Consider the following 72,089-nt stretch of genomic DNA (forward strand, 5'->3'; position numbering starts at 1 on the left):
TTATCAATCATCACATGAAAAAATTTCTCTAGGGGATATTGACCCCTTCAACCCGCAAGCTAATCGGGTAGCTTGACCCTTGACATTTCAAACAAAATGTAACCAAAACTAATTCAGACTTTACAATCCAACATCACGTGTTCAACTTGATATGTAATTCTAATAGTTTTGTGATTTGAACAATTCTTCAAGGTAGATTGATATTCTAGAATGAGAACATAATCACAGCTATTTTATATTTCTCCTCCACTTCTTTTTTTAAGCCTATTAAAGGAAGGATATCAACTTGTGAAATGGAAAGAAGAGATAGATGATAAGGAAACGTCTAGTGTGGGAGACCAAAGTGGGAAATGTGACTCAAAGGAAAGGAATATGCGAGAAAACTGAAGGCCATTCTGAGGAAAATGATTCCCATTTTCTTCCAACTTACAACAAAGTGAACCAAAATCCACGTTAATTTAAAGTTCACAAAGTTAAGCCTTGTATTCAAAACTAAAAGTCAGCTGGTAGCTAGCATGATTGTTAATATTTATATTTATATTTTGGCACATTAATTTTGAATAATATAAGACCATGCATGGAGGGCCACCTCTGTGGAATATTTTCAACAATCAAACTGGGCATAAAATTTCTCAGAGATTCCCAGTAGCTTCGCATGGAATTCTTAGGAAAGCGAAAATTCCTTAATTAAAAAAAAATAATTAGAGTTCGCAGCATCAATGGCCAGCTCCTCTCCCTTTTATCCCATCTTCTTTTTCTTCTTTTGTTTTTTCTAATCTTTTCAAAGGTTGGTTTTATATGCTTCTCACCGAGAAGATCCTATGATGATTCAAAAAGCTCTCAAGGATGGTGACCCACCATTAGGAACAAGTATACAATAAAGAGGCATCTTGGATATATCAAATGTTCGTAGTGGGGAACCCTTTTAAAAACGCATGAATCATGTATCATCATCATCATCATCATCCCAAAAATCTCAATGGATATTGCTTATATCTTAGTCAATCATTTACTACACCACCACCTCTTGAATTTTAAAGCTCTAGTGCTGCTTTCATTGACATTTTCCGATTGGTATTGACAGCTCATGATCATACAAACCATAAACCTAAATTTAAAACAAAATTACCATAAAAATCACGACTGATCACTTGTATGGATCAATAAGAGCAAGTCTCATTATCTCAGCAAAACCCTTGTTGTGCCTATGACACGTTGGATGTTCATCATCAGAGGGTAGGGTTGTAAGCAAGAAAAGAAGCACACTCACTTTAATTGAAATCAGGGGAGCTAGGAAAAGTGGGTAACCAAATCATGGTTACATGGAAGTCATGGATAAAGTTGTGATGCTTTTCCACAAAAGTGAAAGAAAAGAGGAAGGGGACCATCCCGAAACCTCGATGATAATACGTGTGCTTAGGTAGTGATTATTGACCTAATTCATTGAAGAAAATAAAGATTAGGTCCCTCATTCTAATCAGATGATCTGACATCACTAATTTGCGTGGTTACCACCCATCCCCCATGTTCAGAACTGTTTGGGTGTCCGTAGTATCAACTTTAAACAACATCAAATGGTCATTGCATTCACATGATGCACCATCCAAGGAACAGTTTGTAATGATCATGTAAAATTAATTTTGGAGACTGGAATTCAGTTGTACCTTCGCAGGTGGCAATTAAGAAGCGTGTGGGGACAGATGCTTCATGGTTTTACATGAAGTATAATTTGGCTCATGAGCAGCTAGGCAATAACCATGCATGTTATTGTAGGTGAAAGTATAGATTTGTTTATGTAATTGATTGCATACATGGCTTGTACGTATGTATATAGTTGTGAAACAACATTAATTCGAAAGATTCCTAGCAAAATAAGTCCAATTTAGTCCTTTGTCATAAAGCAAGATGAATCCCATCATCATCATCACATATGCCTTCCTTCCATTCAGTCTTGCTCGCTCAGAATGCTGCTTCTGAGAAAGAACCAAATGGTGGACGATTTTTCTCACGACTTTCTGTCCAGCATGTCACTTTCAAAAGGGAAAAAACCGAAATGTCCACGACATTGCGCTGAATAATCTTTCAACCTCTGAAATTATTGAGGACAGGAGTTTTATTAGGGCAGCTAGAGTGTTCACACCTGACCCCTATGGCAGGCAGCTTCTCTTTCATTTCATTTCATTTCATGAAGACAGCATCAATGGTGGATTTCTTATTTTCTTTACCTAAAGTTCAATAATTCTTTTCCACCTCCAACTTGCAAATGGAGACAGAAGAGATGATCAGGACCTGGCGGTTGTTTCCTTTTATTGATTAATTTTGGATTATGATGCGAAGGGCGACGTGGCCACAGCGTTGTACTATCAACTTCCATACCACACGGCTTTTGCATAGTTGCATAATTATTGATTATATATATGTAAAATTGACAAACAAACAACAAGTCTCGAGTAAAATCAAACTTCTCGACAATGAATCAGACACTAAATGGGGGAAGGCAAGTGATTGCGATTGGACCTGTCATTGTTTCCTTTTGGACTTTCTCTTTTGGAGGCTGCTGGGCGAGCACGATAGAGAAAATTGGTGAATTATAGGCCAGTGTTGTCACTAGTCGCACTACATACATATATCAGCCAAAAATATTGCTCACCCTTGTGGGCCAATCTTCAGCTTTAAGTCTTCCTACTGATAAGGATGTTTAATTTGTTTTTGGTTTCTTAGGAGTTCAAACAATCCATGATTTGAAGATGAGTACTTCTTTGGCTTCAGTCATAATTAAACACATATATTGCATCTCCTTTTCATATCACATCCAAGCAAGTCCTGAAGGTTCAATAACTATATATTACTTGGAAATAAGGGGGGCCACCCCCTCCTTTTTGACCTCTATCCGCAATTTTAATTTTGTTCACACCCATTTCACCCAATGCCTAACCATTTCATCTTATTGTCAAAAAACATGACTTGGACCCTCACCATTTCAACTTCTCCCAACCTTTATCACGCGCACACAAAACCATTAGGCAGCAACTTGCAGGTCATACATGGCAGCGTGTTGCATGCCTCATTCGTATTAGACCCATCTAATTTCTAGAAACCAATGTCAAGATGAAAGCATTTGAAATTAAGAAAGAAAGAAGAACATATACACATCTATATGCAGTGAAGGGTGTGGCACGTCATAGATGATGCATGTGAATACTGTTTGAGAAAGCAACCCTAAGGGGCCGGGCTAATACTCCTGTTTTTTCGGCAAAATGATGGGCATGTCTGTCCTACCATGTTTGTGACACATGATTGAAAATGAACCAAACCATACAAATTAATACATGGACCACATCAAAGCTTCATTTGAAAATAAGGCACAATTCTACATCAAGATCAAGGGGGAACCAACAAATTAATATATGTATACGTCTATGTGAATGTATATTTATCTCTTTCTTAGCTGCGTATAGCATAAACTCCTGAAGAAATTTAGGTATCATTTGGAACTACTTTTTGTTGCTGGTAGGTGTTTGGGGTCTTACTTCTCATCAATATGCATCACATGGACATAAGAAAATATTGGAGAATCCTTTCATTTTCCCCTGCAATCACGTAGTTTTGGCTTTTCTTGACGCGTAGCACAGATGGAGCCGAAAAGTTTCACTCAAGAATCCTATCACATGTAGCTAACCCTTTCCACATAAACCTAATTGCATTAGCATAAATGACAAACAAGAGTTTGAGTATCCGACACCGAGGGCGAACCAACCTGATTGCGATGGGACCCCTCATCTCTCCTTTAACACCAATTAAAATATATTATCTCCTTTGTGAGGCTGCTGGATGAACACCATAGCTGAAGTTTTGTGCATTCTTTATTATATTGTCTGTGGCAGTCCAATTATGACAAGTTCTTGTGGGCCAAATCATTTTCTTGACCTTTCTTGATTTGGATTTTTAATATTCCTTTTCGTTCTAACCGTTCTGATTGAAATGTCCAAAGATGAGAGGGTTTTCATCATTTTCATTGACGATCACTGAATTTCACATTAAGATGTTATTGAATTACGCTTTGAAATGATGAAGAGGCGTCTTTTTGACCAAGCTTTGGGCATCACCAGCTGTTGCAGGCTCTCATCAGCTCACGCCTCAAAGGGTATATTAGTTATTCCGGGAAACCAAAAACTATGTACGCAAATGCCTACATGTCCCCACAGCTTAAAGTATGGTCTCTCCGAGATAAAGACTCCCCCCTAAGCTACTTAAACAAGAAACAACTTGACCAAATCTGCCATTAAAAATGGAACTTTAAGATAAAGAGACTTGAGAAAGCATTCGAATAAGATATATCATGCAACTCCCACAGTCCAAATCTTCAAAAGATTTGTAACCTAACATTAATCATAAAGTTTAGTGCTCCTTTGTGCCAAAGATAAGTCCTTTTTTGGAATAAGCTACTTTAATTAATAGGGTGCACTTTCTAAGAATTCATGTGATGATTATGTAATCTCAACAATTCTACATGATTTACTTTTGAGTGTAGCAGACTGAGCAGTGCCAAAGCTAACAGACACTACATGATAATTATTTTTCACTTCCGCCATTTTTATATGTATACCAAGTTCTCTGTAAGGATGTTGTCTTTTCTTTTTCTTAATCCATGGAATGTGACACCATGCCAACTTTCTCTGAGAAAGTTAACGGATTCTGAAGAGAAAGGAAATGTCTTATAGGTGTAGCCATCACTTGGCATGTATCGAATTGCTTGTTTGAAGGGGTAATCAACTTAAGACAGGGACTTTCATCAAACAAAACATTTTCGCTTTTCATGCACTGCCAAACAAGCATCACTGCTTAAGAAAGTAGGGGGGAAAGGACAGGAGCCAAATTGCTCAAAATTAGAATATAGATTTTTTTTTTTTTTGAAAAATAAAAGTAGTGAAGATTATTTGAACGTTTGTACATTTTCAAAATTTTTATTGGAACTAAAAATTAGGAAAATATTTTTGGCAGAAAAAAAAAAAAAAGGAAAGAAGTTTATAAGGTCATGAATACCAAATCTGGCCCAGGCCCAACTTGAGTCGAACTGCAAAGCCATAACGTGGATTCATTTGAAACCATGAAAAATTTCCTGACATCAGCCCAGTGCAGCCCATTCTCTGATCCAAAACCAATAAATTTTCAAGTCCGGCCCATAGTCCGTTGCAGAATCTGATCCGAATAGATGAGGGATAGACCCTAGGCTGGGCTCTTCAAGTAACAATGAATATAGTTAGTGGCTTGAGTATACATCCTTTCTATATTATTTATTTATTTATTTTAAACTTAAAAAAATAATAATTTTTATAAATATTAACAACTTTGATAATTCGTTTTTTTTCTCTTTTAAAACAAAAGATTAAAATCATATTTAGTAATCATATAACAAGTAGAAAAAGAAAAGAAAAATATGTTTTGAGTCATTAATTTGAAAAAATATAAAAAAAAGAACTCTAACTTTTATAAATTAGTTTTATTTTTATTTATTTAAAAATATTTTAAAATACATGTACGTTTTCATAAGTCATAATTATTTCCTAAAATAACATTTTACTTGTTAAACACTAATTGACAAATTTTTTTTTGCTGTGAGAATTGATTTTAGATCAATAAAATAAAAAAATTTTAAAAATAAAAAATACAATTAAAACTAAAAAAAACTTTATAAGTAAAAATATAAAAATAAAATATTAAGTTTTACTTCGCTAAATCAGATTAGTAGAAAATATAGATTTGAGAAAGAGTTGAAAATATAATAGAAATTAATATTTTATTTTATTTTTTTATTTTGAAGTTTTTTGGTTTTAATTGTATTTAATTCTTAAATTTTAATTGTATTTAATTTTTAATTTTTTTGGTTTTAATTATATTTTTAATTTTTAAAATTTCTTATTTTATTGTTGATGTCAACTAACAAAATTTTTATTCAATTTTATTAAAAAAAAAAAAGATGAGAAGATGAGTGGATTTATATGATACTGGATATAAAATCATTATTAATTAGAGAATTAAAAAGATTTTATTTATCATTTGAGGATCCTAAATTTTTTTAAATGATTTGTATCTCATATTATATAATAAAAAAATTTATAATATATTTATTTGTAAGATACTTTTATCAAATTAAAATAATATATTTTTTAAATAATTTTATTTAATATTATCAAGTAAAAGGGTATCTTGGGAAATAATTATTTAACTTATGAAAAAATGTATGTATTTTAAAATATTTTAAATGAATAAAGGTAAAATTGATTTATAAAAGTTGAAATTCTTTTTTCTATATTTTTTCAAATTAGTGAGTCAAAAAGCCACTTGAAAGTTTTTTTCGATAAATTTTAATACTAATGGGTAAATCCTTGATGTTATTGGTTTTCTAAAAGAATAAGATGTGGGTGAGTTTGAATTTAATTTCTTATTAGAAAAACTTGTTTTTATTGTAGTAGTTATTTTAAAGGAGAAAAACTACCTCTCATAGAATTGAATATCATTTTATTAATAGGTTTCTCTTTTTATAGATAGTTGAGAAGAAATTTACATTAATATGACGATCATCTACAAGTTCTCACAATACAATTTTTTTTTTTCATATTTTATAACACTTCCTCTTGAATGATCATAAGAGTATGCTTTGTTAAAATCTTATTAGGAAAAAAATCCAATCTAAAAAACCTTAGTGAAGAGAAAAGACTACCTATTCTTTAAATAGATTTCACCATTATAATTGTCCCATTTAAAATCTTGCCAATAAAATTCAGTGTTACAAAATTTGGACAAAGGTAAAAGAGAATATAGTCTATCTACATCAGTATTCTCACCTTCATGTATCAGTGATTATGTTTTCTTCAACACTTGAATTGGTGGATTTCTTAACATTTACACTTTAAAAAAAAAAAAAAATAGTTGATGCTTTTGTGAATAGATATACTAGATAATCAAATAATTGGATTTATAGAATATCAATTTTAGCATTCTATTAGAGCTCATGAATATAGAATGACTTAAGAAGATATTCTCAGTTCTATCACCTTTTATAAATTCCCCTTTAATTTGTGTGTGGATCCATATTTTTCATGTGCATCCTCACTCATTAGTGAGACTTATTTTTATTTGTGAAAAATTAATTTTTGTTTTAAAAGTTGGAATCGTCATTTATTTTATTACTTTTTAAAACGGAAAATAAAAATAAGAAAGAAAAAATCGTTAGAGTGACTCCTTATTTGGAAAAAAAATGAGTCTACAAACTGAAAATGTATTTGGGGGTTAGGTTATCTATCGAGAAAATGCGGTGATAAGTCATAGTACCCCTCCATGTTCGTATAGCTATGGTTTCTAATATGCAAGTGGAAGAAACTTTAATATGAATTAAGTAATTAATGGATACAATCTTAATGACAAGAAAGAGAAATAAATGTCTTTAAATTGCATGGTTTTATTTATATGAATGAAATCTAATTAATAATTTTAAGAGTTTGAGTTTTATTTACATGAATAAAATTAGACCTAAATTACAAAATATTACCAAATTGATTCATGATATGAATTTTATTTTAACATCATACAAGGGTCCAATAATAAGATAATAAATAAATAAATAATGTAATAATAAGATAAAAAATATAACAACAATAATAATGGTAAGATTTTGATCTACACATCCTTAATAAACAACAACAACAACTACAATAATAATAGAAATATTAACAATGGTAATAAATTTGATTCAAATTATTTACAAACTTAATTTATGAGAATAAATGATTTTCTTTAACAATTTTATCATTAAAAAAATGCAATATGTTCAAAATCTAATCTTAATCTTCATGAACTTACAAAATGATTTCTTAATTAATATTGACATAAAGAATTTGATTCAATTCACATGGGCTTACAAAATAATGATTTTTTTATTATAAATATTAATACAATAAAAAAATAGTCTGATTAAAATTAATGACTCAACTTGCATATAAAATTAATTTTTAAAAAATGACTTTCCTTATTGTATTTGTGTCACAGGACAAAACAACTCGATTCATGTAATCTCACAAAAATAATTTACAAGATTTTATTATTATTATTATTATTATTATCAATGTAAATATACAAGACAACCCCAATTTATACAATCTCACAAAATTTATTTAAAAATGATTCTTGGCTTTATTAATGTTAAAATAAAAAATAGTCCTTTGACTTTATTGATAATTATTAGAACTGAGAGAATGAAGAGAGAGAGAGAGAGAGAGAAAGGGCCCAAAAGAAATCTAGAAGAAGATTTTATTAAATCCCCTATTTTTATTTTACAAAACTAATCTTTATATTTATGCCATTATTGTTTCTAACTAGTAACAAACTTGCTTACATGTGTACAACATTAACAGTATGTTATAACAAACTAACAGTTTAACAACTTATTTTATAATCCTAACATCCCCCCCTCAAACTCAGAGTACTTAAATAAAGAACGTTGAGTTTGCTTCTAAGCAAAGAAAATCTGGTACTGGGTACAGCTTTGGTAAAAACATCTGCTATTTAGTCACTTGAAGGAACATGTCTCACATCAATAAGCTTTTGAATAACTTTCTTATGCACAAAGTAAAAATTGAGCTCGATATGTTTGGTTCTAACATGTAAAATTGGATTTGTAGATAACAATATCGTACTCAAATTATCATACCATACTACTAGAGTTCTTGGTAATGTGATCCTTAATGGATTTGCAATTAGTCCAACTAAGCTTCTGTATTCTACCTTTATAGATGACTTAGATACAATATGTTGTTTCTTTGAGCACTAAGAAACTAGATTGTTTCCAAGATAAACATAATAACCAAAGGTAGATCTTTATCATTTGGAAATGATGCCTAATCAACATCACAAAATCCCATCAAATTTAGAAAGATTGAATAGGTCAAATGAAGTCCATATTGAATAGTGTTTTTTAAGTATCTAAGTATCCTCTTTATAACTTGCTAGTGTTCTTCCTGTGGATCTTTTAGATATTGTAAAACTTGATTAACATAAAAGGAAATTTTTGGCCTGGTGATAGTGACATATTGAAGTGCACCTACAACACTCCTATAGAGTTTAACATCTTTCACTATACCACTTCCAGATGTTGTAAGTTGTTGACCACTGATTATGGGAGTATTAATGCCATTTGCATTATGCATTTTGGCTCTACTTAAGAGATCGTGCACATACTTGGTTTGAGACAAATGTAGACCTTCAGTAGCATGTTTCACCTGTATGCCCAAAAAATAATCTATTTCATGAAAATCTTTAAGAGAAAAACTCTTATTTGACTATGAGATGAACTGTTGAATTACACAAGGATTGCTACTAGTAACCAACATATCATCAACATATACTAGGAGAAAGGTAGTGTGATCCATAGTGAACCTTGTGAACAAAGACTGATTAGATTTAGTAGATGTAAAACCAAGACCTACAAGTGCTGCGTAGGGAAGATGTTAGGATAGCCAGCACAACCAAATATTCTAAGAGCCTTGTAATCAGGAACATGATTAAAAAGAAGTTGTAGAGGAGACCTATCCTATGAAACTGGAAAAGGAAACTTGTTATGCAAGAACACAACAGTTTTAAATGATTCATCCCAATATTTGAAAGGCATTGAGGCTTTAGCAAGCAAGGTAAGACCATTCTCGACAATATGTCTATGCTTTCTCTTAGCAGTACCATTTTTTTAGTGAGTGTGAGGACAATAAATTCTATGAATAATGCTATTTACAATAAAGTAATCAATAAAAGCACAGAATTTACCACCCCAATTAGATTGTAGGTATTTAATTTAGCTTGAGCCTTGAAATTTTGAAAGGTTTGAAAAGAATTTGATTTGTTTCATAAGAGATAGATCCAAGTATACCTAGAAAAGGCATCCACAAAACTGATATAGTACTTACAACCACTGTGATTGAATTAGTGATGATCCCCATAAATTTGAGTGCACTAGTTGTAGAGGTTCTTGATATTTAGAGATAGAAGTAGGAAAGGGGAGCATATATATTTTGCCAAAATAACAAGCTTTACACAAAATCAAGTAGAATTTTATTGAATTAGGAAAGTTTACAAAGACTCATAATAGTTTGTACAATCTTGAAAGATGGATGACCAAGTGTCTCATGCCAAAGACTAACTATAGTACTACCATTATGAGGTTTGAAATATAAAACATGTATGGACATTTGACAATTTACACTAGGACCAAATTGATAGGAAGTGACACTTTGTGAAAGAGAGGCTTGAGATGGAACAAATTTTTGAAGCTGAATTTGTGATGAATCAAATGCATATAGGCTACCTTTAACTTTGCCCTCTATAACCACAATTTTGGAAACCTGATCTTTGACAGGACAAACATTATGATGGAATTCAAAAAATGAATTGCTGTCTTTAGCAAATTTAGATACACTTAAAAAATTCTTTGTGATTTCAGGAACATGAAGAAGATGATTTAAAGACAAAAACTGAGAAGTGAAAGGAGAGAAAACTATGAAAGACCAATATGTTTAATAGGGAGTCCCATACCCTTGCCAACATGGACTTGCTCGTCGTCATGATATGGTGTGTGCTTAACCAGATTATTGGCATTTGTGGTCACATGGTTTAAGGCACTTAGGTTTGGATACCAGTTGGTATCACACATGTTTTCTGGTGTAGGCATTAGTGCTTGCATATTAGGCCTGTTGCCACCTTAAACCTGTGTTTGAGGTGGCTTTTGAAAACTAGGAACAAAACAAGGAGTATGAGGACCTTGAAAGCTAGGATCATATCTGTAGTAACACCTATCTACAGAGTGACCAGACTTCATGCAAACCTAATATACCATATTTTCAGCGTTAGCAATAGCATTATTGTTCCAAGTATTCCGGGATCTCCTACTATTATTGTTAAAACCACCTCTACTTGGAAAACTACCATTTTCTATGCCAGAAAATTACATTTGCCAAAATTGGGGCTAAATTGATTGTTACTTGTAATACCTCTGCCATGAGAAAAATTGCCTCTACCAAAGTTACCCAGACCTTGTGCAACATTAATAGAAGCAGTTTCAAAGTCTAATCTCCTACTATGTTTCTCAATCCTAGTATCTTATGCTAATAAAAGAGACCCAACTTCCTTTACTGAATAATCCTTAATTTGAGAATTAATCGTAAGAAAGAATGTGTCGTATTCACTAGACAGTCCATCCGTGATAGCATCAATGTGATCTTTTACAGAGAGATTCACACCAACAAGAGGAAGCAGATCAACAAAACCACGAATTTTAAGTAGATATTCATTCATACCATAGATTCTTTTTTGGTGTTCTGAAGCAAAGTTTTATATTGTGAGATTTTAACACGTGTTTGAGAAGCAAAATATATCTCCAATGTCCTCCAAATTTGAAAATTAGAGTCGTAATTTACACACCTTAAAAGAACTCCTTCAGACGTTGATGAAAGAAACCAAGAAACCAAGAGTTGATCTTGTTGTTCCCAATAAAGAAAATCCTGATTCACTATTCCTCAAGATCTATCTTTTGAACTTCGAAATTTTAATGGCGGATCACGAGCTCCAATGACAAAATGCGGAAGATTGTGACTACAAATTGCTGAGAAAATCCACTTTCTCCAAATTAAAAAATTATGATTTTCAAGCTTAACTGAGGTCAAATGATTGAACGAAATATTGACAAAATGACTAAAAGAAGAAGATTCTAGGGTTTGTTGTGATTTCTCCATTGATGAAGTTGAGAGCTTTGATACCATATTAGAACTAAGAGAATGAAAAAAGAGAAAGAAAGGACTTGGAAGAAATCTAGAAGAAGATTTTATTAAATCCTTTATTTTTATTTTACAGAACTAATCTCTATATTTATGCCACTATTGTTTCTAACCACTAACAAACTTACTTACACGTGCACAACACTAACAGTATATTATAACAAACTAATAGCATAACAAACTATTAGCTTAACAACTTATTTTATAATCCTAACAATAATTATTATGAAGAATGATTTCAATTTACATAATTTTACAAGATTAATTAAGAAAAATAATTTTACAAGTTTATTCATATTAATATATAACAATAACTCAATTTATACAATCACACAAAATTAATTAAAAAAATAAAAAATATTCTTAATGTAAATATGCAAATAAGCAAATATATTAATAAAATAAAGCAACAATATTCAGATTTAAAAATTTATGGTACAAGAAATAATTACCTGAATTATACAAGCCCAATCTCATTTATATAAACTAAAGCATTCAACTCATTACATTTTCCGAATTAATTACAAATTAAAAACAAAGATAAATAAATAAGAAAATTAAAATTAAAATAAATAAACAAACAAATAAAAAAATGTCGTATCCCTCTTAAATTCCTCTTAAGTCTTCCATCACAAAATCATTCTTTTTCTTTTTCTTCTCTTTTGGAATCTAGCCTCGTTTTTTCTCCTTAACATACTCTCCTTTTATGCCTCTTGTAGCCTTCCTAAGAGAACTTTCTAAAAAGATATCTTTTCATTTTTCCTTAAAAATATTCTCCCTTATTTCTTTTTAAAAATATCTATTTTTTTGTCCTTCTATAAATTTCAACATTCTTTCCTAAACCAAATTGGTGTTTTTCTTTTCTTTTTAATTATGATCCTTTCTCTTTCAAAATTCTAATTTTCCCTGAAACAAAATTTTATGTTCCATAAAAAACAATTATATTTTTCTCTCTAAAATTTTGATTTTCTAGTTAAAAAATTATGATTTTTTCTAGAAAATTTTTTATTTTCCATTTTTAAAAAAATTATGTTTTTCTATTAAAAAAAAAAATCTTATTTTCCCTCAAAAATTTTGATTTGTTTAAAAAATTCTGATTCTCTCTCTAAAATCCTTATTTTACCTTTTTTTTTTGGCTTTCCTCTCTTTCCAATCTTATATTTTTTCTCAAAAATAAATAAAGCAAAATAAAATTAAATAGTATAAAAGAATAAAAATACAAATAAAAGTGTATGTGCTAAGAGTAAAAGGAGCTAAAGCTTCTAATATGATGGGTTTAAAAATCTATGTCTAAAAATTGGGCCTAAAACTTTTGGTAAAAATACCATAGGATCAATTTTTGAGTCTACAAATATACCCCATTTCGATAGAACCCATGATTGGACAAAATATGAACACTAAAATAAGGTAGAAGTATGAACAATGAGTGAAATGAAGTGGACTATATTGAAGAAAAAGAAAGACCATCAAAATTGTCCTAGTACAACTTTAGCTTACATAAATCATAATATGTGCTTAAGGGTCACCAAGAGGAAAGATGAAAAAACTGCATGAGATTCAACGAGAGCCCTACTAAGAGAGTGAGGAAAGAAAGAAATCTAATAACTAAAGAAGTGACTCGAAACCAAAAGGACTCAACAACGAAGGCCAAAGAGTTGCTCAAAGCCAAACAAACTCAAATATGTAAAGGCACAACTCAAAATCGAACAAACTCAAAACTAAAGACGCAACTCAAAGCTAAATAGATTAGAAACTAAAGCACGACTTGAAGCTGGACAGACTCAACAAGAAATGTGAAAGTGGAACTTGAAGCCAAACATACTCAAAACTAAAAGTGTGGCTTGAAGATAAACAAAATTTGATATGTAAAGATGCGACTTGAAGTCGAACAAACTCAGACATGTAAAGATGCGGCTCGAAGTTGAACGGATTCAAAACTAAAGGCGCAATTGGAAGCCTAACAAACTCAAATATAGAAAGGTGTGGCTTGAAGCTAAATTGACTTAACAAGGAATGTAAAGGTGTGGTTTGAAGTTGAACAAACTCAAATGTGAAAGACGCGACTCGAAGTTGAACAAACTCTAAACTAAAGGAGCAGTTCAAAGCTGAACAAACTTGAATATATATAAAGGCGCGACTTGAAGTTGAATAAACTTTAAACGAAAGACATGGTTTGAAGCTAAACAAACTCAAATACATAAAGGTGTGGTTCGAAGTTGAACATACTCGAATACATAAAGGTGTAACTCAAAGTCGAAGATAATTTAAACTAAAGGTGCAACACAAAGATGAACAAACTTGCATATATAAAAGCACAACTCAAAGTTTAACAAACTCGAATATATAAAGGTGCAACTCAAAGTCGAACAAACTCAAATATATAAAGGCATGACTCAAAGTTAAACCAACTCGAATACATAAAGACGTGACTTGAACAAACTCTAAAATAAAGGTGTGGCTTGAAACCGAACAAACTTGAATGTATAAAGGCACGACTTGAAGTCAAACAAACTCTAAACTAAAAGTGTGGCTCAAAGCTGAACAAACTCGAATATATATAAAGGTGTGACTTAAAGCTAAGCAAAATCTAAACTAAAGACGTGACTCGAAGCCAAAAAAACTCAAATATATAAAGATGTGGCTTGAAGCCGAACAGACTCAACAACTAAATTAAAGGTGTGACTTGAAGCCGAACAAAATCTGATGATGTAAAGGCATGACTCAAAGCCAAACAATCTTTGATAATGTAAAGACGTTTTAGTAATTATGTAATGTTGCACAAGGTTTAGTGAGCAAAGTCTTTGTATTTAAGTTACTTAATCAATTAAGACCCATTTTGGGATAGAATAAGTGACTAAAGCTCTTGGTGGGCTCAAGTCACTTAAGCCTAGTTAGGGATGGTAGTAGAATGGATTTGGGAAAAGGTTACCCTTATCCCAACCTCTCCCAGTTTATTCAAAGTAATTTTCATCCCATCCTATTAAACAAATCAAACTGGGTGGGGTGGGGTGAGGTAGGTATGGGAAATTTGCATACCAACCCTACCTTGTTTAACTTTTTTTTTCGAAATTATTTTAATTTTTTAAAAAAAATTATTTTAAATTATTTTAATTACATTAAAATAAATATATTTTATTAATAATTAAAATATTATAGTTTTTTTATAACTTATTTTATTGAAAAATATTTTATTATTATTATCTGTACTACATATAAAAGTACAAGGTGTTTAAACATTTTTGTTTTAAAAAATAGCCTATTATTATATACACTCATATCCTATCATTATTAAAATGTGATTAATTCAGATAATGTTTTTGAACAACCTATAAATTAATTTAGATAATGTTTCTCTTTCAGAAAAATTATCATTATTATTATTATTTTAAAAAAAACTTGATTGAAATAATGATTCTTTTTTAAAAACTTAATTTAGATGATTTTTGTTTTCAATAAAAATTTTTCTTTAATGTGTATTCAATTCATATGATAATAATATATTATTATTTTAATAGTTAGTTCAATTTTAAAAAAAATAAATATTTGAAGATGATATAAGTTTTTCATTAAAAAAATTTAATAAATTGTTACATGTATCATGTATTTATTATTATATTCATTCAAAGTATTCATTGTTATATTAATTAAAATTGATTTTTTTATGAATATTTATTTACCTAAATAAATATTAAGAATCATTATCTATTTATTTTATATTTCTAATTAAAAAATTTTCTTATTAAAGAAAATGTTTTTCTCACATCATTTTATTCTCCATAATGACTTCGTACATACTCATTCATATCCATTCATTCATTTTATATGACTTTTGGTACGTACCCCTTCATATCCATTAATTCTGATATTTAGATGTAATTAATTTAGATACTTGTCTTCTCTAATGATTGTCTACTTTTCATGAAAATTATCATAATGTAATTAAAATAATTTTAAAATCTTCATAAAAAACCTTGAATTAGATAAATATCCTCTTTAAAAAAAAACTGATAATTTTATTTTTTATAAAAATTGGATAAATACAAAAAAAAAAAAAATTTACAATCTAAATTACATTTTTTTTCTATACAAACGCTTATATCCTATCATTATTATATGAAATTAATAGTTCAGATAAAGTTTTTATTTTTTTCCAAGGATAAGCTTCTCTTTAGAAAAATTATCATACTTTAATTAAAATAATTTTAATCTCTTGATGAAAAAATTTGGATTAGATAATAATCCTCTTTAAAAAAAAAAAATGATATTTTAAGTTTTTATTCTTAATTTATTGAATAAAAAATAAAATTAGATAGAAAAATAGATAAATAAAAATGACTTTTGAAATCCAAATTACATATTTTTTTTAGTTACAATTTAATTTATTTATATAATATTTTATTCTCGGCTATTAATTAAATTTTTTAATATATGATTTGTTTATCCATATTGAAAATTGCATTAGGTGATTTCTTTGCGTTCTGGGAAATGAAAAATCCTCACATTTTTCAAAAACATCAATGAACTTCTTGAATGCTAGAAAAAGGTGTGCATCAAGCCTTTGAATTTTTTCTATATGTATATAGATATATAACTATATTATAAATAGAGATTAATATTTAGATTTGAAATTGTTGTTGTTGAAAATTTCATGAGACATCAAAGAAAAGAGGAATCATGCGATATATTTTGCTTGAAAAATTCCCCGCTAGCCCATAATGTGAAGATAGGTGTGAGGTGGCTTTATTCTTAAAAAGTTGTAGATATGTTGGAAACCAAAAGACATTATACAGTCAAGGAAAGGTAAGTTTTTATTTTAGATGTTTTGGTAATCCTGTTTGAATAAATATTTATGTTTGTTATGAACCTCTCTAGAATTGAATATTTTATTTTTAATAGTTAAAGTTTTTTAGCTTGGAGAAAGTAGAATTGGGTGTTGATATTTTGAAGAAACCACTTAAAATGAACCACATGGGAGCAATGTATGTGTATGCAATCATTTTGTTGCACAAAGGTGGCAATTCAAATAAAAAAGAAAGGTTATATCTTTTAGATGTGATTAAGAAATCAAACTAGTTAGAGGAATGTAGAGTAAGAGTGAAATATTTCATATTGACAATATGGGTTAGAAACCATAGTCTTAAATATGAAGAACTCAAGATCTATTATGTGGAAACATGTTGTAAAAAAAAAGAAGTTGGTGTAGATGAAGAGTGGAGCGACACTTATTTTGGAGAAGTCGAAGATGACAAATGTTGTCAAACTTGTATGGTGGCCAATGAAGTTTCCACCTTTTGTAGAATATTTAAATAGATTATAATATTGTTTAATTAAGGTTGGTCTAATTTTGATACAAAATACACTTTCCCATCTTTTACAATTTTTTGTTTTCATTTTAGTTATGTTTGTTCCATTCAGAATATTGTACATTAATAATACAATTTTTACGCTCTTATACAATTTTATGGATTTTCTTACTTTTGGTTCAAAGTTTATTATAATTTAAAAGTTTTTTTGGCTCCAAATATTGATCTTATGCCTCAAATAAAACACAAGATGAATGTCAAAATTATTTGTCTATAGAAACTGCACTTGCCAAACTAATCCCAAAACAAAGGATGTGGACAAAAATCGATTGGTGGAAAACACTAGACAAATTACAACATTCATCCAAGAATCCAACTAAAAAGCAAATACCAAATTTCTACACTGAAAATCACCTTCTTGGTGAACTTCATCATCAGATAATGTTATTTTTCATTTGGTGAAAAATCACTAGAGAAAGTGTCTCTTCACCCTCCCTACTTCCATGCAATGTTTGATTGACTTTTTAACTTCCAACCCACTCTTCCTGAGTCAACTTCCTTATCCAATTATTATAATAAACATATCTAGGTCTCCTTTTCCTTCACTGTTTTCATCAAACTTATGAAGATAATAAGACCCAGGGATTTCATTTACAAACTGACCTTTAAAGGTACCAGAATACCATTACTGGGAGGGTGTCTCATAAAAAATCCAAACCTAATGACAACCCTTCTTGTATTCCCTCAAACACAACCTAACTTTTGGATAACATTTCAATTTGTATTCAATAACTTGGAAGTTTTATTTCTCAAAGTCTATGATTAGTGGTTGTTAGTAAAATAAAAATAAATTTATTACATTATTTTGATGGTTTAAAATCAATTTAAATGAAAGGTGTATTAGGTTATTAGCAAAATATAATTTTTACATTTTATAAAAAAAAAAATGCAAATACAATATTTTACATTCAACAAATAACCATCTTGTATTAATAAATCAATAATAAATTGCTAAGCATGATGTTTGATAATAAATAAATTTATATTTATGAATTTTTATTAGTTGGAGACTGTTAAGTGGATCGATGGATTTATTAGTCGGAGAAGTATGGTCATGAGTTTGTTTTTGGGGAATGCAATGAAAGATATGTATGCAAAGTGTGAGACTGTTAACACTTCATTAGTTTGCTTTCCTGGGGACACAAATGTTGGTCGAGTAGCTAAGAGATTAGGGTGGGTCCCTCTCCAACAACTACTAGAGCAGCTTCAGTTGTATTTCCTGGATTTATGCCCTATGTTGGAGTCCATTCAAAAGTAGCTTTGGCCAAGGCTGTGCAAGTTGGATCAATGGACATTGTATGAGCTATGTTATTAGTTGATTACATTTGGAAAGATTCTCAAGGAAGCGACTTAGATGCAACTAACATTGACAATAGTGTGGACCCTCCATTTTGTCTCCTTAGCATATGCCTTAGGTGTTCTTTCAATACTCTATAGAAGTTCCTTAGTGGCCTATTGCTATTCACATAGCTTATCTTTTGAGCCACTTTAGGGACTCTAGTTGAGAGATTTATTTGAACCTTCATTATAACCCTTGACAACCCTGAGTTAGATCTACCTTGTACACTTAAGTGACTTGAACCCAAATTGGGTTTGGGTCACCTAATCTAATCCACTTGGGTCATAATTAATTAAGTAGTCCTAATGAGTTCCAATTAATTAATTAACATATTCCAAAAAGTCAATTCATAAGATTTAGTACAACTTTATATTTTTACCAATATACCCTTATGCACACTTATGAATTACATACTCAAAATACTCACAAAATGTGTCACCATAAACTAGGAGCTTGACCAAGGACCACTGTGTTGGGATTAAGCCCTTAGAGGCAAGACATGATGTAACAAAGTTAGACTTAATTGTCCCTTTGCTACCCTTTTGGTGTATTGACATTGATTTGAGCATTTAACCCATGTCTCTTAACATTGTACATGACTTAAGCGCACTAAGAGTTGCATAGAAGATATAAGTCATGGGTTAATTGTAAGAAAATAGGTTATCCATAGTCGGTTCATGGATATGGGTAATCTAGGAAAAGCTATAGTGCACTACCTCCTAATTTGAGGGATGACTTGCTTTAGCCACGGGAATGGGTTTCCTATGGTAAGTGCACTAGTGTATGCGATACACACTATACGGGATCTACGATGAATCATGACGCAAGACTATCAATTGTCAAAATTCACCAAACAGCTATAGTGCATGAACTCTCAACCTTAAGAGGATATTGACCTTGTGCTAAAATCAACAGGAGATTTTGACTTATGGGTGAGACCCTAAAGTGTTCATATATCTTTATGGATTTGGTCATTGTTGATGAAAGCTGGTGGCAACATGTATCCTCAATAATGACATTATGATATCTCATGAGATTGAGATAATGTAACCCCTTAGGTGATCCAAAGAACATGTGATTATGAAATTTATACCCATAGTAATTTTTTTAGTGGAATTGGACATATGCTCTTTAGAGTTGGGGTATGTTAGTTGATCATATAATAAGTGAGATCTGTAACTCAGGGATTTGAGAGGTAATCTTGATAGGTGATAGGACTACCTTGTCAGATTATAGACACTAGTTTATGGGAAGTTTGCATGGGGGATAGTAGGTCATTGACTCAAGCTTTGTCTCGTTGTTATTTACATAGGGTATTAGAATATGGTTAATTTTTTAGTGGAATGTTGAATCAACTTTAGAATTGGATTTTGAAGGAATCAATACTTCTATGGGTCCTAGTGGTCCTTGCTTTAAGCGCATATATCATCATGACACAATTTATGAGGGTTGGATTAGTTCTAGGTTCATTTTTGTGTACAAAGGCATTTTGGTAATTACACAATGTTGTATAAGGGATATGAACAAGGTCTCTGGATTGGACTAATTGATTAATTAGATGGCCTTATGTGGTTAATTAATCAACGAGGACCCATTTTGGACTAGATTAAGTGACCCAATCCTTGGTGGGTTCAAGTCACTTAAGTCCTGTAAGGGAACCTTATAAATACCCCTTTATGGGGTTAAAGATGCTTTATGAATTTAGTTAGTTATCTTTCACCTCCAGGGAGAGAGAGAGAGCACCAAGGTTTCCATCCTTTCAAAACCCACTTTGGAGTGCTAAGATTATGCTTCGAGTCATCGAGCAAAAAATCTTAGGTGTATGAAACCTCCAAACTATTCAAATATGTTTTTCATAGCAATGAATTGATTTGGGAACATCCAAATCTAAGTATGAGTACTATATCTCTACATCTATAGTTAATAATGATTTTTATTTCCATTTTATTCCGTTGGGATATAGTTAATAATGGTGCCATTATTGAGAATACATATTGCCATCAACCTCCATCAACAATGACATAATCTTTAGGGATATATGATCACATTAAGGTCTCACCCATAGGTCAAGGCCTCTTATTGAATTCAACAAAGACTCAATATCCTCTCAAGCTTGAGAATTCATGCTATATAATAACTTAGTGAAGCATGACAATCTAATAGCTTTACGTTATGATTCACCATAAATCTTGTCTAATGTGTAACCATACACACTAATGTACTCATCGTGGGAAGCCTATCTTGATGATAAAGATAGGTCATTCCTCCAATTAGGAGGTATTGCACTACAACTTCTACTGAATTACCTAAATTTATGAATTAACTATGAATAACTTATCATTTTGCAAGGAACCTATGCCTTGTATCTTTTGTACAACTTTTAATATACCCACATAATGTATAATGCAAGTGATATGGGTTGAATGCTCAAATTAATGTTAATTCATAAAAAGGATAACAAGATAAAAAAAAGAAGTCTAACTTTGATGTATCTTGCTTTCAAGGGTCCAATTCCAACAAGTGAATCAATTCCCTAGAAATAATGATAATTAAAATTAGATAATAAATGTAAACCACCTAAATGATATGCTTATATGAATTTGGGTATGTTTGGTTTTTGGAAAGTAATAAGGAAAGAAAAAAAAATACTAAAGAAAATGATTTTCTCATGTTTGTTTTTACAATGAAAAATACAAAGAAAGTTAAATATTATTAAAATTATTAAGAAATTTGTGCATTTTTAAATTATTTAATTTTTATATAGAAGAGTTAAATAAATAGAAAAAGTTTGAAATAATACATAAAAAAAATCTATTGATTTTAAATTCATTTTCTATTTTCCTTCACATTTTCTTTCCTTCTAATTTTTCTCTCAATTTTCTTTCTCTAACATTTTTCTTCATACTTTTCAAAACCAAACATAGTCTTAGAGTTTGTTTGATGTTTTTATGTTTTTACCAATGTCTTTAATTTTACTAAGGGGGGAGTTATGTAAAGATGTCATATCCATAAAATATAAATAAATTTAGAACTTGAAAGAGTCACTTTCATGGGAAGTACATTTTACTAAAACTAATCCTCATTTCATGCACTAGAATAGTAACTTCATATATATTTCCAAAATTGCCCCTCAATCAGCTGAAAGTGGGCTCCCTCACTTTTTTTTTCCTTTCTTTTTGACTTTTTTTTTTCTTTTACTTGAATGACACAATTTTTGGGCCTCCCCCACCTTTTTTTTTTTCAATTTTCTTTTTTCCCTCCCCACTCCTAGTCACCCCATTCTCACATTCTCACCAAATTAAATTAAGTTTTATATTACAATTAAATAAATTAATTTTTTTCTTTTTTAATACTTTGATTATAATTAATTTTGTAAAATAATTCTTATCATTTTTCCCTATTTTTGAAAATCTACTTAATTAAAAAAGCAAACATTATTTTTTAAAATTACAATTCATTTGTTGATTTTTTTTCATTTTCTTTATTAAAATTTTATTTTAACATCATGTGTAATTAATGCATTAAAATAAATTAGTTTTTAATATAAAAATATACTCACCTATAATAATTAATAATCTAATAAATAAATAAACACTAATATTTTAAATAATATTGATTTCAAATATTTTTAATTTAAAATATTTATAATTTTTATATTATGGATCTCATTTTTTATATTTTTATTTTTAACTTTTATAGAATATTGAACCTAATTTTTTTTTTTAAAAAAAAAAACCATCCACATGTGTTGAAACTAAATTTTTTGTTTTCTTTAAAATAAAAATAGAAAAATAACATTAAAAAAAATATTAACTTACCTTTAATTTCATTCAATAAAAAATTAGTAATGATCATTTTTTAAGAGTGTTTAATTCTAAAAAAAAAATATTTAAAGGTGTATAAAATTAAAATTTTAAAAGTGTTTGCGTTAAATTTTTAAATATAAATTCATAATTCCCATCATAATGCATTGATATTTAAAAAAAAAAAAAAGGAAAAACTAATTTTTTTATTAAATATGTAAAAAAAAAGTACATTTTTGTTTAATTAAAAATTTAAACCATTAAAATTATTTTTATTTTAATAAATAATGTTTTTAAAAAGTATAGTATGTGTATTTTTTTTGACATATTATTTAATAATTGTTATCAAAATCATGGCAATGATAATAAAAAAATTAATAATCTTGTACATCTTGTACTATTGGTTATTAATGTTGTTACTTTTAGGTAAAATAATGACATGTTCGATGTAGAAGTTGAAGTGGTGATGAGTGATATGACAACTACGTGCATGAATCCCAATCAAGTGTAGTCTTACATAGGTAGCAACCCAACTTCAATTGGTTGAATGACACTCTTAGAATCATGCAAAAAGTTATTATTCTAATGCATGGAATATAAATTATTTTCCCCAAAATGCATTTCCCATAAAAGTGACTTTTTTGAGTTTTGAATTTATCCATATTTTATGAACAACATTGGTTGCATAATTCCCCCATTTATTAGAGGTGTAGTTTAAGTATTGTGAAGCTAAATATCCTTTAGCTCAATCATATACCAATTATTTGGTTTACATTTAATTTTGCCATATTTATATTATTTGGCCCAATTTTGAGTTTTGAATGACCTCAAAACAAAAATGTCATTTTTTGTTTTAAAATTCATTTTATTTATATGATCAACTTACTAAAAAAATTAGCTACAAATTTAAATAAAACCAAAGAACTTTTATTATTTAAATAAATAAATTTATATTTTTAAAATTAAAACTATTAAATAATATTAGAATAGTGGGTATATATTGATTGGGGTGTCACTATTTTTAAATTAATTTTCATTTTCTTAAATGGAAAATCTCATTAATTCACTTAAGTTATATTTTGTTCTTAGAAAATTTAAGGGAAAATGTAAGGGAAATAAAATATAAAGGAAAAGTAGAAGGAAAGAAAAAGTGAAAAATAAATAAATAAAAGTTGATAAATTATATTTTTTTGCTAATTTAAAATCATTTTACTTATTTTGACTCATTGATATAAAGATTAAATAATTTAAAAATACATAATTTTTTTAATATTTTTCACACTACAACCAAATATGAAAAAATCATTTTCTTTTATATTAATTTTCCTTCCTTGGTATTTTTTGGGAATCAAAACATAACAAGAATAAGTGAAAATTTTTAAATGTGTCAACCAAATTAAAGGCAGTTTTGGATATCACGAATTTCACATGTCCTCCAGGCGCCACCTCAATTATATATGGATTGCTAGACTTTGGGCTTAGTTTGGCAACCATTTGGCCCAATTATCAGGATTTGTTGGTCCTCCAACACATTCTCCCATTTTTTTAAGTTTTGGGTCGGTACTCAAAATTATTAAGAAATTTGTACATTTTTTAGTTATTTAATTTTTATATAGAAGAGTTAAATAAATAAAAAAGTTTGAAATAATACATAAAAATAATTTATTGATTTTAAATTTATTTTATATTTTCCTTCACATTTTCTTTCCTTCTAATTTTCCTCTTAATTTTCTTTCTCTAACATTTTTCTTCACACTTTTCAAAACTAAACATTGTCTTAGAGTTTGTTTGAGGTTTTTTTTTACCAATGTCTTTAATTTTATCCCTGGGGGAGTTATGTAAAGATGTCATATCCATAAAATATAGCACTAGAATAGTAACTTCATACATATTTCTAAAATTGCCCCCCCCCCCCCCCCCCACAAAGCTTGCACTAAGCTAAAAGTGGGCTCTCTTACATTTTTTAGATTTTTTAATACTTTGACTTTAATTAATTTTGTAAAATAATTCTTGTCATTTTCCCTATTTTTGAAAATCTATTTAATTAAAAAAGAAAACATTATTTTTTAAAATTATAATTCATTTGTTGATTATTTTTTTCATTTTCTTTATTAAATTTTTATTTTAACATCATGTGTAATTAATGCATTAAAATAAATTAGTTTTTAATATAAAAATATACTCACCTAAAATAATTAATAATCTAATAAATAAATAAACACTAATATTTTAAATAATATTGATTTCAAATATTTTTAATTTAAAATATTTATAATTTTTATATTATGGATCTCATTTTTTATATTTTTAATTTTTAATTTTTATAGAATATTAAACCTAAATTAAAAAAAAAAAAAAGCCATCCACATTTGTTGAAACTAAATTTTTTGTTTTTTTCAAAATAAAAACAAAAAAAATAATATTAAAAAAATATTAACTTACCTTTAATTTCATTCAACAAAAAAATTAGTAATGATTATTCTTTAAGAGTATTTAATTCTAAAAGAAATATTTAAAAGTGTGTAAAATTAAAATTTTAAAAGTGTTTGCATTAAATTTTTAAATATAAATTCACAATTCCCATCATAATGCGTTGATATTTAAAAAAAAGGAAAAACTAATTTTTTTTTTATTAAATATGTAAAAAAAAGAGTACATTTTTTAAAATTTAAACCATTAAAATTGTCTTTATTTCAATAAATAATGTTTTTAAATCATAGCAATGACAATATAAAACTTAATAATCTAGTACATCATGCTATTTAGTACTTTTGGTTATTCATATTGTTACTTTTAGGTAAAAACAATATTACTATTTTCAATGACAAATACATCCTTCTATCTAAAGTGATACTTTCAATTACTAACATTGTAACTTTTAGGTAAAAACTATGTTACTATCTCTAATGACATATTTGATGTAGAGGTTGAAGTGGTAATAAGTGATATGACAACTACATATGTGGATCCTAATCAAGTGTAGTCTTATATGGGTAGCAGCCTAGCTTCAGTTGGTTGGAGGACACTCTTAGAAACATGCACAAAGTTACTATTCTAATACATGATATAAAACACAAAGTTACTATTCTAATGCATGAAATAGAAATTATTTTCTTCAAAATGCATTCCCCATAAAAGTGACTTTTTTGGGTTTTGAATGTATCCATATTTTATGAACAACATGAGTTGCATAATTCCCCATTTTATCGGAGGTAGTTTAGGTATTATGAAACTAAATATCCTTTAACTCAATCATATACCAATTATTTGGTTTTACATTTAATTTTGCCATATTTATATTATTTGGCCCAATTTTGAGTTTTGAATGACCTTAAAACAAAAATGTCCTTTTTGTGTTTTAAAATTGATTTTATTTATATGATTAACTTATTAAAAAAAATTAGCTACAAATTTAAATAAAACCAAAGAACTTTTATTATTTAAATAAATACGTTTATCTTTTTAAAATTAAAAATATTAAATAATATTAGAATAGTGGGTATATATTGATTGGGGTGTCACTATTTTTAAATTAATTTTTATTTTTTTAAATAGAGAATCTCATTAATTCACTTAAGTTATATTTGGTTCTTAGAAAATTTGAGGGAAAATGTAAGAGAAAGAAAATATAAAAGAAAAGTAGAAGGAAATAAAAAGTGAAAAAAATAAATTAAAAGTTGATAAATTATTTTTTTTGCTAATTTAAGATCATTTTACTTATTTTAACTCATTAATATAAAGATTAAATAATTTAAAAATACATAAATTTTTAATATTTTTTATACTATAACCAAATATGAAAAAATCATTTTCTTTTATATTAATTTTTTGGGAATCAAAACATAACAAGAATAAGTGAAAATTTTTAAATGTGTCAACCAAATTAAAGGTAGTTTTGGGTATAACGGATTTCACACACCTCAATTATGTATGGATTGCCAGGCTTTGGGCTTAGTTTGGCAACCATTTGGCCCAATTATCAGGATTTGTTGGTCCTCCAACGCATTCTCCCATTTTTTTAGTTTTGGATCAGTACTCAAAATTGAAGATTTGGGCCGTTATGGAAGCAGGCTCAGCCGGTCCATTTGGCTTTCATTAAGATGTTTAGGGAGGTTTTGGAGAGGTTTGTCAGGTCTCCGCATTTCATTCGTAGCATTTTCAGAACGAGAGATCTCTATGGCCTTCCTGTTTCAGAAATTTCAAGAGGTATTCTTGATATTAATCTCTTCTATAGTTTCTCTGTTGGTTGGATTACGAATTTCATAGTAAAATGTTTCCCGGAAAGACAATTTCGGGAACATAGAGTTTCTCCAACCTCACTGTCAAGTTCTCATTGAGATCAGTGGAATTATTTTTTAGGAGAATAATTTACTCCGGAGACAAGTGAGAACAATGGATTATGGGTATTGAATTCTTTGGGCTCTATGTGGATCTCAGGGAACAATTTGAAAAATTAGAGGAAAGTGCTGACAATGGGTTAACGTTGCATTCTCTTGCTCAAGCTATGTTTTTTTGTTTTTTGTTTTTTTTTGTTTTTCTTATGAAGTTTAAGGGAATTTATTTGTTTCTGTTTGGGATGAATCAAATTATCTCGAGAATAGAGAGTGCATATTCATTTATGATTTATGGATTTGAGATTTTATTGGGTTATCTTCAGTTAGGTGTTTAGTAAAGAATATCTTTACGCTCTCTTTGGTTCCTGAGAAAAGGCAGGAAAAGAAATGAGACATGGAAATTTTGAATTTAAAAGTTTATTCTTGTTTGCAAGCTATAACAAATAAAACCCAAGATTGAAAGCTTTTCTCGTCTCCCCCTCTTTTTATTTCCTTTTCTCAGAAGAAAAGAGTAGTGCTAGGAAAATAGGGAATATCATTTGGGATTTTGGATCTCAAAATTTGCTCCCAAGTGTGATGCTCATTGATGTTTTTTTTGGTTCTGATACAAGAGAGATGAAGGAGCCCATTGATTTAATTGTAATTCATGTTGTACTATGAATGTAATTACTCATGCCTCATGGCATAATATGCTATCAATGAGACATGCATATCCACCTATTTTCCCAAAATGTGGCATCAGAACTAGATCATAGGAATTCTCTTCCTCTCAATTTGGTGGATTCTGTGTTTTAATTGATTCTGAGAGACAACGAGGGAAAGGAAAATGCTTAATACTGGATTTATTGTCGGTTGTCCTACTAAATGAGCTGTTGATCTTTTTTTTTTTTTTTTTTTTTTTTCCATGAGCTAACTTTTTTAATGTAACATTTGAATACCAGGATAATTAATGCTATTTTTCCACCAAATTGAATAAACTTCAATAACAAAATTTAAGAAGTTCTTGTGCATTTTAGGTGAATAGGTGATATTTGAAATATTCATATCTACTTTTTTAGGTCTGGTAACACTTTTCAATTTAAGGTGTCCCTTGTTAGAAGGACTTTCTTAAGGAAGTCTCTCTACTTTTGTGCTCCTTATGTTGGACTTAATTATGTGTCAGTTGGTGATAAGACTTCTGATCATAACTTTTAGGAGGTTATTATTGAGAGGGTTATTTGGAAAATCCATTCTCTGGATAGAGTGTTGCAGACTACTGTAATGGATATATGTGTGTATATGTATAACTTAGTGTATCTTGTGAAAATTGGGACTCACAAATGATCTAATCACTCCCTAAAATTTGCCTCTCTAAGGCAAATGTCAACCCTAATGTTTTTCTTTATAAAAAGGGAAAAAAGTGTTTCCTGGTTTAAGAATAAAACACTTTTGGGTGATATAGAGTTTGTGTGGGTGCTCCAAATGAAGATGAAGGGAATCAGTGGGCTCTTGCATCATAATAATCCTCTTTATGTTGTGTGGGCAAAATTTCTAAAATATTGATTCTTTACACCTTCGTAATGGGTCATGTGGTTTCACATTAGATGCGTGTGTGTGTGTGTGGAAGGCACATCAAGGCAGTGTGTCTCTCCATAGAAGGTCCATTTTCTTTGATAGGTAAATAAAGGGCTTGCATTAGAAACACTTAAAAGCGGCAAAAACAGTATACACGAAGTATACAAACTACGCCTAAAAAAACTTGACAATAAGGAGACAAAAAAAAGGCCTTCCCCTTACTTGGCAAACGGCCACTTTGTAAAGTTGATCATAGACAAAGTTTGTTATTCTATATACACCCTAACCCAATTCACAAAAGTATATAGGAAAAAAGACTTAATAGCTTGGTTAGATCGCTCAACATCATTGAAAGCTCTTCCATTCCTTTCCTTTCATAAAGTCCACATTAAGCATAAGAGGGCTGCCCTCCACGCCTTGTTCCTTTTTTACCTACAAAAGACTCGTGTCAGTATAGCAGATTCCTCCTAATTGAGGAATGCATAATCCACTACACACCAAAAAGGGTGTAGATCAAATTCCACAACATTCTAGCCTTGCCACAAAACAGGATTAGTTTCCTCTTCTTCTTTGCATTAGTAGCACCCATTTAGGATATTCCATCCCATCCTTTTCTGTTGTTCGATAGTTATTATTATGTTCCAAGACGCTTCCCAAGCAAAAAAACTCACTCTCACTGGAACCCAAGACCTCCAAATAATACTCCATGGAAAAGGATCTCTAGAAGCCCTTGTGTAGGAGTGATAAAAGGATCTAACTAAAAATATGACATTCTTACTTTCTCTTCAGCTCAAAATATTCTCCACTTCTCTTTTCACTACCAAGGGTTGTAGTTTTCAAAACAAGGACTCCACTTGTCCCATCGCCCAATCATTAAGATGTCTTGAAAAGCGAGGACTCCAACTACCCAAATCCCTGCCCTCCTCCCAAATTTCTGTGACCCAACCATCTTTCTTAACTGCTAATAGAAATAAGTTAGTGAAAGTTTCTTTCAAAGTTTGGTCATCACACCACAAATATTTCCAATACTTAACCCTTCTTCCACTTCCTACTATAAAGCAGGATCTACATCTTATACCCTCCCATTCATTTCAGGTGGCTTTCCACACCCCTACACCATAGCGACCTCTCACTCCTCTTGAACACCACCCCCTATCCTCTACCCCAAACTTCCTGATGATGATTTGGTTCCAAATGGGCTCCCTTTCTTCTGCAAATCTCCAACTCCACTTCTTGAACAAAGTTTTGTTTAGGGCCACAAAATTATGAATTTCTAGGCTTCCCTCTATCTTATGCGTGCAAACTAAATTCCAATTCACCAAATGAGGCCTTTTCTCTAGGGCACCACTGCCCCATAAAAAATTCCTTTGGATCTTTTCGATTCTTGCACACACCTTTCTAGGAATAGCAAAAAGGGACATGAAATAAATCAGAAGACTTGATAAGGTGCTTTTGATCAAGGTAAGCCTCCCCCCCTAATTGTCTCTTCCACATTGTTAATCATTTTCTGAATCTCTTTTCCACTACATCCTAAACCCTTGGAGATTTAAAAGAGGCACCCAAGTAAGAAGTGGGAAGCTTCCCTACTCTTACACTCCATCACCGAAGCAACATCCTTCAAAGTCTGTACCCTTCCTATGAGAATAACCTCACTTTTATCCATATTCACTTTTAACTTAGAAAGCGCCTCAAACCACATAAATACCCAACTCAAATATTTCATTCGCTCATTATTGGCCTCACAAAAGATTAGTGTGTCATTGGCAAACAGAAGATAGGACATATCCCTCCCCTCTCCACTTCTTCTTCCTACCTTAAACCTAGAAATGAAGTCCCCGCATTTGACTCTGAACAACAACTGACTAAGAGCCTCATGACCAAAATGAACAGATAGGGAGATAACTTATCACCTTGTCTCAAGCCCTTAGAGTTGTGGAAAAAGCTCGAAGGAGTTCCATTGATGAGAATTGAAAAGCTAGTTGTGGAAATACACCAATTGATCCAACTAATCAACCTTTGCTCAAACCCCATTTTAGACATTATTGGTAGAAGGAAATCCTAGTTAACATGATCATAAGCCTTCTCAATGCCCATTTTTAGAAGAAGACCGAGGATATTACTCTTTAACCTAGAATCAACAGTCTCACTAGCAATGAGCACAACATCCAAAATTTGTCTACCTTGAATAAAGGCATGCTAATTCTCTAAAACCACCTCCCCTATTGCTGTCTTCATCCTGTTTTCCAATACTTTGGCAAACAACTTGTACAATCCCCCAACCAAATTGATTAGTCTAAAGTCTTTAAAGTCTTCAACTCCCTTTTTTTTTATATGTACTTATTTTTTAAATCAAAACCAAAAAGGTGGAATTAAGGCTTCCTTGGAACATGCCATGAGGAAAGAACTCTCCAAAGAAAGCCATAATTGGTTTGGTAAAATCCCAACAAACATTCTAGAAAGTCATGGTAAAACCGTCTGGGCCTGGAGCTTTGTCACCAAAGCTTTGTCACCAAAGAGACTACTCAAGGCTTCAAAAACTTCCTCCTCTTAAAAAAGCACCTCTAGACTTCTGGACTTATCTTTTTCCAACACTTCGAAGTGTAAATCCCTTATGTTTGATCTCCAATCCCTCGTTTTTGAAAAAAGAGTTTGGTAAGAACTACACACCCTAACCTTAATCTCTTCATCATCAGTCAGTATAATCCCATTGATTCTCACCTTGGTTAGCAAATTCCTTCTTGCACGTGCATTGACCATCTTGTGAAAAAACTTGGTATTCTTGTCTTCCTCCCTTAACTAGATTTCCCTTGATTTTTGTCTTCATGAAGTTTCTTCCAATAAAACCCACTTCTTATAATCCTCCAAGGCTCCCTTTCTAGCCTCTGCCTCCTCAAGAGAAAGAGGACAATCTCTCCCCTTAAAGTCCTAGAATTGAACATGAGAAAAGGCTTCTAATTTGCTAAAGGAGACATTGCCAAAAACTTCTTTGTTCCACACTATAAGATCCTTTTTAAGAGTCTTTAATTTCTCAGCAAGGCAATGACTACTAGTACCTATAACCATATACCCAATCCACCAGTTTCTCACTAGCTTCTGACCCCTTTGTCAAGAGCCATATATTCTCAAATATAAAGGGGGTCTTGTCCTTTTTCCCCCCTCCACCCTTGAGAATAATGGGACAGTGATCAAAAGCCATCCTAGGAAGAGTAAATTGAGAAATACCCGAAAAATGGTCTTCCCACTCATTAGAGACTAAGAAGTTGTCCAACTTGAAGTTGCTTGAGAATTTAAACCACTGCACCACGTGAACTGACCTCTAGAAAAAGAAAGGTCCTTCAACCTTAACTCCTCAATGACATTTGAGAACCTCCTTATATTTGTTGTGAATATGAAATCATTCCTTCTTTCCCCTGGAAATCTAACAAAGTTGAAATCCCCTTTTACGCACCAGGGATCATCCCATAGACCTCTAATAGCTCCCAATTCTCCCTAGAAATCCTCTTTTTCCCTCGATAAGATTGGACCATAGACTCTTGTGAACATCCATACAAAACCATCTTCAACATTCTTAAAACGACTAAATATGGAGAACCCTCCACACTCTAACTCTAGCAGATCCAAAACTCTACTATCCCAACAAATCAAAATGCCTCTTGATGCTCCTCTTGCATCAACTACACCCCAGCTCAAAAACCTTCCGACACCCAAGCTTCTTACCACCTTCAATGACAACTCTTGCACCTTAATCTCAAGAAAGCAAATCAGATCTGCCTTCTGGGTCCTAACCACAAACTTGATCAACTTCCTTTTCTCACCATCGTTGAGCCCTCTTACATTCTATGAAAGGATTTTAATCTTCATCAATCAACAGGAACTAGTTCCTAATTGTTCTCGCCACTCCTAGATGAGAGAAAAGAACCTCCATAACTAACCGAACAATCCAATCTCCTTAGCTTCCTTTTGAAATGAGAAGATGACAAAGGTTTCTTCCTCCGCCCTTTACTTGGGGTCCCACATTGAGCCTTCTTCCTTAACTTTCTCAACAAAGACCAGATTTCTTCTTCAAACCCTCAATTTGCATTCCCAAAAATCTGCTAAATTCAGTAAGCTTGGTGAAGTCTTTGTTTGAAAGGGGATCCTCACCAACCAGGCCGCCGGAACTCCCCTCTTAGTTGAGACTGAAGCTGCGTTACCCCCCAACACAACCCTACTTTCTTGAATGGGAGAAAAATTCTTTGGGAAGACAGCTGCTGAACCGTCTTGAAAAACCATTGACAGAGGCCCCTTCACTGTGTCAGCCACAATTTCTGATGCTCCCCCTCCCGGCTCAGAAAAAACTTCCCCTCCCTGCTCAATACCCATGGTCCTTCTGCAGTCTCCACAGAAGGTCCTCTAAATGGAGGTTGTTGATTTGACCCAACAGTCTCCATTGTACCATTCCGGTAGATTGACCCTATTCAAAAGAAGATGATAATATAAACCCTTCATCATTTGGGGAAGGAAAGGAAAACCCATACTAGATAGGTGGAGTTCTTATACAGTCTTGTAAGTTGTAATGAAAAAAAAAAGGGCAATTTAAGGCTGCTGGTGATTGTGCAGTTAAACAATGATATAGTGTACTGGATGAAGATGAGTAGAAGTTGTGGAGAGCTTTTTAAATGTTAAGAGTACAAAAGGAGCTTTGAGATTATAGAATGAAGATTTTTGAAAATCCTAATATTCTCTTATTCATTTTTCTATTTTCTTGTTGTCTCTTGCTGTCTTTCTCTCAATTTTAATAATCTTCATTTTTCAAAAAACTTTAGTCCCTTACTTTTTTCTCTTTTTTTTGTTAAAAAGATATGGCCAGGATTTTGGAACAGATATCAAAATCTTGAAAATTCTGGTACTTAAATTTATGGCACCTGTTGAGACTTGGACCTACACATGGATGGATTCTGGTTATTGGATTCCTAATGCCTTGATATTCACCCTACCAATGACCCACAAATTGGGGGTTCTCAAATTCTTCTGATGCTTCCAATAAAAGCAACTTACAATAGAAGTTCTTTCTAGATTCTGTTAGCTCTTGCATTCTCTACTGTTTTACATAACTGCTTTTCGTCTCAAGTGCTTCCTTACGAGGATTTTCTGTTTGTCCATTGCACTTCCAGGCTGTGAAGACTCTTGCCAAAAGTCCTGTATTTGCAAGAGATCCTAGGCACCTCCAATTTGAGGCAGACATTAATCGCCTCTTTCTTTATACAAGGTTAGCAGCATTTTGTAAGTTGACATTGAAATGCAACTTGCCCAATTGAGCAATTATCGCGTGCATCATATAAACTTTTATTTGTGTTGTTGCCCTTTTCTTGGTGCACAAATTTGTTTAAGAGGACCATCTGATTTGTTGAACAATCTTAGGTGATATACTATCCAAATAAGATCCCTGTTTTCTTTTATAACCTTATGCAGTGTAACCATGTGACTGATGATTGGTTTATTTCATAGTTACAGGAATCTCTTATAGTGGACGCTTTGAGTCTGAAAAGACACTAATTTTCTTACTACGAAGCATGTAAAATTTGTGGTCCTTCAATCAAAATTTCAATTGTAGCATGATTAAACATTGAATTTGGGGCAAGTTGGGTAATTAAGAAACTGAAAAGGTTTTTAAATGGAAAGAATTATAATGTAAAAAGTTATAATTTTGTAATTACTAGTTAGTGTAGAAAGTTCCAGGAAAAATAATTTATTATTCTTCACTTGCTCAAAGCTTAAGTAATAAAATTCCAGATTCCTCTTTATAAATGGTTTCTATCTATCTATTAGTACTTATTAATCTATAGTGATAGAAACTTTAGTTCTTTGTTTGTAGTAGAGACTGCATAAGGTTGTTTAGAATCTTTAGATGCTTCCTATATGCCACTAACTTTTGTATCCTCTGAAGTCTGTAGATTGGATCTTCTGTAGTCTGGCCTCTGAATCAACTTCTTTACTTGCTTTGACTTCATGCTTCTGACTTAGAGCACATTTTTTTCTGTTTATATTTTCTTGAGCCAAGTTAATTGATCTTGGAAAAAAATGACATTATATTTTCTGAAAGTGTTATAAAAACATGCCTTTGCCATTTGGTTCCAGAGAGCATATTGTGGAGGATAATTTATGGTGATTGAGCATTAATAGTTTTTTAACCATTTATAAGCTAAATACAGGGCCCTGGATTCATTATATGGGCATGTTATAATCTTGTTCTGTGGTTCCTAGACTGGGCTTTTAGCCCAATTCACCTTACTGGCACAAAATGATACGATGAAGGGAGTGTTATGGGTAGGATATGGTGGATAGAAACAAGAAAAAAGGCAGAACAATACACTCATTGATGATGGATTCAATGGAGGAGGGGGGTAGGGGCAGAGAGAAGGGAGATTCTCCAGGGAGGAGGATGGGGAGCAAGAGGAGGGAGAGATAGAGAGAGGAGGAGGTGGCCAGATTGAACTCCTTTGAAGCACTAATATGATTGGGAATGTATAACCCTATCAGTAAGATTTTTTTACCATCTTATTTTGAAATCTTAATGAGCCAACAAAATGAAAGAACAAAGGATCATATATAATCAGGGAGATAGAAAAATCAAAGAGTTTGGTTAGACTTCTGACATTCTTAGGTTCTGTTTTCAACATCATGTTTTAAAGAGTGTTAACTTCTGTGAAGAGCTTCCATTCCCATTGGAACATTGTTTGAATGGAAGTAGAAATTAGAACATAGGCATAACTATATTTATTTACTGGTGGACTTTAACATAAATATCACTGCAATTGAAGTTCAAAACCATGTCCAATATTCCATGTATGGATTTTATGTTCAGTGCACCATATCTACCATGTGGCTTTATATGACTTCAATGCAACCTTTTTTGTACAGGTGTTTTCATTTCATTGCTCATCTTTAATTTTTCCTTCGTAAAATGTGAATTCTCAGCTATAATCGTTTAGGACGAAATGCTGATGAAGCAGATGCAGAGAATATCATTGACATGGCTGGCAAAGCCTCCCTTGCAGATCAACAGAAGCAAGTCCAAGAAAATATTCACTCTCAAATCAAAACCTTCTGCAATACTCTAGATGGTGTTCTTCTTCCTGATTCAAAAAACATGAATGAATTGCCAGAATCATGTCCACAAACAAAAGCTACTCCTCGCCGCAGTGGCCTTAGTTTTGCTGTTGGCAGAGATGGCCCACCTAGTGACAATTCTGGTGAGTATTTATCTGCAACCCTATCTATCTATTGTGTAGAAACCTTTTTCAAGACTGTATTATAAGAGGGTATATATTCACTTGATGCACAATTTTACATGCTATGTATAAAGATGCACCTGAAGGGAAAAAAAGGAAAAAAAATAATGGTTAAAAGAAATGCAACACTGAAAAGCGCATCACTTACCACCTTTCATCAATAAATTGCAAGAAAGATCCCCCAGAAACCATGTTAGTTCATCATTCATATATATAAGGGCGACAACACAATCTCCTTTATCTCCTATCTGTCATTTCTTTGCTTTTGAATGTTTTTCTCTTACATTTCTTTTCACAATTCCCAATATATGTTCTTCTGTTACATTCTTTCCAAAATCACATTTGTTGCAAGAACTCATAGATTTGGAGACAGAGGGAGTCTGCTGTCTTGACAACTATTTAAAAAATGAGTTAAGTGATGCCTTGGTTGAGATTTTTCACATTCTTAATGAGACACAAGACCATTGCCAACAAATAATGAGTATATCTGGGAGGAGAATGGTGCAGATGGATTGTTGGCACCACAGGAAAGGTGGGATAAGAAATGAACTATTCTTGAGAAGCTACTGTTAGCACCAGTTACAAACAAAATGGGGAAAAATCGTATAAGATGGTGGGATCATCTGCAATAAGGACTAATGAGCACCAGTTAGAACTAAAGTGGAAGGCGCAATAGCGTGTGGATCAATAGAGGATACATAGTGGCCAATGACTAATAGACATATGGCCCTAGATAGAGATAAATAGTGAACATGACTTGCATATCCATGATCATGTAGTTGGGATAAGGCTTTTTAGAATATAAAATGCGGATAAATTCAATCACATTGCCTTGAAGTTTCATCAATGAAGTTAAAATTTAGGAGGATGCATGTTAAGAGAAGCATCAAATTAAATTTGGTGGTGGATGAGGGGTAGAATAGGATTCATTCATAGAAATTGGACAAAAGTCAGCCTAGGTGGTTCTTGGAGAGTTCATGAAGTTTATTGTTGAGCATGAAATTCTTAAAACTGAGTGTTTTTTAATAGATTGAAAGGAAGAGTAATATTTTCAGAAGCCCCCCTTAACCTTAAGTTGTAATGATTGTAATGATGGGCCCCTTTTTTTACTTTTTTTTTTTAGGTGGGGGGGAGGTGTTTCAACTCTGCGCTAGATTATGGTTTTGCGTTAATATGCCAATGAAAAAAAATGGACTGATTTAGTCTCCCCCGCATTTCTAATCATGTGCTTAATCAATCAAATCTTATAGATTGGATGTTCTAAAAGTGTAGTCTAAATTAGATTACTGTCCATGCTGTCTTTATTGTATTAGTAAAAATTTAATTTAATTTTATATATTTAACATCTATATGTACAATGATCATTTTTATTCTGAATTATTTCAATCATTTTAACTCTCTCTATCTCTCTCTCTCTTTGTCTCTCGTTAAGTCTATATCACTGATCCTCTGGCTGCTAAGCTCTGTAGACAAATAAATGATTTTGTGCAGCAAGCACCAAGCTGTTCTTTCTCTCTGAGAGACCCAGGATATAATTGTGGCTAAATCATGTTCCCCTAGACGGTTCTTTGTGCATGTGTGTGTGTGTGTGTTTGATCCTCTAGCGCTAAGTGGTTACAGTGTGGTGTCCTCAAAAAGGAGCATCCAGGCTCTGTAATGCCTAGATGATTTCCAATGAAACTTAATCTCAATCTCAAGCATCTCTCTTTCTATTGCGCTCTCATTGACTATCTAGCCAAGTGGTTAGCTGAGATTGGTGTCCTCAAAAAGGAGCATCCATGCTCCGTAGACGACTCTACTAGAAGGTAATGAAACCCAAAGAAGTGGTTAGCTGAGTGTGGCGTTCTCAAAAAGGAGCATCTATGCTCTGTAGACAACTCTACTAGAGGGTAATGAAACTCAAAGAAGTTGCCTGGATCAATCCCTCCAACAAAACTTCCACCTCGAACTCAATCAATCCCTCTCTCTCTCTCTCTCACACACACACACACACAGATACATTTAGTGCTAAGTGGTTGGCTGAGTGTGGTGTCCTCGAAAAGGAGGATCCGTGCTCTGTAGACAAATCAATGATTCTGTGAGCAAGCAGTCTAAGCTTCCAAGGCCATCTTTTTCTCTGAGAGACCCAGGATATCATTGGGGCTAAATCATGCTCCACTAGGAGGTTATGAAACCCAAAGAAGTTGCCGGGATCAATCCTTCCAACAATCCTCAACTTCTATAGCCATTCCTTTCCAGTAGACTTGAAATAAGCTCCACATCACAAAACACAAGAAAATACCTAATTCACACTGGTTGCCCAGTGAACGAACACCCATCAAACTTCAATTTCAGGCTGCCAAATGGTGGGGGACCTTCCGCAGCTATTCAAATTTTTTAACTTTGATTTCAAATCATCAATTTTAAAAGTATTTCTAAGTAAACACTATAATAGTAGGCAAAAAAATTTTCATGGGTGGTGTAAGTGGTTATAAATTTTCTAGAACCTGAGTGTCTTATGGCTCTCTAACTCAACTTTCTTAGTTCTAAGCTGAATCAGGTGTGTCCTATGGAAGTGGAAGATTATGAAAAAGATATTTATCATTTTGACCAGTTTATTTTATTCGATCATGTGGAGTTTCCATCCCAAATGATTAGAAAAGGAACTTTTTATCATGGAATCTGATTACTGATAAATTTCAGCACAGCTGTTCCTCAGACGAAGCCATTAAAACGTGCTGAGTTGTCACAGAGCTTGAAGGATCTCATAGGCTACACCCTTGATCTCAAACCATCTCAAATTCCCCACAAGGATGCTGGCCAAGGTTTATTCTTAGATGGTGAAGCTGATGTTGGTGCTGTGGTAGCATTATACCCTGGTGTCATATACTTTCCTGCTTATTACCAGTATATTCCTGGATACCCGAGGGTTGATGCACACAATCCTTACTTGATCACAAGGTATGATGGGACTGTGATCAATGCCCAGCCTTGGGGTGTGGGGGGTGAAACCCGTGAATTATGGGACGGGTTCAGTGTTACTGAAGTCAGTGCCAATATGCAAGGTGATGAGAAAGGCTCAGACCGTATCTGGAAACTACTGAGTAAGCCTATGGAAGCCAAGCACGGGGGGAGTGGTTGCGACGTGCTGGAGCGGAGGAACCCACTTGCTTTTGCTCATTTTGCCAACCACCCATCAAAGGGTATGTCCCCAAATGTTATGGTTTGCCCTTATGATTTCCCATTGACTGAACAGGACATGAGAGCCTACATTCCCAATGTGTTGTTTGGAAGCAGCAAGGAAGTAAAAATGAAGAGGTTAGGCAGCTTTTGGTTTAAATCTGGAAGTTCAAACAAGAGTGAGCTGGATGCTCATGTTCCTGTATTGAAGACTCTTGTTCTGGTCGCTACGAGGGCACTTTGTGATGAAGAAGTGCTTCTGAACTACAGGTTGAGCAACTCAAAGCGACGGCCAGCATGGTATACACCAGTAGATGAAGAAGAGGATAGAAGGAGGTGGAGCTAAATCAGTGAAACATGGGATTTTTACCCTACCCATATATATGCTTGTGCAAAGCTTTTGGGTTTTTGATTTCTTTAACCACTTGAGAATCCCCAAGTATGAATGATAATTTATTTGGGCACCCTAATTTTGTTATGCACTTTAGTTGTTAAATGAGGAAAGAAAAAAACAGATAGAGTTGAACAACTCTCTGAGCAGTAGCAAACTTGGTTGTTGGAGTAGCTTTGAAGCTTTTGTTGGAGCTCTTCATTTGGGTGTTTGTACTTTGTAGACTTCAATTTGAACACAGATTCCATACATTTGTTCTTGCTTTCCGCAGGCTTCGTTCAAAATCAGCATTTATGAGTAAGGTGCAATAATGATAGTATTGTGTAGTAATACTAGACACTCTATATATAGGAAAATTCTACAGCACCTTCTCAGTACTGTACCCAAGACGCATTTTGGCCGTTGGATTAAAATCTTTGGATCCAGGCCATCCAAAAAGGTTTTTAATTTTTTTTAAAAAGAAGGGTTTAACCGGTTGCCGGTGATGGTATGGGTTTAAGGGTATGGGTTGATCTATAATACATGAAGCCCTAAAATCTATATTAATAATTTTTTTTTCCAAATACAATTATAATTTATTTTGTAAATTTGGTTGAAAAATTAAATAGAAAATAGGTAATTATAAAAGATATGTTAATATAATTGCTAATTATATGAAATGTGTTTTTATCCTTAATAAAGTAAGAAAAAAAATGGGCACCTAATAAAATAGGTAACCATTATAAATAATTAAAGAAAATAACCTACTAAATCTAGTTCTTCTTTAGTTGAAGGAAGTATGACTACTTTTATCAATAATTGAGACTCAATTGGGAGATGTTTCGACTTATATTCCTATGAATGTAATTTCCATTATAGATGGACAAAAATTATTATCCTTTGATTTATTCAATATTGGAATTAAGTCTGTTTTTAATGTGGGTATTTTCATCTCTAGAGTATGATTCATGACTCAAATTAAAGCTATGAAACAAGTAGCTCACAAATCAAAATTGGAATTAATATTATTTATTTAGATAATTTGAAAATTTTATAGAACTCATTATTATCATTTCATTTTATAAAATAAAACTTTCTAAAAACATATTAAAATTAGAAATGACAACGGGGTGTGTTCGGGACGGATCGCCCCGATCCCAACCCCGCCCCGTTTATTAAAAGCAATTCCCATCCCTGTCTCGTTTAAAAAATTAAACGGGGCGAGGCGGGAAGCCTTGCCCTATTTAGTTTTTGTTTTTTTTTTAATTTTTTTAAAAATTACTTTTAAATTTTTTTAATTACATTAAAATAAATATATTTTATAAATAATAAAATTATTATATTTTTTATAACTTATTTTATTAATTTTTTTTATTATTATCTATATATTAAAAATAGTAAAATAAAATTTTAAATTAAATTAATTTTAAATTTTAAATTTAATTTAATTTTAAAATTAATTTTATATGTAAACGGAGCAGGACGGAGTGGGATGTGACAATACCTGAACCCGTCCTGAGTTAAAAAAAAAATCTCATACCCATCCCAAACCCATTTATTAAAATTAAACTCCGTCCCATTAGGGGCGGGGTGGGGCGGGTACCTAAAAAAACCCGTCCCGTTGTCATCCCTAATTAAAATTATGAATGAATAAGATAGTTTTTTTATTTGGTTTAATGTTAAAGATAAATAAATGAGATGTTTTGATAAAAATTGGTCTATGCCTATTGAAAATTAGTAGAAAGTGAGAATGTAATTTTTTTTTTCATGCATTCGAGTTATTTTGTAATCATTATGTGTTAGTGATTTTTCATGTGAGCATAATTGTTAATTATTTTGGAATTAGCGAGAAATTTTTTAAATGGATCAAATTAATAAGAGAGTTATTCGATGCCTCCATTTATTTTTAAGTAAAACAAAAAGATAAAAACAAGTTTGATTCAATGGCAAAGACCTTCAACAATTAAAATACCAAAATTGACAATAGGTAGCGATCGAGACCAGCAACAAACTCAACCACTACCCACAAACAATAAATAATCTGTTCTTCAATTTAGACTATACTAGTGCATACTCATACAACTTTAAATGAATTTTCAGAAAACGATTTAGATATTTATGCTTTCACACCTATGTGTGGTCCTCATCTCTTACGAAAACAATTTGATAGATATTCATACTATTACACCTTTGTGTGCTCCTCATCTCTTCATAAAACAATTTCGATAGATATTCATACTTTTACACCTTTATGTGCTCCTCATTTTTGTCAACGTGAGTTGATGAGTTGTCCTTATTAGGAATTCCTCGTTGAAGACCAATAATTGCTATGATCTATCCTCATCATGATGAAATTTCAAAGATTACTTGGGTCTATTGATCAAGGCTGTAGACTCGTTGAATACATTAGTGTAGCACGTGTGTGACCCAGAACATCTAAGGGCATCACAAACTTGTTATTCCCTCAATTTTCCTTAGCCTAAGCGGCTATAGTCCCTCTAAGAAGCTAGTTGTGGTGGCTTAACTTTACATAGTTAGTTGGAACGTTGAGGTCTTGTTTGTCAATGGAATTAACCTCGTATCCACATTTTTTGCTTGTCATAAATTTCCACAATCCATCAATTTCCATAAAGTCCAAATTTTGCATTCTTTTAAAATCTAAGATTTTTTTTCCATTTCAAATTATAATGATGTGAGGAATTCCCACTTTGAAAAACAAATCAAAAAATAAAAAACCTCAAAATTGAAGAGGGCACGAACTCACATTTTTGTAAACTTCCCACATCCTTCATTCCAAAATTTTCATTTTTCTTAATTTTAAGAATATTTATTTTACTTCAAATAGCAATAATATATTTTTTATACTAATTATACTTAAAATTGATTAAAATTATGATAAAAAAAAATTTTAAAATAAAAAACTTCAAAATTGGAAAGGATATGAAGAATGTAGGAAGGGTACACATTCTTTATACCCTTCCAATTCTTCATACCTTCCAAATTTTGCATTCTTTTAAAATCTAAGAATTGTTGTTCTGCTTGAAGTAAAATAGCAATAATATTGTTTATTCATACTAATTACACCTATAATTGATGAAAATTATAATTAAAAAAAATTAAAATAAAAAACTTTAAAATTGGAGAAGGTACGAAAAATGTGAGGATCCCTCGTATTCTTTGTACCTTTCCCACATTCTTCGTACACTTTAAAATTTTCATTTTTTTTATAATTTTAAGAATTTTTTTCCATGTCTAATGGTAATAATATTGTTTTTTTTTCTTTCATACCAATTGCACTTAAAATTGATGAAAATTATAAATAAAAAACTTCAAAATTGGGGATAGTACAAAGAACGTGAGGACAAATTTTCAATTTTTTTTCCACTTCAAATAGTAATAATATTGTTTTTTTTCTTATCAATTACAGTTAGAGTTGATGGAAATTATGAACAAAAGAATTTTAAAAATAGAAAAACTCAAAATTGGAAGGGTACAAAGAATGAGAGGATTCCTCATATTCTTCATATTCTTCCCACATTCTCCATACTCTTCAAAATTTTAAATTTTTTTATTATTTTAAGAACATTTTTTCCACTTTTAATAGAAATAATATTGTTTTTCATATCGATTAAACTTAGAATTGATGAAATTATGAACAAAAAAGTTTTTTTTTTTTAAAAAAAAAACTTCAAAATTGGGGAGGGTACGAAAAATGTGAGGATTTTACATTCTTAAAACCCTCCAAAATTTTCAATTTTTATTTATTTATTTTTATTTTAAGACTTTTTTCTACTTTAAATAGAAATAACAACAATATATATATATATATATATATTAAAAAATAAAAAAACTTCAAAATTGGGAGGGTATAACGAATGTGAGGAATCCTCACATTCTTCGTGTCTTCCAAAATTTTCAATTTTTTATTTTAAGAATTTTTTTCCACTTAAAATAATAATAATATTGTTTTTTTCATACCAATTATACTTAGAATTGATGAGAATAATGAAAAAAATTTTAAAATTGGAAAAGGTACGATGAATGTAAGAATGATACAAATTCTGTACCCTTCCTACATTCTTTGTAGCTCCAAAATTTTCAATTTCTTTTATTTTAAGAATTTTTTTTCCATTGTAAATGACAATAATATTGTTTTCATACCAATTATACTTAGAATTGATGGAAGTTATGAATAAAAAACTTAAAAAATAAAACTCTGTACTTTCATATTTATCATTTTAAATTTTTTTTAAGATTTATTTTATTTCAAATAACAATCAAACACCTTTATTGAGTTACAATTAATGGAATATTTGAAAAAAAAACATATCCAAATTAAATAAAAATTTGAAGATACTTCCCACATCATACCTTGTTTACAATTTTTCGTACCCTCTTCACATTTTCTATACCCTCAAAATTTTGTGTGCTTGTCTTATTTTAACTTTTTTTTTTTTATAAAAAAAAATGCTTTCAGTATTTCGTCTAATCTTCTCTATTAAAAATTAAAATAAAATTCCAATAAATAATAAATAATAATAATATGATTTTTAGTTAATGATTGATTAATCACCATTCTAATTTTAACGATAAATACTTATTTTAATTTATTTATAAATGATTTTTTTCACAAGGTGTTAGGTCATAACTTTATATCATAAGTTAAGTGACAACTTTTCTTTCACAAAAATTTTATTTTATTTTAATAAAATTTTAAATATTTTGCAACTTTTATAAAATAATTTGTTGAATAATATAATTGGTTGTTGTAAAGATGATTTAAATGTAAGGTGCTTGAGATTGCTTCCTTTTAAAATACATGATTAACTGTTAATAACTTATAGCATTGGTTCTTTCAATTTTTTATTCATGTGAACTTTGCATCTCAAAATTCCTAGCATAATCCTCAAATCTTTTATCAAAGAGCATCATGCTTCTATTGGATGAAGAAAAGTACTAGGAAGGAATAAGGATAGAAAATATTAATAATAATATAAATAAATTTCAAAGATATTTCACTTTAACATGTTTACTTTTATTTATAGGGAATCTCAAATTACTTCATTTTTTCACATTTTTTTAGATGGCGTTTACTTTCATTGTAGGGAATCTTAGATTACTCCATTCCTAGACCCTAGATCATTAAGGTGCATGCAATTTATACCTAGGGCTCTCTAGATCAAAGTACAGTTGAAACATGACATTCCTAGATCAATTCCTATTGGTGTAGAAAGTTTCAAATATATCCAGAGAAAATCTAGTAAACATAATAATCTTCCGCCCCGATGGCTCTTCCTTGAATTTAGGGACTAAGATAGTCGAAATCTTTAGGGTGGAAGTTAAGGTTCTCCTATATAGACTTGAGGGACAAGTGATTTTTCAGATTTTTAAAAGTGTTTCTTAAATTTTGTTAAACACCTAATTTTTTATTTTTTTTTTCAAAAACACTTTTTAGGCTAAAAGTGTTTCTTAGAATTACTACCAAGACAAACTCTTAATCTAGCTTTAAAAAGGTGTTAATTGATTAAAATCCAATATGACTCCAATTAATCAATTAGTCTAGTCCAAAGATTTTGTGTAGTTACCAAAACAACTTTATGCACCAAAGTGAACTAAGAATCAATCCAATCCTCATAAACCATGTCATCAAGGCACATGAGCTCAAGCAGGGACCACTACAATACATAGTAAAGTACTGGCTTCCTTCGAATTTAATTCTGAATTTGACTCAACGTCTTACTACAAAGAATCACCTGCACTCCAATACTCTATATATATTACAACAAGACACTAATTGCTTAGGTCCATAACTTGTTATCCTTTATATATAGTCTCCCTATAAACTAGTATCTACAATCTAACAAGGTGAAAGCCATCAGTTTTTTAAGATTACCTCTATTATCTTTAAGTTACAAATCCTCCTATTATGTGATCAAATGATATACTATAGATCATGAAAAACATAAGTTAAATTCCACAGAAGGAATTACTCCAACACAATAGATTTCATGATTACATGTCCTTATGATCACTCAAGGGAACACATTGTCTCAAAGTCCATGAGATATCATGGTATCTCTATCGAGAATACTTGTTGCTACTGGCTTCCATCAATGCCACCTCAGTCCATAAGGAATATATGATAATTTTAGGATCTTACCTATAGGTTAAAGCCACTCCTAACTTCTACACAAGTTCAATATCCTCTCATGGTTGAGAGACAATACAATATGGTAGCTTGTTGAAGTCATGACTCACTGTAGCTCCTATCTAATGTGTAACCATACACACTAGTACACTCACCATATGAAACACATCTTGATAGCCAAGACTAGTCATCCTTCTAATTAGGAGATGGTACACTACAACCTCAAATGGGTTGCCTAAGTTCACAAACAGATTATGAACAAATCATTTACTTGCAAAGAACCCATGACTTGGATTTTTCATGCAACTTAATAATGCACCCAAGTCATGTACAATGCAAGAGATGCTAGATCATAATACTTATAAAGTATAATGCATGGAATGAGGATAGATAAAAGTGAAACTATAATATAATTAAATAAAGGATAAATTTTAAATTGTTACTTCATGTCATACTTTTAAGGGTTCATCCTAACAATCTCCCAGTAGCCATTAAAGCATAATGTTATCAAAGCATACTAGATACTCATTTGACACCTATGTTATCCTCATGACTATCAAAGACTTTCCATGTAAATTTCATGGTGATGAGATTTACTAGGTTCTCTACAAAAGATATTTTTTCAACCTTCACGTCATCCCTCTAAACTATCTCATGATATTTTTTTAGCTTAACAACCATTTTTTTCAACTTAAAACCTTTTAAACAAATTTGAGAAACATTTGACACAAGGTTTTAGTTGAAAACATGAAATCATCCAATTTTAAAACATTTTAAAGAAATTTAATTCTTGGATGATTTTGGTGCATAAGTAAAAAGGTAATGCATGAAGAACCTAGTACACCATCAACCATATAAAAAAATCCTATCAAACTTAGGTCAAAACACTTTTCTTTATGGTCTTCTTCTTCTTATTAATTTCTCTTTGGTTTGATTTTGTTTTTGTGATTGCCACTTTGAAAATCATCTTGCTTAGTCACACTTGAAATATAATCATTAGTTCCAAACCTTGTTTCATTATCATCAAAATTGAGATTAACAAAACCTTATGAAAAAATGATATCACTTTGATACCAATTGAAAAATGGGTATTGCTTAAATACTACTTGAATAATAATCAAAAGTCCAATAGGGAACACCCAGATGAGGGGTGAATGAATGATTTAAAATTTTAAAACAATATTTGTTAATTATAACCAACTTTTTATCCTAAGAGATAATGGAGATATCTCAAATAGCTAAATGAATTATACCTAAAGTCCTTAGGTATAACAAAATATGATTTTTTAACTTGTAGGGATACCTCGCAGTTGGTTAGGGATAAAAATAATATAATTATTAATATCCAAACAATATCCTAAGAGATGTTAGGGATAACAATAATTAGATATAGGGATAACAATGATAACCATCAAAATAACCACTCTAACAATCTCACTAGCAATTCCAACCTAATCAAGTAATATATGCAATAATACAATAGACATGTACTTTTTAGGAAAACCATACAAGATATTAGGGATAATCAATTTAACCTATTTTAGGCAATTCAAATAGAATATTAAATATAAAAGATATAGACAATGAGACATAAGATTTTTACATGAAAAACCCCCCATAAACTTGTGGAGATAAAAGACCACGAGGTCTAAGGCCTACCAATCTAAATCCACTATTCGAAATCAAGTTATATAGATTTACCTAGTTGCTTTACCCTAAAGACTTACTCTCCAGTACCTACAACTTGATCCACATCTGTGATGCAATAACTCCTTATTGCTCCCTAGTAGATCCTTTGGTTCATTCGAAGGGATTTAAGTCTTCAACCAACAATTCAAATATCCAAATCCTTGAATGAGAGATCGAGAATGGTGTGACAATAAGGCTTTCTCTCAAGGAGTCTTTTTCTCAAGAATGAAAAGGTCTCTCAACAATTTCCAAGATCATTATGATTTTTCTAATCTCCGATCTTTGAGCCTGAATCTCTAACCCTCATATGGTTATAAGGGAGTTGTTTATAGATAAAAGCCATAAGGATTTCAATATCTTGAGTTTCCAAATTAGAGTTTGAGTGAAATTCATTCAAAATAAGTTTCTAAACTTGACTAGACTGACATGACTGCTTTAGCGGACTTAGACCACTTGAGCGTTTCGCTTGAGCGAGCTAATCGCTTGAGTAGGATTGGAATTTTGGAAAATTATTTTAAAATGAAAGTTTGGAAAATTAAATTTAAAAATAAATTTAAAAAATTGGAATTTTGAAGAATTAAACTTGGATATCAAAATACGAAGAGATAATAATAAAAAAATAAAAAAAATAAAAAAAAGAGGTGTGACAGTTGGGATTGGCCAAAGGTGACCATGCAAAGTGTGGGCTGATCATAGTTGGGCTCATCCTCTTTCAAAGATTCCATAATACCATCCCAATAAGCCTTCTCCATTGTTACTTTCTGAAGTACTCCCATTTACCCTATGATTCCTTGCATTGCCTTCAACAGACCCTCGGGCACCAAAAAATTCCCCTCAAAGCAAGAGCATTCTTTCTCAGACCTAGAAACTCTTTCCGGATCAATGCCAAACCCCATGCATCTGTGTTCCACATAGAAACTCCCTCTTCCCTGTTCGCTCAAGTAGTCCACTAACTTCCCCTATTCCATAAAAGAAGGTACCAACGGTATCGACAATGCAACTGGATGTTTCTAAAGATGCACTTCCGACAACTCGAAATTGAATTCTGAGGGTGCTTTTACAATCATATTCCACCTTGAGCATGTTTTCTTCTTCACCAACATCCAAATAGATATTGAAAATTGCCTCTGTAAATGATAATTCAAATTTCCAAATTTTATACAGAGCCATGCATGGGGGCCGTCAGGATGGAGAGCTATTTTAGTGCTTGATAATGAGGCAGTTGGACTTCCACGGGTTCTTGCGAGTCTAGCTGAAATGACCTCCAAATGGGTATATGATGGGTATGGTGTTAGAGAGAGGTTGAAGATGGTGGTGAGCTTGTCATGGAGTGACAAGCTGAAGGTGGTGTGGTGATTGGTTCGATGGGTACAAAGGATGGGTATGGTGTTGGCTTGGATAGAACTGGCAGACCAAGGTTTCCATGAGGTGGAGGTTGGAGAGATGAGAGGTGGTTGTGCGGCGGCCATGGATGGACCACTAAAGAAATGGTGAGTTCTGAACAACATTCAAAAAATCGGCCGAGTCCGGTACGACTCGGCCGAGTCGTATCTGCCTCGAAGTGGACCGCGACGAGTCTGATACCAGATACGTAGACTCGGCCTGAATCGATTGGACTCGGATGAGTCGACCGATATTCCGAGTTAACTCGATCAACTCGGGGAAAAAATTCAATGGATTCTCTGCAAAAAGAAAACCTATCAAACCTATGAAAATTAAAAAAAAACCCGTGAAGATTTGACAAACCTGTGAGTCCGTGACCCTTTCAAAAGCCTTTAAAAAGAGGCTCGGTTGAAGAAATCCACCATTGCCGGAGTCTTTAATCTTCATCTTTGGTGCGGTGCTTGGTGGAAGGTAGCAGATCGTGCCACGAGAGGCTGCGTCTTCGTGGTTTGGGGAAGAAGACAGAGGGCTGCATCAGTGCATCAGAGCATCTTCGTGGTGTTGCTGTGTTGGGGAAGAAGAAGAAGAGGGCAAAACGTCTTTGTGGTGTTGCTGTGCAGGGGTTGTTGCTGTTTTGGGGAAGAAGAAGAAGATAGAGGCGCGGTGTTGCTGGGAAAGAAGAAGAAACAGAGGGCAGGAGGTTAGGGCAACCTGAGCAGGAGGTTTGAGTCGTTTGACCGATAGGTAACAAATTCATATAGACTTATATTGAATAATTTAATTCAATCATAGAATAGGTTAGAATTTTATTACTTGATTTAATAGGATTTAGTCCTGCAAATCTTAATGGAAGTCAAGTGTTCCTAATTTATATGATATATTATTCCTTTTCAATTTAATATATGTAATCTCTATATATAATTGAATATTGTTGCTATATATAATTTGTTATTCATTTTCAAATATTGTTGCCATATATCTTATAAACTAAATAAGATATAATTAATAATTTTAAATTATTTCATGAATTTTTTAATTTTTAAAAATAATTTTGAAATTAAAAAACCAATCTAATTAATTACATATAAAATAATTTTTTTTATAATATTATGTTGATAATTCAATTCTAAATGAGTACATGGAATGAAAATTTTGACTCATTTTTAAAAAGTTAAACTTTATTAATTATTTAATTTAAATAAAATATTATGAAAAATTATTAGTTTAAATATTTATTATTAATTTTTAACCCAAAAAATGATAAAGATGTTAATATTTTTATGTTTCTAACATATGCTAAAATAGTATTTTTTTTTTTATAAAAATAAAATAAAATAAACCTATAATTTTATTTAATATCATATATATAATATGTTATTCCTTTTCAAATTAATATATATAATCTTTATATATGGTTTAATATGTTGCTATATATAATCTATTATTTATTTTCAAATACTAAATAAGACATAATTAATAATTTTAAATTATTTCATGAATTTTTTAATTTTTAAAAATAATGTTGAAATTAAAAAACCAATCTAATTAATTACATATAAAATAATTTTTTTTATAATATTATGTTGATAATTCAATTCTAAATGAGTACATGGAATGAAAATTTTGACTCATTTTTAAAAAGTTAAACTTTATTAATTATTCAATTTAAATAAAATATTATGAAAATTATTAGTTTAAATATTTATTATTAATTTTTAACCCAAAAAATGATAAAGATGTTAATATTTTTATGTTTCTAACATATGCTAAAATAGTATTTTTTTTATAAAAATAAAATAAAATTAACCTATAATTTTATTTAATATCATATATATAATATGTTATTCCTTTTCAAATTAATATATATAATCTTTATATATGGTTTAATATGTTTCTATATATAATCTATTATTTATTTTCAAATACTAAATAAGACATAATTAATAATTTTAAATTATTTCATGAATTTTTTAATTTTTAAAAAATAATTTTGAAATTAAAAAACCAATCTAATTAATTACATATAAAATAATTTTTTTTAATAATATTATGTTGATAATTCAATTCTAAATGAGTACATGGAATGAAAATTTTGACTCATTTTTAAAAAGTTAAACTTTATTAATTATTCAATTTAAATAAAATATTATGAAAATTATTAGTTTAAATATTTATTATTAATTTTTAACCCAAAAAATGATAAAGATGTTAATATTTTTATGTTTCTAACATATGCTAAAATAGTATTTTTTTTATAAAAATAAAATAAAATTAACCTATGATTTTATTATAATATCATATATATAATATGTTATTCCTTTTCAAATTAATATATATACTCTCTATATATGGTTTAATATTGTTTCTATATATAATATATTATTTCTTTTCAAATATTGTTCCTATATGTCTTATAAACTAAATAAGACATAATTAATAATTTTAAATTGTTTCATGAATTTTAAAATTTTTAAAAATATAATGTACAAGAAATTGTCTTGAATACTTTAAAAATATCACTCAATTTTCTATTAGTATAAATAAATTTAGATTATATTAGTGACAAAAAATTTCCCTATTACTCAATTACATTAATACTATATTGCAAAATTAAATTACTATACAAAATTAATCATTATTGAAATTTTTTTCTTCAAATAATCATAAATGATTTAATAATACGGAATGAAGGGTATGCATTTACATGGTCAATTACATTGATTTTAATTTTAAAAACATATAAATAAGTGGAAAACAAAAGATGATGAACTTAGGTGAGATCGTGTTTATTGCTTTTTTAGTACAATTTATTTTTATATGGCAACAATATGAAACATATAAGTGAGTGGAAAATTGAATATTATAATTCTTATATAAATCTGTTTATATATATTCAATTTGAAAAGTAAATTGTTTTCCCTTTATACATGGTTAGGTTAAAATTTCAAAATGGCTTCAAAACATGATATTGGTTGAGAGCATGCAGAACCTGTTGGTGGTAGTAGAAGAACCACAAAGTGTAAATATTGTGGGAAAGTTATACATGGCGGTATAACAAGATTAAAGCAACACATCGCACATATATCTGGACAAGTGGAAGGATGTCCATGTGTACCGGTAGAAGTGTCACATAGTGTTAGACAACATATGTCTAATACTTCAAAAGAAAAAGCACATTTAAAGAAAAAAAAAGAACGACTTTTGAATTCCTTAAATAGAGATAACTTCTATGAAATTGATGAGGGTGATTCTGATGATGAAATTGAGGAAGTTGCTATGGCTGATTTTGAAAGAAGACAAATGAAACAAGCAATGAAAGAAAGTCGTTGAATTTTTGAAGAAGGTGGACAAGAGCATCAGCAGGGTGGTAGTTCCTCACAACCTTCTAATGTTAGGATTAAGCGCAGACTGACACGTAGCTTCAGTGTAAGAGAAGGAGCTAGCATACCTTCAAAAGGAATTGATCTCTACATGTTCCCATCAAAGCAGAAATCAATAAAAAGCTTGTTTTCTACTGAAGGAGTGAAGAAAGTGGGTAAAACTATTTCTAAATTCTTTCTCTTTAATGCAATACCCTTTAATGCAGCTGACAGTGGGCCTTACTATCAATCAATGATTGATACCATAGCAGAAGCAGGTCCAGGCATCAAGGGTCCCACGGGATACCAAATTAGAAATACATATTTGGAAAAGGAGGTGCAAGAACTTGAGGTATACATAACAACATTGAAGGCTAAATGGCCTATATATGGGTGCACAATCATGTGTGATGGTTGGAGTTCTAGGACTAGAAAGCCTATCATCAATTTCATGATTTATTGTGATAGAAGTATGATATACCATTCTTCAGTTGACACTACCAACATACCTAAGACAGCAGACTACATTTTTTCCCTTATGGATAAAGTTGTAGGTTGGGGAGGAAAATGTTGTTCAAGTAGTCACTGATAATGAGGCAAGTTTTAAAGCAGCCGGTATGTTGTTGATGGAGAAGCGAAAGCATTTGTTTTGGTCTCCTTGTGCAGCCCACTGTATTGATTTAATGCTTGAAGATATTGGAAGCATGAAGTAGATTAAGGAGACATTAGATCAAGCTAAGATGATCACATGATTTATTTATAATAGCTTGAAAGTGGTGAATTTGATGAAAGTGTTCACCAAGGATAGAGATCTGTTAAGGCCAGGAATAACCCGTTTTGCCACTGAATTCATTTCACTTGAGAGTCTTATACGTTATGGAGCTGATTTGAAGAGAATGTGCACAACAAATGAGTGGCGTGAATTAAATAAAGATAGGAGCAGAAAAAGTGTACGAAATAAGGTATCCAACCTTATCTTAACTGATCGATTTTGGAAGAAGGCCGGAGAAGTTCAAACCATCATGGAACCTCTCGTCAAAGTATTGAAATTGGTTGATCAAGATAAAAAGCCCACACTATCAATCATTTATGAAGCAATGGATAGAGCTAAATTGGTTATCAAGGCATCGGTCAAGCAATGAGAAAAGTATTGGGAAGTCATTGATAGAAGGTGGGGAGGTCAATTGCACAGACATTTGCATGCTGCAGGTAATAAAAAAATTATTTATATATTTTTTATTATTTTTTTAAGTACAAATTATTATAAACTGATCATTATTTAACTTATGGCAGCATATTTTTTAAATCCAATGTTCCAATATTCAAAGCATTTCTCCAACCATCCAGAAATTAAAGTTGGATTAAAGGAGGTTATCAAGAGATTAGAGCCAGATTTGGATAGACAAGCAAAAGCTATTAACGAGGTATAATAATAGTTTGTGACCTTTATATAATGCATTTTGTATATGTAATGTGCATTAACAAAAAAAAAATTGTTAATGATGTAGGTGAAATTATTTGTTGACGGCCAAAGAGAATTTGGAAGTGCACTCACAAAGAAAGCAATAAATCAATCTCTTCCAAGTACTCAATACATTTATGTCTATTACAAATAAGAAGTTATCATCATTTTTTGTTAAATATATCATAGTGATTAATAAGTATGCATTTTCTTTATTATAGCTGAATGGTGGAACAACTATGGCGACGAAGGTCCACATCTACAAAAGATTGCTGTTAAAATTTTAAGCCAAACTTGTTCTTCATCAGGTTGTGAAAGAAATTGGAGCACATGTTCATTGATTCACACAAAGTTGCGCAACCGTTTGGCAATGAAAAAGTTGCATAAGTTAGTTTATGTGCACTACAATATGCGACTTCGAGTTAAGAATTTGATGCAAGAGCGAAGCAATGAAGATTTATACAATCCAATTGATCTGAATCATATCTTTAATGATGATGATATATTAGATGAGTGGATACGAGAAGGAGAGGAGCCTATTTTATCATCTGATAATTTGGATTGGTTGGATAAAGGTCTTCCCACTAATGAAGAAGGTAGAGAAAGAGATGTTGATTCCCGTCGTAAAGGTAAGGCTTCTAGAACAATTTCTTCAAGTTCTAGTAGTGATGACGGTGACAATAGGGGCAGTAGGCGGGGTGGTGGCACTAGTGGGGGCAATAGAGGAGTTGGTGGCACTAGTGAGGGTATTGGGGAAGATGGTAGCACTGGGGGCGGTTATGTTAGTCAAGTAGATCCTGGCATGTCATGGGCACAAGGAGGTGAAAATTACTATGCCACACAAGATACAGATCATGGATATTGACCAGGGATATGGGAACAACGAAAGCATTTGGAAAGACTAACTACATTTCCCAGCGATGATGATTATTCTAGTGGGCATGATTATCATAGATCAAATCATCACCGTATTGATGAGCACTTACAAAATTTGGGTATAGGATCAAGGCCATATTTCAGAGGGGTAAATGATAGATCATATCACAACTTTAGAGACCGTGATAGCTCTTCCAGTACTTTTAGTAGAAATGATTTTAATCAATTTCCAATGATGCATCCAGAGGGATATTCAAATACTGGAACACGAGCTAGTGACTCATGGATATGATCAATCTTCTAGTAGCAGTAGCATTGCTTATTGAGGTTTTGGATACTATCAAGCTGGTGTTGATCCCGAACAGCCTTCGAAACCATATTTTCCTGATTATGGATCATCAAGCCAATCATCTCACCCACCATATTTGAGTTATGAACCACTCTTTCAATCATATCCTCACTACGGGAATTGCCACCCCAATTTGTATGCTCATCGTAGGACTGATGATGATGATGATTTTGAACCCCCTCGTCATTCAACATAGAATTGATTGTTGTATTGTATGTGTTGTTAGTAAAAATGTTATTATATTTGAAATAAAATAACTTTCTTTTTATTAGCATTATCATAAATAACTTTGAGCAGATACTTTTATAACTATTTAAATAATGTTAAATGTGAGACAATTTTATTTTTTTAATTTTTTTAGCTTATTTAATTGTATATATTTTTCTAATGATTTACATAATATTTTTATATTTTTTTGAATTTTCTAATTAGCTTATTTTACGTATCACCCGATACCAAGCCGATACACCGAGACCGATACGCCTCGGGACCCTCCGAGTCAGTGACCGATACCGCGACTTTGAACCATGGTTTTGAATCCTGATAGGCTCTAGCTATGATCACAGGGTGAAGTAAATGAGAGGCTCTGATAAGAGGGCAACCAAAATAATTTGGTCGTCTTTCTAAACAACTTCTTCAATGGAAACACGCAAGGGCATCTATTAATATTCCAGATTTTTAAGCAAGCTGGTCCTATCCTTCAAGTGCAGAGAAAATGGAATTGAGTTGCGTAAAATTGGTGGACTTTCCAACATATGTTGTTTCAAAAACAAGAATCACCAATGATACTCTTTGATTGCTACTCAAACTCACTCTACTAGGTATGTGTGAACCTAGACCTTCCATGCATGATCACAGATTCTCATGGTGCCGTAAGATCATCTTGACAAGATTCTAGGTGATAAGTGGCTTCTTGCTTTAATGCACAATCCCTTGCCTTGGTTTTCAAAACGAACAGGACCTGAAACACCATATCTAAAAGGATTTTTACAGGCCTAATGTCTCTTCATAACGTCAAATGGGCCACTAGTATTTCCATCACTAGGAGCATTTGGTGCTTTTCTAAAAACTTCACAAAAGTGATGTGTTTTTCATCATATTTCAAAACAGACACTAGAATTTTCTACTACAATCGTCCTTTGCTCAGTAAAAATTATCTTGCAGTCTTTCTTCTATACCCTAGCTCTTGGTAGGATCAACGTCGAACCCACACATTTTAGGCCTCTATTTTTGGAGTTTTCCATAAGCTAGTTTTGCTTTTCAAACTCGTCAATCTAGTGAATATTCAATTGAGCCAGCATAATCACTTGATATTTCGACATTCTTGGTAGATAATTGACTAATGGCTCCAAAAGCCTTAGAAGAATTCCATGCTACACAGGACCACCTTTTGGATGCCACGCATGACCACATTTTAGAGGCCACACATGACCATTTTTTGGAGGCCACCACAAACAGAGGAAAAGAAAACAGGGATAGGGGTAGAGTAAGGACTGAAAATAAATAAATAGAAAAAGGAAAATAAGTTGATGACGACTGTACGAAGACTCATTTCAGGTGACATTCATGGGCCAAGGGTGGGTGGAATCAATAGAAATAAAAGGCATGATTTGCAGGCATCAAACTCAAATGAAACAGAGACAAAATAATTCTAACAACTCCAAAGCAGTAAAGATGAAACAACCATGACAAAGTCAATGTGACTCATAAATCTATTAGAATTAATATGCTCTCTGATTCGCATCTCCGAGCAACAAATGCCAACCAAACACAACAACAAAGAAAGAAAAGTGGTGCAATATGGGAGGAAAAAGGCAATACAAAGTAAAGTTACCTAGGAATCCTTAATGCTTTGCTTCTGCCTCTGGGAATTCCGAGAATCCTTCTTACTCTTGTTTTCTCCTCTTGATCCCCCCTCAGTTGGTACCCACTCTGTTTCTCCGCTTAGCTCACTCTACTTTTCTTCTAAAAAGCCCTGCTCTTACTTCCCTCAATCCCCTCTCTCCAGCTACTACTCGTTTTTTGCTTTCCAAATCTTCTCTCCTTTTTTTTTTTTTTTCTCCTTTTCAACCCCTTCCCCCCAACTGCTATATATTTTTCTATCCTATAAGCCAACGACCTCTTTGATCTGTTCTCCCCCCTACTAGTTTCTTTTCCTCTCAGCTTCCACCAACTTTACTGCTTCAACCACCACCATGGCAAGGTGGTCATATCCATTACTATGTGTTCCATGGAAGTTCACCTAGAAGTTGTCCCCCTCACTCCAACAACAAGCTGCCGACTCTTCCCGGGGTAGTAAAAAAAAAAAAAAACTTTTGGTCCAAAAAGGGGTCTACATGATATATTTTTTTTCTAAAGTTGGTTCTCATATTTATCTATTGGAGATTAACAAAATGGAAAATTTTGCAACTAACAACCTTGAATTAAAGAATCACTTGAACCATTAGGTTAAGGCCCACACTTTTTTAAAGGTTTCCTTTAAACTAAAATGTTGGTTGTATCACCATGAACGACATATATAGTTTAAATTTATAAATTGTATTTAGAAATACTACTTATATTTGTCTACCATTAACTTTGGTAATTTTTTACATCATACTAGAGTAACATGTGATTAATTAATAGCCACAACATTCTTGATTATGATAATATTAAGTGACAAAGGAAAATTTAATTTTTGTCACATAAAATCAATGACATCAATATTTGTAAATAAACATAAAAAAATAATAATTTAACCATGTGGGGTAGTTATTATGTTTTGTGTTTATTTAGGATGGGATGGTAAAAAAAAAAAGTTTGCCCATAGGCCTTAAATTACTAGTCACATTATAAAGTAATAAAAAAAATATTTACGTGTCATATTTTATTCCCATAGGAAGTTTATGATGACATGTTGATTTTTGTTGATTGGATTAATTTACATGAGTAAATTTTAATATTTGCTTCATTGCATATCAGTAAGCTTTGTTATTTATTATGCAGTTCAATCTATACCTGTTTCAAATTTTGATTCACCTTGTATACCTTATTTGAATGATGATAACTATGTTGATTAGAATGAGAAAATTCTCCTTACATTGGGGTGCATGGACCTTGATTTAGCACTTTGTGCGGATGAGCTACTAGTTTCTACGAAATCTAGTAGCCAAATTGACACTACAAGAAGAACTTATAGCCACGACTAATGACCCCCACTAAAGGTCATAAATGTTGTGGCAATAACATAAAGTTGCACAACAAATTGAGTACCATCGAGTGTCATTATAGATAGTACAACTATATCTTATAGTTGCAGTTATAAGCTTTACTACAACTGCATGTCCAAAAGTTAGGTAGTGGCCAAGAGTGGGTCGTAGCAAGTGAGTTTCAAAAGACATCTTTAGCTTTAAAATCAAATTCATGAGACATTCAAATTTGTCAAATTATGAAGAGACACCTTTAATGCATATTGGATTTTTTGCCACGTGGAAAGTGTCTTTTCAAGAGACACCTTTAATATAAATCCAATTTTCTAGGATTGTAGTTTTAAATATGTATCATGATTTTGAAAATTGTGGAAGGTGTCTCTTCAAAAGACACTTTCCATGTGGCCAAAACTGTCGTAGATCTATCAATATTTTCTCAACTACCATTTTTTAATAATTATTTTTAAAAATTGTTGCAAAAGTTAAAAAAACCCCACAATTGGTCTTCCTCTAGTTCAATGTGACTGCATTGATTATTCGGTCATTTAGTTGCACTTTCATTCTCACATCAGACATTGCCAAGTACTAACAAGGGTGTAAGAAAAATGGAATTGGGTCAAAATAACCCGTTTGATGACAAAAATATATCAATTAGATCCCTTTTAAAACTTATATTTAATGTGAACTCTTTTCAGTCATATAAGGGTCACATCATCCTCCCACAAAAATTGTTTTAATTAGCAATTAAGGTTTATGATATCTCATATCGAATAGGAGAGAAAGTTACTAAAGTTATATATGTATGAGTTTCTCTTAATTTTGTACACACGTTTTAAAGTCGTGAAAGCTCCTTAAAATCAAAGTGAACAGTATCTACACAATTGAGAGTGTACTGTTACAAATGCTATCAAGTCCAATCTCGACCTTGATGTGAGGGTTTGGTCAACGTTGTGTCTGCATGGGATGTTTGTAATATCCCACGTCGAATAGGAGAAAAAGTTATTAACACTATATAAGTATGAACTCCTTTTAATTTTATAGACGCGTTTTAAAATCGTGAGTCACCTTTTAGGCTCAAAACGGACAATATTTACATGGTTAGGTGCGGATCATTTTAGGTTAAAAAAATGAAGTCATAATTAGAATTGAAGCTTCATTTCTTAACTGAAACCTCAATTGGTAATAGAAGCTTCTAACTTAATTTTTTAAAAATATATTTTTTAATGATATGACTAAAATAAAATGACCATTTTGAATATAAGTTTAGCAAAGTGGTTTAATTTAATTTTTTTTTCCCATAAAAAAAGTTGTTTTGGCCTCAAACTCATAAAAATGCATGATTTGATTGGTTTTTGGAAGAAAATTAGAAAAGTTAATAGAAGTAATAGCCTCAATTTATGCTTCAATTAAAATTAAATTGAGCTTTTAATAATGGAAAATTTGAATTAAACTAAACTTATTTAAATTTCTTTTGGCCCCATTAGGATAATCAAATAAATGCAAGCTAATTTTAGCCTTAAATCCAATCAAATTTTAAAATGGACTTGTGTTTGAAAGTTAAAATATATTTAAAAATTAATTTTATCATACTCTAATGATAATGGATTATTGTAAAAAATTAAAATTTATAAAATATGCATAATAATAAATTAAAAAAAAAAAAGAGGTCGTCCAAAATTTAAAAATTATAAACAATAAGAGATATAAGTCTTCAAATGTCAATTGGATTTGATTTTTATCCGTTGAAACCCAAAATAAATAAATAAAATAAAATAAAACTTATTACTTGGATAGTGAAAAAATATTGACATTTATATGCAGTTTTGATCAGGTAAGATTCATGTGAAAAACTATCAATTTCTTTGACGATTTTAAGTTATGTTAAAATAAAATAAAATGGATTCATATTAATGTTTTCTTCTTGAATTCATGTTTGAGAGACTTCTCATATGACAAATGTAGAGTTTGAAAATCAAACTAAAATTTTAAAAGTATCTAAATAGAATTCTCAATTGTAGGTCTTAAATGTGATTTATTCATTTTTTTTCTCCCAAAAATGATATAAAAAGTTAATTTTTATTCCATTAAAAATTTTAAAATATAATAATTATCCTCATTTTGATAAAATTAAAAAAAATTATTTTTTTTATAAAAAAACTAACAAATAATTAAAATAGATGATGTGAGAATTAGTGATGCAACTTGGATAGGTAAGCCCGATCCAACTTGAACCCAACCCAATATTTAGGCGGGCTTAGGTAAAAAACTTTATTATTCAGATTGAATTTAAGTTTTCTTAATCCAAACTTAATTTAGATTGGGTTCGGGACAAGGTTCGGACAACTCGAATCCAATATTTTTTGTAATCCAATGAACCCAAACAACCCGAGTTTAATGTGATCAACACGAGTTTAATTCGATTAATTTGAATTTAATCCAGAATTTTAAAAATGATGTTAGATTAAACTTGAATTAAGTATCTCGATTAAAAATCGAGTTGGATTAAGGTTAGATTGATTGATTCTTAACTTAGCGTTGGACTTTGGTTAGCAATCAACCCCACCAACTGCCGAAGTTGTAGCATAGTGGGGAATGAATTCAACAACCTAAATGTTGAGAAGATTGGGACCAGCCACATGGCTGTCAAAGACCCTTACTCTTTGTATTTTTGTGTATAAGCTTTTGTCAAAGAAGCTCATGAGTCATGCCCGTGGTGCTTCATTCAAAAGTGGTTTTTACTTTTTGTCTCTCTCTTAGGCCCAAATTCGCTTTTGACGGATGGACGGTGGACACCACCACCACTATTTCTAAAACGTCCAAAAAGGGAAGTGACAGTTGGGACGGTTATAACCATCTAAACCACCATCCACAGCATCCCACCACGCTTATACAACTTGGTCTTGGGACCATCTCTCCATGCCTCCTTTTGCCCTTTCTTTTTCATTCTATAATGTTCTTGTTGTTGATGAAATTTGGATACAATGGAGAAAGGAAACACTCTCACACACTCACTTTTGTACAATAAAACTCTCTTAGAACAAAATAAGAAGAAGAAGAAGAAGAACCCAAGAAAAGCTCAAACAAGTTCTTGGAACTTTGTCCAAAGACTCTATTTCCTCCCACCTCTAGAAATCTTTTTGGGAACTAAATGGAAATAGTCTTGGGATTGATCAAGCCTTTTCACTTTTCTGCATGAGATTTCAAAAAGAAGAAAAGTCATATATATAGCACTCTTAGGGTTGAAAAAAGGTTACAAGGATGAGAAAAAACTCATTGTCTTCCTCAATCTCTTCATCTTTGTAACATTCAAAATTAAATCATATGTTTAATTCACACATTAAACATGATTTAATCTCAAATGTGTAACTCTTTTACACTTAACCTCTTAAGTTTATAAAGTTACAAATATGAGAAGACTCATTGTCTCCCTCAACCTCTTCATCTTTGTAACATTCAAAATTAAATCATATGTTTAATTCACACATTAAACATGATTTAATCTCAAATGTGTAACTCTCTTACACTTAACCTCTTAAGTTTATAAAGTTACAAAGATGAGAAGCCTCATTGTCTTCCTCAACCTTTCAAGTTTTGTAACATTTCAAAACTTAATCATGTGTTTAATTCACACATTAAAAGTGTAACCCTTCTTACACTTTATTTTCCAAAAGTTATTTCAAAAGTGTAACTCTTCTTACACTTTATTTTTTAACCAACATTATATATATATATTTATATAAATATAACAATCCCCCACTTGGTTAAAAATAAACATAAACCCTTATAACCTTAACAGTGAAAATGCATAAAATAAAATATCTTTCGATTTGAATTTTACCTTAGTGTAATTGTCACAAAGCTCCGTTGAAATCCCAGGTTGCTTGTAGCATTGAACCAGTTATTCCTTGTAACGAAACCGGTAACAACACACACACTTCCACTAACCACACGAGTGCCCATTATTTTCTTGCTTAGCACTTTTATGGCCATGTGCTCAATCCATTCATGAACTTTCTTGAAAGAAACTCCAACTCTCATGAGAGGCGGCACCACCCCTAAGTTCACATAGGTGAAATTCTTCCAGCATCCTTGTTACCTTTAAGATGCTTGTCACACATAGACTGAATTTCATTAAAAGCTTTAAGCTTAACCCTCCAACGGTAACAACCAGCATTAATCATCACAGATGGAACTCACATGTTCTAATGCTGCCACAACCCACTTATCAATGACTTGTTTTTACCCATTGAACTTAAGACTAGTCATTTCGTAGTATTAAGTTGGGTTACCATCATTGGTGAGTTTTATTTAAGGAGTTTTAGTCCCATCCCTCTAGATGTTATCCTTACTAAATCTCTTGTAAGAGGTTTAGTAAAAGGATCCGCCAAGTTTCCACTTGACCTCACAAATGAGATTGAGATGATTCCATTTTGAATCAATTGTCTTACATACTCATGTCTAATGCTTATATGTCTAGACTTCCCATTGTACACTCCACTATACGCACGAGCTAGAGTGGCTTGACTGTCACAATGTATCAACACTGTTGACACATTATTTGCAGTAAAAGGGATGTCCATCATGAGATCCCTAAGCCACTCAGCTTCTTTTCCAGTTGCAGCTAGAGCTATAAACTCTGCCTCCATGGTTGAGTGTGATATACAAGTCTGTTTCTTGGATCCCCAAGAGACAGCCCCACCACCAAGTGTAAACACCCAACCTGTGGTAGATAAATTATCTCCCACACTCGATATCCAGCTTGCATCTGAATACCCTTCAATTATAGCAGGAAACTTTGAATATTGGAGGCTTAGTTCTTTGGTATTCTTTAGGTAACCAAGAACTCTACCAATAGCTTTCCAATGTTCCACGCTTGGATTGCTAGTAAACCTACTTAGTTTACTAACTGCAAATGAAATGTCAGCCCTAGTACACTGAGCAGCATACATAAGACTTCCAATTGCACTTGCATACTCAAGTTGAGCCACCGATCTACCATCATTCTTTTCAAGTTTTATACTTGAATCAAATGGAGTATTAGCATCTTTAATCTTGAGATGACTAAATTTGCTAACTACTTTCTCAATATAGTGGGTTTGGTTCAAAGCATAACCCCCACTATTTCTTTTCACTTTGATACCCAATATAGTATCAACTTCTCCAAGATCTTTCATCTTGAAGGTTGAGGATAGAAACCTTTTCGTTTCTATTATTCCTCTCATGTCATCACTCAAGACTAACATGTCATCCACATATAGACACACTATGACCATATAGTCATCACAAGTCTTAGAATATAAGCACTTGTCCACATTGTTGTGTCTAAATCCATCCGAAAGAATAGCATGATCAAATTTTTCATGCCATTGTTTGGGAGCTTGTTTTAAACCATATAATGATTTGACAAGCTTACACACTTTGTTTTCATTCCCCAGTAGAACAAAACCTTCCGGTTGTTCCATGTAGACCTCCTCATTGAGATCCCCATTCAAGAATGCCGTTTTGACATCCATTTGATGAACAAATAGATTATGAATTGATGCCAAAGCAAACAATATCCTAATCGATGTTGTTCTAGCCACCGGCGCATAGGTATCAAAATAATCAATACCTTCTCTTTGTTTAAACCCCTTAGCTACTAATCTAGCCTTAAAGGTTTGAATCATGCCATTGGTGTGATATTTCCTTCGAAATACCCACTTGCACCCTATTGGTTTAGATCCTGGTGGAAGGTCTACCAATTCCCATGTTTGGTTGGACATAATTGAATCCATTTCATCATTGATAGCCTCTTTCCAAAAAGCAACATCTCTAGAAGCCATAGCTTCTTTGTATGTTTTGGGATCCTCCTCTATTTGAAGTACTATAGGAATTTTTCTTATAATGTCTTCTCTATTTCCTTCTACTAAGTAAAAGGAAATTCTTTGAGAGTCAATCTCATCCGATCCCAACACTTTCTCTTTTCTAGCTCTTTGGCTTTTCCGAGGCACAATGGGTTGCTCAACAACCTTTGAAGGTGTCTCCTCTTGAGACTCTCCAACACTAGTAGGTACTTGAGAATTGCTATCACTCAACAAATTCTCAAAGAACTCTACCTCTCTTGATTCAATTATCACATTAGACTCCAAGTCTAATAGCCTATAAGCTTTGCTATTTGAGGCATAGCCTACAAATGCACACTTAATGGCTCTTGGACCCAATTTTGTTTTATTTGGATCCGTTTTCTTGCAATAAGCAAGACACCCCCACACTTTGAAGTAACCTATATTAGGCTTCCTTCCTTTCCATAACTCATATGGAGATATTTCATTTTTCTTCATAGGAATTCTATTCAAAATATAGCAAGCAGTCAACAAAGCTTCACCCCACAAATTGAAATTCAATTTAGCATGCAATAACATAGCATTCACCATTTCCAAAAATGTTCTATTCTTTCTCTCCGCTATGCCATTGTGTTGAGGTGTATAGGGTGCGGTGCACTCATGTATTATGCCATATTCTTCACAAAAAGAATTGAATTCACTAGAGAAATATTCACCACCTCTATCACTTCTAAGCACCTTAATATTTTTTCCTAGTTGATTTTCAACTTCGGCTTTGTAAAATTTAAAGGCATTGAAAGTTTCACTTTTGTTTTTCAACAAAAACACATAGGTAAATCTAGAACAATCATCCATGAATGTAAGAAAATACCTATTTCCACCTCTTGTTAACATGCCATTAAGTTCACAAAGATCACTATGTATTAAATCAAGCAAATTAGATGATCTCTCAACACTATGAAAAGGCTTTTTAATCATCTTTGATTTAACACATATTTCACACTTTTCAAATTTCTTGGTATCACAAGCAATCAAACCACATTTCACAATCCTTTTAATAGTGCTTAAACCAACATGTGCAAGCCTATTATGCCACAAAATTAAAGAATTTGAATCACACATATAAGCGGAAGTAGACGTCATTTTATTGATATTGTCATTGGTACTAAGTTTGATCATCCCATCACAAGAATACCCCTTTCCCACAAAGTTCCCCGATTTGGTTAAAATTAGCTAACCGGATTCAAACACCGCTTTGATACCCGGTTTGCCAAGCAAATCCCCACTAACCAAATTTTTATTCATATCGGGGACATACAATACATTTTTAAGGGTAACCTTTTTGCCGGAGGTAAAAACAACTTCAATAGTGCCCTTGCCAAGCACCTTGGATTTTCCTTCATTGCCCATTTGAACCTCTTGATCTCCCTTTGCATCTTCAAAGGTCTTGAAAAGAGATTTGTCATAGGTAACATGAACTGTGGCACAAGTATCATACCACCATCCTTGCACCTTTCCTTGGACAACGCACACATCGCTTAGTGTTGCAATGATCTCCTCATCAATTGCATTCACCACAGCCCCTTTTTGGTCCTTTCGGAACCTACACTCCCTAGCATAATGCCCGGGTTTTCCACACACAAAACAAGGACCTTTCTTGCCCTTAAATTGCTCTTGATTTTTCTTGGGGCTCATATAATTTCCGGAATTCTTTTTGTTGTTGTTATTTTTACCTCTAGGATGATTGGCCTTTGAAATCGCATTGGCTTTGTTAGTCCCACCATTGGACTCTTCCACCATTTTGTCTCTTGATCTCGATTCTTCCTCAATGCGAAGATGTTTTTGAATCTCCTCCAAGGAGTAATCTTCACTCTTGTGGAGAATCCTCTTCCGGTAACCTTTCCAACTTGATGGTAATTTAGCCACAATAGCACCAACTTGGAAGGCCTCCGGAAGTTCAATTTTGAGAACTTTCAACTTATTCACAATTACTTGCAACTCATGAATTTGTGGTAAGAGAGGCTTTTCATCAAAAAATTTGAAATCTATGTATTGAGAAATAAGAAACTTTTTGGTACCTTCTTCCTCGGCTTTGTACTTGTTTTCAAGAGCCTCCCAAATCTCCCTCGCGGAATTGGTGTTGGTGTAGAGATCATATAGCCTATCGGATAAGGCATTCAAAATATGACCCCTACATATGAGCTCATCCTCCTCCCTCTTCTTCCTTGCCGCCACCACTTGAGGTGTGTCATTTTCCTTTGGTTTCGGTAATGGTGCCAAGGTAGGATCAAGGATGTAGAAAATCTTGAGTGCTGTGAGAAGGAATCTCACCTTGTCTTGCCACCTAGTGAAGTTAGAACCATCAAAACGATCCAACCTCACAAGGTCTTGGTTCATAATCTTGATAGTCTCTCCCTCCATTGAGAATAGAGTCTTTGATTGTTGATGAAATTTGGATACAATGGAGAAAGGAAACACTCTCACACACTCACTTTTGTACAATAAAACTCTCTTAGAACAAAATAAGAAAAAGAAGAAGAAGAACCCAAGAAAAGCTCAAACAAGTTCTTGGAACTTTGTCCAAAGACTCTATTTCCTCCCACCTCTAAAAATCTTTTTGGGAACTAAATGGAAATAGTCTTGGGATTGATCAAGCCTTTTCACTTTTCTGCATGAGATTTCAAAAAGAAGAAAAGTCATATATATAGCACTCTTAGGGTTGAAAAAAGGTTACAAGGATGAGAAAAAACTCATTGTCTTCCTCAATCTCTTCATCTTTGTAACATTCAAAATTAAATCATATGTTTAATTCACACATTAAACATGATTTAATCTCAAATGTGTAACTCTTTTACACTTAACCTCTTAAGTTTATAAAGTTACAAATATGAGAAGACTCATTGTCTCCCTCAACCTCTTCATCTTTGTAACATTCAAAATTAAATCATATGTTTAATTCACACATTAAACATGATTTAATCTCAAATGTGTAACTCTCTTACACTTAACCTCTTAAGTTTATAAAGTTACAAAGATGAGAAGCCTCATTGTCTTCCTCAACCTTTCAAGTTTTGTAACATTTCAAAACTTAATCATGTGTTTAATTCACACATTAAAAGTGTAACCCTTCTTACACTTTATTTTCCAAAAGTTATTTCAAAAGTGTAACTCTTCTTACACTTTATTTTTTAACCAACATTATATATATATATATTTATATAAATATAACACTTGTGTTCCCATTCACTAGCTTCAAATGCCATTATTTGAAAATTACCCTGCCTTTGTTTGCTGGATGGAGAAAACTGACAATTTTTTCCATCATTAATCTATGTTTGATTCTCAAGAAATTTTGAAAAAAAAAAAATTGAAATTTTTTATTTGATTATTTATGAAGAAATTAAGGAAAAAAAATTAAATTTTTAAGAAATGTAATTTTAAAATTTTTCCTCATATCAAAAAAAGATTATATGACTTTTAAAATGTTAAAAGCAACATTTGCAGATCAATTACAACTTTTAAGAGTCTTTGAATAAAATCCTCAACCATAGTGGTAATATTTCTTAATATGATTTATTTATGATATGTTTGGTTCTAGAAAATACTAGAGAAAGAAAAAAAATTGTTAAAAAGACAAATGGTTTTTTCATATTTGGTTTCACTATAAAAAATATAAAAGAAAATCAAATATATTTAAAATTAATTTATAATTTATATAATTTTAAATTATTTAATCTTGTTATAATAGATAAATAAATAAAATGAGTTTGAAGAAACGTATAAAAATGATTTAATAAACTTAAACTTATTTTTTATTTTCCTTCACTTTTTCTTTTCTTCTACTTTTCCTCTTTATTTTCTTTCCTTCACATTTTCTCTCAAATTTTTCAAGAACCAAACATAACATTATTTTGAAGAATAAGAATAAATTTTCCTCAATTATGAAAAGGGAACGCATTCATGATTGATTAATTTTAAAATTTTCCATAATTATCTTTATTTATAATTAAAAATATTTTTAAAATATAATTAAATAAAACTTAATCTAAATGTTATTCTAAATAAGATTAGAGAAAATTAAGCCAACTTAATTATTTCTACTTCCACTTGTTATCTTAAACAAGATTAACAAATAAGTATCTTTAATGATAATTATTATATAATTTTTGTGAACTTGCATTTTTTATGTGCGTTCTCACTTGATGGTGAGACTTGTTTTTATTTATGAAAAAATGATTTTTATTTTAAAAGTTAAAGTCACCATGTATTTTATTTGTTTTTAAAAGGGAAAATAAAAATAAGAAAAAAAACATGAAAGTGACTCCTTATTTTAAAAAAAAAAAAAAGTTTATAAACCAAGAATCAGGTTATCTATTGAAATAATATGACATAAGTCATAATATCTCTCTAAACCCAAATAATTATGGCCTTTAATATGCAAGTAGAGGAAACTTTGTCATGAATTAAACAATCTATAGATAGCATAGTAATGACAAGAAAGAGAAATAAGTGTCTTTGAATTGCATGGTTTAATTGAATTGCATGGTTTAATTTATCTAAATGTGATCTAATTAACAATTTTAAGAATTTGAATTTTATTTACTAAATTAAAAAATTTAATTAGTGACATGAATTCTTATTTTATCAAGATTATCCAATAAAAATAAAATGAAATAATAAACTAATGACAATGAAAATTTTGATTTTACACATTTACAATGATAAAAAAAAACATTTGATTAATTAAAACATATACATGGTAGTAATAAATCTCATCTAATTTATGAAACAAAATGACTTTAAAAAAAAATATGAAATATAAATAAAAAATTAATATATACAACATTTGATTTAATCTTCATAAACTTACAAAATTAATGTACAAAATGATTTCTTGCATAATGTTGATAATAAAAAAGAAAAAAAAATATTCAATTCACATTGTTGTACAAACAATGATTTTTCTAATTATTTATATTAGTACAATAAAAAATGACTCAATTAACATTAATGACTCAACTTACATATAAAATTAATTTAAAAAATGGTTATCTTTATTTTATTGATATCACAATACAAAACAACTCAATCTCACTAAAATAATTTAAAAGAAATAATTTTATTTTATTTTATTAATGTAAGTACACAAACCAATTCATACAACCTCATAATTTTTATTTAAAAATGATTCTTCACTTTATTAATGTTAAAATAAAAAATGATTTGTTGATTTTATTGACAATTATTATGAGGAATGATTTCAATTTAGTAATTTTATACAAGTTTTATTTATATTAATAGATAGCAATGACTCAATTCATATCATACAAAATTAATTAAAAAATAAACAATTCTAATGTAAAATACAACAAATAAATAAATATATCAATAAGTAACAATATTAGAATTTAAAAAATTATGGTATAAGAAATAATTTTCCGAATTATACAAGCCCAATCTCCTTTATATAAATCAAACCATGTAAGTCATCACATTCTCCAATTTAATTACAGTATAAAGAACAAAGATGAATAAAGAACCAAAAATCAAAATCAAAATCAAAATAAATAAACAAACTAATAAATAAAAAGTGGTGTACCTATCTTAGATTCCTCTCAAGTCTTTTATCACAAAAATCCCCTTTCTTTTTTTTTTTCTTCTTCTCTCTCTCTCCTTTCCCTTTTTTTTTTCTTCTCTCCCTTTCAATTGTTTTCCAGACCTAGAGCTAAGCTGTATAGATGATTTGTCTATACATAAAGCCCTAACTCTCAATGTTCAAACCAAGGGTTATGATATGGACCCAAGAGCAAAGAATATTCTTATAGTATATAGAATATACTATAAGGTCATGACCACTTCAATAAATGCAAAATGTTTATTGAAGTTACCAAAAGGGAAAAACCTTTTGTTCTAAGCCAATAAGGAACATTCCACAGTCATGACACCCGATGAGATCCCTTGGGAATCTCTAACCCATTCAAATACATGGAATTTCACTCAATTAGCCCTTCCAAAACCTATTCAAAATAGGAAACCTCTCTTTATCATGCAAGATGATAAAGGAAATGTCACTATCCAATTTCCAAAAAGAGAAGAAGGACAAAGTAGTAGAATCTCTGTTCAAGGAAGTAGAACTCCCTTTCCTCTTAGACAATCTTTCGAGGTGAATTCTTGAAAATCATTTGTCAAACTTGATAATGTTGATTTTACTCCAAATATTCCTCACCCAAGGTATGTCACCCAAAGTCACCTCTAACCTCACCAACACCCTCTCAAATGTTGCCCGATGAACCTAACCAATTAATGGTCATTGACAGTACTGAACCCTTTCAAATAGATAAGGAATACCTTAGCAAAGAGTTGCATCTTCCAAAACATAACAAAAAGAGAGAATGGTTTTTCTCTACCAAACTTACCACTCAAACTAGACATAAGTTTAGAGAAGAATGGTATAAGTGTATGGAAAAAAATAGGATAGATATTCCTATGTTCACATACCTTGAGATATATGCTTCAAATAATAATATTGACTACCCTTTCCTAGAAGTCAATATGTTTCAAAAAGGACAAGTTTGGAAAACTACGTCTAACAAAACCATAGTTTCAAATCACTCTCCTTTAAAAGAAGTTACTATAACTACTCAAAATGTAGACATAATAGCTTCTCCTTTCAAAACATTAAACCCAAAGGATGATGAAGGAAGAACAGTAACATTAAAAGACTGTAAAAACCTTCAACAACAAAATAATTTTACAAATCAAATTTTAAGAACTCTCTTATCTCAAGTTGATAAGATAGAAGATAAACTAGAAGACTATCAAATATCTCGTCAAATAGTTGCTCACTTTCTAGATAAAAATCTAGATAAAAATCGTCAAATTTTCAAACCCGCGGAAGTAGGGAATCAAACACTTAAACTTTCAAATAATAATAATAATGATTTGATTCAAATCTTAACAAAGAAAATTGAACAATTAGATCTTTCAAAAAAAGCATCAACTTCAAATACAAAGTCTGTTAATGTCATAACAAAAATCATTTATGAAAACTTGGATCAAATACAAAATATGTTTGAGAAACCTCAAATAAATTGGATTGCCCATAAGTACAAACAACAAACCAAAACTAGGAATTACTATCCTAGACCAACTCCTCCTGATCTTCAATATAAAGAAAGGAATCAAATAGTCCAATCAAAGTATGATAGAGACGCCATCTATGAATGAAACTTAGATGGTGTAAGTGATCATCAAGTCTTGAACATTTTTCAAGAAATGATCATGGCTTCTACAGCCTACAAATCAAGAGGAAATTCAGACCATTTGATCTGTGTACACTTGGTAGTAAGATTCACAAGCCAACTTAAAGGATGGTGGGACAATGCTCTTATTGAAGAAGAGAAAATCTTTATTCAAACTAGCTTAGATGAAAGAAGAAACCAAAATTCGGTTCATACCTTAATCTTTGCTATAACCAAACACTTCCTTGGAGATCCAATTGTTTTCCAAGCTTATACCTAAAAAATCCTTCAAAACATCATATGTAGAAAATTGAGTGACTACAAATGGTATAAAAGAAGTATACTTTGCTAAAGTACACTCAAGAACCGATGTTAACCAACCCTATTGGAAAGAAAGATTCCCTAATGGGTTACCAAAATCTTTTAGTCAAAGAGTTCAAATGAGAATCAAAGAGATGTACAATGGTATTATCCCTTATGATTCCTTGACCTATGGTCAACTAGCAAACTTCGTTAGCCAAAAAGAATTAAATATTTGTTCCTTGTTCAAAGTTAATGCTATCCTCAATTGTACAAAATAAAAATATTCCCAATGCTTTATTTTTAATCATTCTACATGCTTACATAATTATTTTTTTAAATAGCACTAAAAAAACACATATGAAAATAATAGAAAACAACTAAACAAATGTTAAATGAAAACACTTTATTTTTTATTTTTAAAAATATAAAATAGAAAATAAGTTTTTTTTTTTTACCAAATATGTTTTTTTTTTCTTTTTTTTTTTTGTTTCTTTTGTTTTGAAGAATAGAAACAATTCTCAAAAACCGTTGCCAAACATGCGTTAATAACTATTCTCATAAAATAAAATAACAACTTATCTTCACCCTCTCTTGCATGCCATATAAAACTGAGGAGAATATGTGTTAGAGGTTGGACCAGCATGCAAATATAAAACACTAGTTGTTAGCCACAAGCATTCTCATTTAGAATTTTCAAACCATTGTATCTTGTTTTATGACAATAACGACAAGATGGCCCTCCATCTTATCAAAATTTATGTTTATTGTGATATTGACTTCGAAAAAAACAATAGCTGCACCTCAAAAATCATTCCCCTTTCAACTAATTTGGATGATTTCACTTTTTATTATTATTTTTAAAATTTCAAAATATTTTTGTCAAATTTTAAAATAACCAAGAATAATTTTTCATGATTGCACTTTTATTTTTCATTTTTTTTTATAATTTAAAATATGAAAACCCGTTTGAAAATTATGGTTGTAATGTGGTTTTACTATTATGTCATGCTTTGTACTTGGAATGAGGAATGTGAATGAAAAATTTTAAGTCGAAATTATTTTTTGTTTTCATTTTAATGTTAAGTGATAATGAGAATGAGAATGGAAAAAATAAACAAATTAACGATGATATCCGCATATATAGTTTAAAATAATATTTTTATTTTTATTTTTATTTTAAAAAAAACTCTCACACTATGTATAATTTAAAATTTTTATGTCATTTTAAAAAATATGTTTGAGAGTTTTTTCACTAATAAA

At 31.3% G+C, this 72,089-nt stretch overlaps 1 protein-coding gene across 1 annotated transcript; it reads left to right on the forward strand.

The window, feature by feature from the left end:
• Positions 1 to 26,404: 26,404 nt before the first annotated feature.
• LOC100251105 (uncharacterized) lies at positions 26,405 to 39,279 on the forward strand. The gene is made up of 4 exons (XM_002272658.5): positions 26,405 to 26,527; positions 33,363 to 33,457; positions 35,167 to 35,441; positions 38,168 to 39,279. Exons 1-4 carry the CDS (start codon positions 26,498 to 26,500, stop codon positions 38,983 to 38,985), a joined length of 1,218 nt encoding a protein of 405 aa, XP_002272694.1. The 5' UTR covers positions 26,405 to 26,497; the 3' UTR covers positions 38,986 to 39,279.
• Positions 39,280 to 72,089: the final 32,810 nt, after the last annotated feature.

The sequence above is a fragment of the Vitis vinifera genome, chromosome 10 (genome assembly GCF_030704535.1).
Source record: "Vitis vinifera cultivar Pinot Noir 40024 chromosome 10, ASM3070453v1".
NCBI classification, from domain to species: Eukaryota; Viridiplantae; Streptophyta; class Magnoliopsida; order Vitales; family Vitaceae; genus Vitis; species Vitis vinifera.

What these genes read in the sequence shown, in the direction of transcription:
- LOC100251105 (XM_002272658.5), top strand. Translation starts at nt 26,498, where the DNA reads ATGGCCTTCCTGTTTCAGAAATTTCAAGAG. An exon ending in TGTTTCAGAAATTTCAAGAG is followed by an intron (nt 26,528 to 33,362) that starts GTATTCTTGATA and finishes TTGCACTTCCAG; the next exon opens with GCTGTGAAGACTCTTGCCAA. An exon ending in CGCCTCTTTCTTTATACAAG is followed by an intron (nt 33,458 to 35,166) that starts GTTAGCAGCATT and finishes GTGAATTCTCAG; the next exon opens with CTATAATCGTTTAGGACGAA.